Source organism: Psittacula echo, assembly GCF_963264785.1.
Source record: "Psittacula echo genome assembly, chromosome: 2".
In the NCBI taxonomy this organism is placed as follows: domain Eukaryota; kingdom Metazoa; phylum Chordata; class Aves; order Psittaciformes; family Psittacidae; genus Psittacula; species Psittacula echo.
The window spans coordinates 23,735,403-23,807,491 of NC_137737.1; positions in this window are offsets into that span (position 1 = coordinate 23,735,403).

Here is a 72,089-nt window from a genome sequence, read left to right on the forward strand (position 1 = left end):
TCTCTCTATGTATTTAAACATTGCTGCTACAATGAAACTTGCATCTTTATATGTTCATGTGGCAGTAAGTATAATATTTTAACAGTGTAAAATTGTATTTCCTACTTTATCAAAACCAGTCTTAGAGCTCAGTACAAGTGTGCTGGGGATGTGATATCTAACCTGAATCTAGTTTTGGTAGTAGGTAGTTCGTATAAAGTGGTAGCATAATAACTGAACAATGGTTTGAAGCACCTTAAAAAGAAAATATATTTTACAGTTGAAACCATGAGCAAACTTGAATGTTTAAAGTGGTATTTCATTAGAATATAGTATTTCAGATTCCAAGTAGTGTCTTTTTTCCATGTAGAAGGGATGTGTAACAATGTCAGATGTTGCTGTTGATACGGAGCCGTAGCCTGCACAACAGATTTATAAGAGCAGAATGCTTTGTCCTCTCGCTCCTGCAGGAGCATCAGTTTGAAGAGTAACACATCTGTAACAGATTCAGGTTGCTTTTTTATCAGCAGCTGATGGTGACACTCTTACGAAAGGGCTGAATCCTCATACCTACAAATACATTTGTCAACAAAATACGAGCATGTGAGACAACAGTTCAGTCACATCTCGCTTTCATTTTTTCTCTTTTGTGCTAGGGCGTAACTTCCAACTGTCAGCTCTTTCAGCTGAGTGTCAGCCTTTTTGTAATTGCTGCAGTGTGTCAACCCCTTTTAAATTACCATATGTTAGCTGTTTACTATATCGGCTGGAAGCATGCGCGTTTACTTCTTCCCCTTTGCCTTACCTGTGTTGCTCTTGGTGACGGCCAGGTGACTATTTTAGCTGATAATTCAGCCACTGGCAGGAATGCCTGAGGTGGATTCTGTGTGGCTATGCTGAGTCCAAGAAAGTCATTCTGTTGTAGAACCTGACAGTGGGAGGAATGGGGCTGGGCAGTGGATGTGCTTGGCAGACCGGCTAGTGAGCAGACAGACTTATGGACGTAATTCCTTCCTTCCTTGCCTGAATTTAGACAACCAGGGAATAATTACACTATAGGTTGCATATGTCTGTGGGGATTTGCTCCTGAGGATACCTGGCTAACAGAAGCAGAAGAATCTGTTTGCCCTAGTGTCTGCCTGAGTTTTTGACTATTACTATAGGATATTAGCACCTTGCAGATATTAAAAAATATTGCAATAACCCTGTTTTTCCCCATCCTCATTGATAAAAAGATGAATGGCAAAGGGCTCATGGCAAACCTTGTGTTAATGGTAATGTGCCAGTGGGTGTCTGGTTTTGGACTGTGTGTGGTGACCTGTTCCTGACTGTGAACCAGAGCTTTCGATGGCATTTTTCTGTGTCTGACATCCAATTTGGACCTGTACTGTAGAAGGAAACAGTAGTAAGCTAGTAACAGAGTGCCAGATAGTAAGAAGATGACAAGTCTTTTCCAGTTTTGTGTGAATGTTATTGAATGAGCAGTCAGTGTGCTAGGGGCCAGTGAGCCAACAAATATGTTCAGCGTTCCCAGAAAATAGTTTTCAGAATAGTAGGAGGTGTGATTGCGAAGGGGAGGCATTTGAAAGCTGTAGATAGTGGAGTTAGGCAGGGAAAGGGAGCTGTCAGGAAGGAGTTTTGAAGCTAAATGGGGGTCTGTGTAAGCCTTTCCTACAGCAGCTCTTCCCGTACAGTTAGTACATCCCACTGGTGTGGAGCAGCCAAGGGCAGGAGGCTGCTGGCATGTTTCCATGTGGGAAAAGAAGAATGAAGGTTATAGAGAAGTGTCGAGGGGACATACACCTGGGGTGGATGCAAAGAAGCCTGACAAGGGGCATCTCTGCCAGGAGTGCAGCTTTAGCGGAGACCAGGACTGGCTGTGTTTGTTTCAGCTGCTTTCACTAAGCCTCCGCATAGGGTGAAAGTGAGGTCTCTGAGGCTGAGCTGTCTGGCACTCTCTCCTTTTATATTAGCTGTATTATTTACCAATTTTGAAAATGATTCAGTAGGGGGTAACTGAGTGTTCTGAGATCATGATGGCTCTAGTCAGCTTTCCAGAGAGTACAGCAATTACCGTGTGAATAGAGGTGAATGTGACAGGCCCGGTGTCTGCTTTCTCTAGCCTAAGCATTAGTTTTCTTGTGTTTATGTCCACACCACTTCTCTGTGATTAGCCTCAGTGGAAACACAATCATGAGGGTCCTGTTGGCAGCAACAACTTAATAGGCAAAGTGGATGGGGGTAGGTGTTCTTCTATCTTTTTCATTTTTAATTAAATAAGGCAAAATACACAATAAGTGAAGTCAGATTTGCATGAAAATTTATATGCATGCATAATAGATCTTAATGTTAATGCGGGAAATTACTTTCTTTCAACTCAGTGGCCTGTATGTTTGATTTCTAGAATTATTTGCTTCTTTGTAACTTTCAGGAAGTTTCTATTGCAAAATAGTGCCTCTAAATTCCTTGTGAAATACTCAAGCACTTTGTATTCTCGTAGATAAGGACATTGCATTCTATTGGAAAGTAAAGTACTTTTTATTAAAATCCATTGGCAGCTTTTCGATAAATTCTGCTTTTTTTTTTCCTCTGTGAAATGTATTATTATGAGTACAACAATGAATGCTGTCATTAAGAAATACCATGCATTTAATAGCCATAATTTAAAACTCCTGTTCCACGAGCAAATGTGTGTGTATGTCTGTGTGTGTAAAAGCCAATTTCCATTGGATTTTTGAATGCAGCCACATCTTGCAATGAAATAGCAAATATCCTTTGTTTAATCTTAACAATGCTTGCATTAGATATTTTCAGAATTAATTTTTATAGCAGTTTTCATTTTATCTCTGTTGTGTTCTGGGTACAATAGGGCAGCTCACTTGCAACTGAATTAAAATCCGTGGTTTAATAGCAGTTTGATTTGCCTAGGCAATAAACTATCTCCAGTAAATGGAGGTGCTATCAAGATAAAACATGTTAAGTTAATTCTGTAACAAATCCCTGTGTTGCTGATGGAAAATATTCCAGAAGAATTACTCCTCCTACACATGGGGCTTCATGAATTTCAGGATAATGGAGATTACTATCTCCGAGCGCTCTGCTGAAATATACCCTTTTCCAAAGCACTGTCTGAATTCTTCTTAGAAGTCCTTGTGGATCAGAAACTGGCTATGGCCTAACTATGCTTTTATTTGCTCTGCTATAACAAAAGGTTTGATTTTAACCTGACTTTAGGATTTTGGTGAAAAATCCTGTGTGGATACACTTAATTCAGTTAAACCTAGCTAATACAAATTTAATATGCACGGGTAATTTATAGTTATAAGCTAAGCTAACAGAGTACATTTTTAACTGTTTACCTAAATCAGTTTTCAAACAGAGAAGGAAAAACTTTCATATAGTACAAGATTGAGAAGATTGGGACTGTTTACCTTGGAGAGGAAATGAATCAAATGAATCAGAAGTGAGATGATGAAAGGTTACAGACAACGAAGGCATAGGTTTTACAGAGCAAGAAATGCTATTCTACCATCAGGGAAGAACAAGGAGCATTCACAAAAGCTTAAAAGTGGCAAAGTCAAAAGTAAGCACAAAGAAATGCTCTGCCATGCAGTGAACTAGTTCCAGATGGAATTCATTGTCGCTGGATATCTCTGAGGGCAAGAGTCTAACAGGACTCCAGAGGAACAGAGCTACATGCAGGGTGAGCTTAAGCTTGACTTAACTGAAAGGGGAGGCTTAAGTGAAGGAGAAGGAAAGACCTCTGCAGCTCAGTGGTGCAAGAGCATGCTGACGCTTCAAAAGATCAGCACTTGTGTACACTCACCTGTTTATGTAAATAACAGGGGTATCCAATTGCAATGGTAGGGATTAAAAACCAAAAAAGAATGGTTGAAAAGGTAAATGCTCTGCTGTTAATGACATCAAAAGGACTCTTTTCCCATGTCTTTCCTATACACAGATGGTTATGAAGTCTTTTGGTTGCAGGATTCTGGCTGGGTAGATCTCCAGTAGCAATTTCATGTTCCTGTACAGATTGCCACAGTTCTTGTTTCCTTCCAAAAGATCATCATGTGTTGTTGTGCATTAAAAGGTACAGCAAACTGTGCTGCAGTCTCATTAGGAGTTTGAATCACTTATTTTTGGTGTTTCTAAGGTGCAAACGCCACAAATTGTCTGTAAAGGTGACTGTCTCTCCCACACACTTGGATGATAGAAAGTGCCTTTGTCTGGTTACCAGAATATGAAATAGGACAGGCCTGGAAAACTTTCAGTGTTGCTTAATGCTTGGTCCTGGGGAAAGGAAGTACATCATAGGACAAGGTGGTTTGTTAATGTCTGTAGCTGCTAATCAAATGAACTGGCCATTTCCCTTTGTAAATAGCCATGGAGAAGCAATGCAGACATAGCAGGAAAATGAAGACGACCTGTTCTCATCCTGCTGTTTCACCCTGGTGACTCTAGTCTCTTAGTCATACAAAGACACCTCTTGGACACAGTTTTGAGAGTTTAAATGGGGCTATATTTTGATGATCAAGGCAGGAGAGCCCGGAATCAGGCTCCTGAGTTGGATTTGTGGAGGCAATGGGAAAGATTGCACCGTGGAGTTAACCAGCACTTCTGGACTGGTCTCAGTTCAGCCTGGAGAGCTGTGTGCTGCACAGAAGAGAGGTCTGGAAAGTGACTTCATTTTTACTTGAGTTCTTGCCTTTTTGTTGCTTACTGCTGTGCAGCAGACACTGAAGGTGTCTGTGCTGTCTCTTGGCTCTCCTTAGTCAGCAGCTGCTGCTTTGTTATCTCTGGGAGAAGCGTAATCCTGTCCCCGGCTAGGCAGCTAGGTTGTTCTGAGACCCGGCTGCTACCTGGATGTTCTGTGTTGCTGCTGCAGACTGCACATTGTGGCAGCCCAAGATAGCCACTTTGCTATTTCTTTTGTCTGACATGTTCAGCTAACCCCAGCAGGTTGTTTGATCCACACACAAGTTCTCACAGTTTGCTGTTTATGATGGAATGAGGTTATAAGTTGTGTCTCAGGCCATTTAATCATTCACTTTATCATCTACCCTCACATCCCACTGTCCTTAGTCATGCCTATAGTATCAGTAGACTAGTTGTGCTGTATTGCAAAGACCCAACATGCAAATCTGCCATTGCTTATTGTTGTGATCCGGGTTGCGCACCAGGTGTGCAAACTGTCTCTCATGAACTGTGTACTCCAAGGGTTAGAGGCTGTTGACAATGACCCAGTCACATTCAAAGGCTGAGAAGTACCCTCAATGTACAGAGGATATGTTTTTCTTTTTTCCCCAGTTTTGTTATTATTCCATTGCTCTTCATTAATGTAAATGAGAGGCAGGCATTGGACAAGAGAGAGTCAAAGTCTGCATTTTCCCTACTACTTTCTTCTCCTCTCCTTTATTTCTTATAGTCCTTTGTGGATCTCTGAGGACAGAGCTTCATCAGACCTGGCAAACTGGAGATAGGATTGATGGGTCGATGGGAAAGAAGAGCTGGTCAAAAGCTTTGTTAAAAATATTTCATTGGAAACACTTCAGGTTTGATCTGATTTCAGGAAATCAAAGACAGTTTCTCACATTCATATCTGGACTCACGGCAGTCTGAAGGAGGGCCTATTACTTGAAGATATTCTTTGCAGAAAAGCCTTGCACTTCCACACTTGGTGGCATGGAGCCAAGACTTTGGAAAGTGTGGAAGTCCCAGCACTAAATAGTGCTCACCTCTTAGGTCCTCAGCAAACAGCCTAGATACTTCACAAAGTCAGCTAGCTCTGGACTAAAGGGCTGGAAGTTCTGGTTTCCCAGCCCACAGCAGTATGGCTGCTTGGAAGGTGCATGGATCTTCTCCAGCAGCTGCTTGGAGGAAATGAGATTCCTCAGGCTCATGGCTACTGCTAGCACAAATGCCAGGTTCCCTCAGCCTCAGAGGAGCAGCCTGCAGAGTGTCCCAGCTATATGGTGATGGCAGCTTTAAAAAGTTGATTCTGTTTGTTAAAATATTGCTTCAGTCTAAAGGAAAATGAAGGCAAATAGAAAATAATTCCTAGTGAACATGAACTGCTGTCTTGTGGCTGCCTTCAGAGGGGAGTCTGAGAACAGCTTGCCAGCTGCACTGGGGAGCTACTTCTTTCATTAAAGAGATTCGCCAATGCAATTCTCTTACATGCTGGCATCCACTGTGGCTCGTGTTTATGGCTCTTCCTGCTGGAAGCAGAGCTCTCCAGAGGACTCCTGGCTAATAGCGCAGTCTAATGGAAGAGCCCCTGTGCTGGGTGATTCTGAGAATGGAAACATGAGCCTTACAGCTTGCGTTAAAAAGTAAGGTCCTGTAAGTAAAAGCAGTAATGATTCATTTCTTTCAGGGACGGACTGTAGACAGGTCTAAGTAACAAACAGTGATGAGTGCTAGGATGCTAGTAAAACCAATATAAAACAAAACTATGCCAGTAAAACGAACACTAAAAAAATGTCAGCGAACAGATAAAACAAATGTGATACATGGCTCATTCTCCAGCCAGGAAGTTTCTGTCAGTCTTTCTTACGGGAATATCAATCCTAATTCTGGGATAAGTAACATTAATACTGAAATAAGGCTTTTGTGCATGTATTACAGGTTTCAGAGGTGGTAGTTTCAGAAACCCTTTTCTGATGCCTACATGTTGCAGCTTTTGACATATTATTTGCATGCTAAAATATACTGCGAATATGAGTGTATGTCTTGTGTTTAGATCTAATATTATGATGGCTATGAAATCACCCATTTAGAATAATATGCAATTGGACTCCATTAATTTTATGTGTCAGCCTAAAATTTCTGCTCTAGCAAGGTTATTTTTATGTAAATAGAGAAGTTTGGATTGTAAAGTAAATAATTTCCATTCCTTGTTCAGCGACTGAACTGTATTTCTTTTTGACACTTGCAAAATGAGTTACACAGGATTAGTAAAAAAAACCCACTCACTACACCTCTTATATATTCAATTTCATAGGGCTGTGCTAACTTAAGGAGGCAATACTATATTAGAAATACCACATTTTCTTTGTTTGGAGAGGATGATGTTACCTATGATTTGCTTACTCATGGTTATTGGTTGTTATTGGGAATGCTGACATTTTAGAGCTGAAATTAATAAAGTTGACATCCATTAAGCAGAAAAAAAAATACAAAAGAGGAAAATGTGTGTTCCTGTGATAAATCCCCTTGTAGGTAATAGTATAGATCTGTGTAATTTTTTAGCTACTGAAATGTAAAGTAGGTAATTGGAAATTGTCTACGTTTCCCAACTCCCTAAGATACTAACAAGCATACTGCTTACACAAACACTGCACGTAATGGTTTTACCAACTCAGCCTGCTGCTGATGTGATACCAGTACCATCAAATTGCAGGCCATACCAAATGTAGTTAGGTGCTGTCACAGTAAATTTAACCCTCATCTGTTAGGGAAAAAGTCTAGTTGAAAGGTCGTTTCTAGCTTCAAAGTAGGCATTTAATGCTTTTATTTCCTCTAATTGGAAATGATAATCAATGAGAATCATTTATAAAACTTGTCCAGAGCAGTGATTCTCTACTTAAAATGACATCTTCTGCCTAAGGCACTGTAATTGCAATCAGGTTTATCCACATGATCATAATGGGATTCAGAACTTAATGATGTATATGGTTAACTTGTTTGCAGTACATGGCAAATAGACTTGAGTAGGTTATTTCTCTGATAGCAACTCCGTTGTGTTTGGCCTTTTGTTATACAAGGATTTGAGTAAAGTCGTACTTTTTCTGGAATTAGGTGCTTGAGTAAAACACTTCATGGGCCTGCTTAACAGTTCTATGCTATGATAGCAATTAATTTTTGTATAAGTAAACTTTCTATTTTAAAGGTCATTAATTTTCTTTACATGATACAACTTCGCGAGCCTGCTACTAAAATAATTGGGAGCTACAGGTATTGATTTATGAGGGAGGATTAAAAAGACTGAAATGCTAAAGATTAGCTAAAGTGATGACTAAGAGAGGATGTGATATAAGACTTCCTCTTGATGTTTTTGTTAGTATTGTGTATCTGTGTGAAGTACTTTGCCTTTTGTTTCAGTAGAGTCAAACTACATGTTCTAGTCAACTTTCCTGCTCTCAGAGCTGTACACCCTACTTACCCAGTTCTTTAAAACTTCAGAAGGAACATGGTTCTTTACATGGAGAAATATTTTATCCTACAGATAAACCAACGGGGCCAGTTCTGCTGTAAGACTTGGGGGCATAAAGGATTTTTGGGTGGTGATGCAGCTCCAGTAACACAGTTGCACCCCTACATTGTTTTCCTAGGTCAGGATGGAGTTTGTGTCAGGCAGTTCTTGTTCTATGCAGAGGCTGCTTTGCAGTGGTGTCACACCACTGTGTGAGGAGGTCGCTTTTTGCTCTGATGGAAAATATTCTTAATCCTGACTCTCGTTTACATCAGTTCTGACTCAGATTGGTTTGGGTCTCCTGTGTGGGAGTTACTTTGGTTTTACAGCTGTATTAGGGCAGACTACATTTCATTAATTTTATGAAGATTATGCTAATGTGAAGGCTACACCATGTTTGCAGATCTGAAACATTTCTTGCTGATGAGTTTGATTCAAAAGTAATTCCTCTCACGAATCTGTTTTGGATTTGGCTCCTTCAGTTGGCAGCACAATTAGTTCTGTAGCATCTGGAAAATGGTTGTGCATCATACATTACCATCATAAGGATCCTTATTATAGTATATTATTTATCTGTAGCAGTGCCCACTATTTACTGGGGCTTACCAAAATGTAAGAAGATCTTTACTCTGAGGTAATCACAAAGTAAATAATCAGAAGCTTACCAAAATTTAGAAACTAACCATTGTTGCCAACTAGATCCTTAGAGAATATCTGATGGCATAGCTCATCGTACATCAGTTTAGAATTGCTGATGAGAATCCAACACAGTAAGTAACAAAATTAATGGAAGGGCAAGCAGTGGAGCTTCTTGCAGTATTTCAGTGTTATAAAGCTCCATTTCTAAATTGGGAAAGTGCTCCTTACCAGACTTTCAGTTTGTTACTGATCCAAAACTGAATGTTGCCCATTAAACACTATGGGACAGTGTCATCTTTGTGAGGAAACCACGTGATGAACTGTGCAGGAGAAAGCAACGTTTTCTTTGGCGATTAAAAATAGGTATCTCTTTGAACCTGCGCAGAAGCTGAAGTGTGAGAAAGGCAGAGGGAAACTGGTGAAAAGTAAAGGAGAATAAATGGAGCTGAGCCTCCGTGAAAATGGGGTGAGGACTCTAATGCCTGCATTTACCTTTGGTAGTCTTGTGGGGCTGAAGCTACTTGTGTGTGTGTGTAGACATACTCTGTGCAGTGATTGAGACCCTTAATCTGGCATTCTCAAGCAGCAACAATGCCTAATAAATTTTTTGTAGAAGCTGATTAGTACCCTGAATTGTAAGAAAGAAATTCACAAAGGAAAAGGAGCTGCAGAATTCGGTTGCTTAACCAATATTTTGCAGTATACAAGCTTTCTTTTCACTTTTCAGGCAAAGAAGGGTTTAAAGCATCATGTGAGGTGCATCTTCTCTTGGGTTTGTTTTAGTTTTGTGTAAGATATTTCTGTGAATGAATGTGAATTCTCTTCCCCTTAAGACTTCTGTTGACTGGCAGAAACCATCTGTTTCAATAGTTTTATGCCTGTTTAATTGATAATCAAGACTGAATCCTGTTGTTTAGCAAATCTGACTTGCCTTTTAGTAAACTCTATTCCCACATTAAATTCTGAAGTATAAAGCACACAGAGAAACACATTCCTGACCTGTAATAAAAGTGACAACCTGTACCTTCTGCTAGTAAGTACAGCCTCTTTAATCATGGTCTAATTGAGGCTTTGGTATTAGAAGGGAAGAGGAAACTGTTAGAGCCTGAAGGGATGGTTTATCTTAAAATGCTAAGAAAACTTCCAGGGCTCCCTAGCACTCAAGAGTAAAGTGAGTTATGTTCACCTGTCGGGGAGGGACATTCAGTACTTCTGCTAGACTTCCCAGTTCAAATCATAAATCAGGATCCAAATGATGAGTATGTCTTAGGACTGATGAATGATTTATGAATGACTTCTTTTTAGCTTCTGGAGGAATCTTCTTTTCAAGCTCTTTCTTATGCTCTGCCCATCACCTTTCTTTAAGGGAAATTTGCAAGTATAACAGAATACCTTCATTATTAGAACTGAATGATTAGGGGGAAAAAACTAAATACTGTAAAAGTAGGAATTTGATCATGAGAGTTAGCAGGAATGTGCCTCAGGCTTTTTTTTTTCCTAAGCCTGTGTGTCTCTAAAGGGTGTGTATAGTGGAAAACTTGCTGTGCTCTCACATACGCCCTCTGTTCTTGTCATGTTCTTAGCCTGCTCCAGGTCTAGCTGCATATACTGCTAACTGCATAACTGATGATGACTGCAGTACTGCTTTCTACTGGAAGAAACTGCCAGTCTCCAAATCTTGTGCTTAGTATGCTGGGCAGTAATCAAATTCAGAATTGAAAGTAAGGGGAAACACACGTTTTCTTTCTGCAATGGACATGCCCCAGGAGTTGTAGGTTGTGAGGCTTCAGGAATTCGAACACATCAGTGGCCCCAGTTTTCTCAGCCTGTCTTTGTATGGGCGGTGCTTCAGCCCCCTTTTCACCCTCGTGCCTCTCCTCCGGACTTGCTTGCTTCTCAGCCTTTTGGCTAAGATCAAGTGTGGTATCTGTTCTTATCAGTTTAAAGTGATTAGAAAAAGGGATCTGTGATCTACTCCACAGTCAGAGCAGTTGTCCTGGAAATGCATCTGTACATAGAACTATGTATGAGAAAATCCTTGCAACTGTAAGCAAAGCTCAAATGATTCCTTGAATTGTCTGTTTGAGGTAAGGGGTTCCTTATACTTGCATGCCAGCTTACGTGGCAGGTTTCACTCTCTCAGGCTAGGAGCTGTGATAAGTAATCACACAGCTTCTTCTAGTTGTTCTGTTGCAATCACCAAGGTTTAGATTGCAGCTAAATATTATTCTTTCAAGTCTTCATGTTGAAAGACAGGTATTTCCAACCACTCAGCGTTAAGTACCAACATTCCTGTTTGAAATGGATTATGTTTGTACATGTAAGGATCTTATTTATAGCTGTTGTCTGAAGTGTTGCACCTTATGCTCTGTCTTCACAAATCTGGTGCATGTGTTCTGGGGCTGAAGTGTATATTTGCAAGGGTGAGAATGTTTTAATTGCCCATGAGCACACTGTGTGTGCCTTGGTTATATGGAAGGAGTTTCTGTAAAACGCAGCTAGGATTTGAATTTAGAGTATAGGAGCACTGTGCCAAATGTGTGATTCTATCCCTAGAGTGCCTCTGTAGTTCAGATTAGGTGAAAAAAGGGGGCTTTAGTGCAGTGGAAGAGGGCCCAGGTGAGAGTTAATATAGAATAGCTGTAACTTGCTCCTTTCCCAAGTAGACAAACCCTAGCGAAATTTACTGTGTAGCCATCAGGCCAACATCAACTTTCTTTCCTTGGATTCCTCCTTATATTACAAACCCTTTGTAAATATTTCCTTTGGCTTTAAACACAATATTCCGTAGCATTAGATTTATTTTTATTTTCTCCCCATAATGTAAATGCTTTCTTGTAGCTTAAATGGAACCAGTCGTGATGCTGGCTTGTTTGCTTGCTTTGTATAGGTACTTTGGTTTGAGACCTTTTCTTCGTTGTGGTGTGTCACTTTTCTAGTATCATTCTGGTTTTAGATTTATTTTATTTTAAAGTGAGTGAGCATGAAACCCTAATAGACCTGATGTGCATTTTTAATACTTAACCCTCAAAGCTCTAGTGCCACTTTTCCTCTGCTTTCAGGATTTTAGTCCCAGTTTGGCCCACTGCATAACAAAAAGAAGCTCAAAGGGTGCTCTAAGTTATATTGGCATGTGTGCTTCCTTGAGAGATAATGTGCTGCTTCATCCAAGTCGCAGAGTATCCTGACACCCATCTGCCAGGGAACTCCTCATCTGCCTAATGTGGGATTAGATGCTGTATGAAGCACTTGCTTTTTCTTCCTTTTTAATGCATTTTCTGAATACTAAATATCCCTTTCTACACCCACATAGCTTACCTCTTTCATGTTGTTTTATGATAAGTATCCGTTATTAGCATAATAACTGCTCAAAGTGACATCTTACATTGTACTGTCAAAGATCCATGTATTAATATTTCCACAGTTCTGATGCTATGATACACTATAGTACAGTAATTTTACCAGAGATTATTATTTTTATGTCAAAGATCTGCCTATTCTATTTACATACCATACAGTGACACCAAAGCTACTGATAGCGGGCTGTTATGAAGCTTCTGTAAAGGAAAGTGTCAAAAAAGCATACCAAACCTCGGAGTGCTTTGATTGTGTCTTGAGCTGCTGGAAAAAGGAGAATGAGGAAATTCATTCATGCAGCATTTCCGTCTTGCTTATTTGTTTATCTTAAAATTGTTCAGGCCTGTCTTATATCCTGTCTTCTAAGCAATGTGATTTGGCAAAGGCCAGCATGCCAGTCGTCACTCTATTTCATTATTTATCAAGAAGCCTTTGTATGAAGATTAACTGTGTTTGCTCTCTATTTCCTATTATTTCCCCCCACTGTTCACTAAGTACTCCAAGCAGTTTGATACCATGAGGGAAAGGTTGTCTGGTTTCATTGTTGCTCCTCTCAGAATCTGTTGTATCCTCCAGCGAAATGTTATCTTGTACTTTGTTACAGTAATAGTCATCAGTGATTCAAAACAGATATTCTTTTGTCTCCAACCCTAACAATGCACATAGGGGAGACTGCTATTTTTCTCCAGTGCTGCTGCTGTTAACAAAAGCAACACTGGATCAGAAGAAAGCTGCCTTTACACCCAGTATCAATAGATCACCCTCCTCCTGCATAATGATAAGCAGAGAGGGGGCTGTTGATGAGTGATATCATTTTGACTCTTTCTTTGCTCTGTAGGCTACAGACTTCCTTTTCCCTCTCTGCTACAAGGCGTATTTCAGTGAGTGGTTAGAGAAGATAACAGCGGTACTTGTGCATACGCATGTGGTTATGAGGTCTCCTTCTGGAGGTGCCCTAGCTCTAACCACTGTCTGTAAAATCATGTTAAAAATACTTACTTCAGGTCATGATTTCCTCTGACAACAGCATACTTACAAGGTTTTCTTGGGTAGAACTGCCAAATCCATGCTCTCTGGATTTACACATAACATTTTGAGTCTAGGAAAATATTTCATCAAGCTTTTTCACCGTTCTCTGCTTCTTGCAAGTGGTCAGACTGCCATCATGTTTTTCAACGTATAATAAATGCTGAATCAGTGGATAATCATGGTTTAGCCCTCTGATTCTTTTTGGGTGGTGGCGAGGAGGGGTTTGGAAGAGGAGTTTGTTCTGGCTTTGTCTGGGAAACTTGGAAGAAAACATTTAAGAAGTCACTTGTGTGTAACAAATATTCTCAGCCCTAAGGTAACGCACTTCATCTTGAGTTGTTTCTAAGGAAAGCCAACGGATTGGAGTCACAGATGAGAAGGGGATTGAAGAAAGAAGGTAGCAGTTCTTGTTGCAAGCCAGCAGTGGAAATCCAAGAGACCTGATCTGGATTGTGCTTGGCCTTGGCTTAGATCTTCATGTTGTGCAAAACTATCTCTCACCCCATTTTGGGAATGCTCTCACTACAGAGCTATAGGTTCTCCTGGGATGCTCTTCCATTATAAGAACAATCATACTAATGGTCACAGAGCCAGAAAGAGAGTGAGAGTGATGTAGAAGTTTCCTGATTTTGTCTTCCATGATTGTTTCTATGTAAAGTCATAGAAGCCCAGGTAGACATAGTGAAGAAAATCTACCTCAGAATAACTTTCAACTTAGTGATTAGGCCTGTCTCCTCAGAAATGAAAGCCCTGGATTAATGTTCCTTCCCTACCTAAAAGCAGCCAACTTAAAATCAGCACACTGTCTTTCATTTTCTTGTAAACACTACTACCCCATAAGCGTGTGATTGTTGCTGTAGAAATCAACACTTACAAAGGTCTTTCTTTATAAAGGTATTCCAAGGTCTTTCAATGTTTGAGGGGTTTGAGTTGGTTTACTGAGCTGTGGTTGTTTGCCAAATGTTACCTGTCTTTCTCGTGAGCAATATTAAAATCACAGTGAATCTAAAAGGCACGCAGTAAAACCAATGTTCTCATCCTCTAAGCAGACTCTGACCAGGTGCTGATTGCAGTCTTGTGAAGAGAGAAAGAAAAAGCATTGAAATGGTATTTTGGTGCACTGCAGCGCCTACACAGTGGAGTTTGCCTTTCCGTCTTCTGTTCTAGTCAGGGATGGCAGGTTCTTAGTTTAAGGACTACACAATTCATAGAGAAGAAAACCTAAATAATAGAGAAGAGAAACACTGCATTCTGTACTTATTGTAGCGGGGTTTTTTCCAGCTTGTTCATTTAAATTAGTTATGGCTTTAAATATTTTGGTGTGATTTCCATCTGCATGGTATTAAATCATTTCAAAGGGTTAATGAAAAGTACATTATCTTCTGTACTTAGTTCCATTCTAACTAATGAGATTTCTTGTGGTATTTAGCTATGCAACAACATACTGCAAGATAGGAAGAGACTGTGTTCACGAAGAGCTGGAGGAACCTCCCAGACAGGCAGTTTTCTCTAATATGCCTATTGGTTCCCTGGTTTCTCTGATGAGTTTTTTGTTGTAATGTGCATTTATGATGAAAATTATAACTTCTGTACATCTGCGGTAACTCTAGCAAACTGCCCTGTTGAGAGTGGCTTGTTCCACAGAATTAAAATGTAAACGAGCTCATTTATTTCTAATGGAATAGGTGTTGTACTCTGCAATTCCCACAGTACCTGACTGAACTCTTTCTTACACAGACACAACTCTTATTGATTTCTGCAGAAAGTTTGCTGGAACATCATGGGCTAGGACCATGCGTAGAAGTGCTCTTGTACTGACTCACCTGCTGGTGAATACTGACTCACGAATTAACTTCAACAGCAAACAAACAAACACCTTCACATTTTGTTTCTCTGCTCAATAATACATTCAAAGGGGTGTGCAGGACCAGTGGTAGGTAGTATAGGACTGTGATACTGATGCTGGCTGTATTTATTAAGACTATGTTACTGTGTAACACGGTCAATTTATGCTTTGCTTTTAACATCCTAAAGTGGTTGGAAACAGTAGGTTACTGTGTTCTGTTGATGTAAATCTGAGTGGCTTTGGGGAAAACTGCTTCCCTCTCCCTCATCTGTGAAGGTAACTGTTTTGTTTATTTGGGATTCTGGACTTGGAATTGATTTTGTTTATGTGCTTTAAGTCCTGTGAAGCAGTGACAAACATGCTGATGTCTCAGTAACTGCAGATCTGATTGTCTGAAGTCGTTACATTATGTGACCTCTCACTCTCCAAATCCTGAATATTGGTATCTGTTCAAAGAAAGTCTCTACGAGCAGCTCCAAAAGGAATCTAAACTGTCCCCAAATTGAAGTTTTGTAAGAATTTGGGAAAGGGGAAGAATATTAGTTCACTTTTTCCCTAAATGTTTATATTTAACGTTCTTCTTTGTACTAGCTAAAATAAAAAGGAGGTTAAAAGGCTCTGTATGCTCTTTCCAGCCAGCACTGGGAAACACTGTATTCTCTGTGTTGCTTAAGACTTTAACAGAACAAGCTAAAAAGCCATGGAGATCAACTTGTCCCAGGTTTACTGAAAAATACAGTTTAATGAGTATTTTTACTTTAATAATAAATAAGGCTTTTCTCCTTGAGTCACAGACTAATCAAGTGGCATTTCCAATAGTACTGCTCCATTGGGCTTCTGATTAGTAGGAGTCTTAGTTAATGTGAAAGGATACACTGGATCTTCAGATGCTTCACTGCTGTGAAGTACAGCAGAAGTACATTGGTTTTCAGGCAGTGTCAATCACCTATGCTTTAAGGCCATTTGTGCATGGATTAATGCAGTAAGAGCCAGGGTAGAACTGGATCATGAAAATACTTAGGCCCAAGTATCTGTTTATTAATTCATGCTTATATTGACTATCGGGGGACTTGATTACACATACAGGAAGTACCCAAACATGCTGGGGGACCACATTTAGTGTACAGGTGAGAGAGCTTATAAGGAGCAGTAAAAGAGGAATGGAGCTAAATTTTCTTTCTGAAATTGTTCCTTAGGAAAAGTGAGATGTTGAAAGCCACCGCAAGTCCGTTACTGTGTTTGGCCCCCTCCTGTCCCCTCTGGAAGTGTCACAGTTGTCACAATCAGGTCCCGGCTGTCCCCGGGGTGCATCTCTGGAAGGATGCTGTTACAGAGCTTTTTGCAAATGTTTAACACATTGTTTTTTCAATAGCTTATGTAGCTAATATTTTAATATTTTATATAGCTAATATTTAATATTTTATTAAAGCAAATTTTATTTAAAGAAAAAAGTACTATGAAGAGAGGCTCTAAAGCCAGATCTTTTCAGCTGTTCTTCCAGAATTTTCTCTCTCTTGTTAGGTTGTTATGATTCTTATGCAAAACTTTAGGTACAAATGCCCCATTAAGTTAGCTCACTGCCTCTCCCCTTGTAGTTTAGATCTGCTCAGAATGATCATGTCTCTTCCCTGCTTTAGTTTGGGCTGAAGGCAGCCTGAGCAGTATGACTATCAATACTTTTGCAAATGTTTGCTCACACCTGACCATGCTCTTTGCTAGGAGGTGTAGGTTAAAAAACGGGAAGGACTGAGCTGAAAAGGGGAAAGCGCTGGTTCCTGTGCCCTTCTCTGCAAAGCTGTGAGGACTAAAGCCCAGCCCCGTCCAATGCTGTTTGCTTTGGAATGTGGCTGTAGTGGCTTTCAGTCTCAGATGCCAGCTCATGGCAGTAGGCAGCTCTTTACTCTAGCCATGCACCAAGTTCCTTTTCTTTGTCTACTCTTTACTAGTCAGCGCATCTTCCATATGGGCCCCACATCACAGGTGGTTTCAATTTTGCACAATCCTTTTACTTGACCTGCTCTATATTCTGAACCTGCTTCCTTCTCTGGTAAATATTAGTTATATTGAATCTGGAGCAAACCCGGTGTCTCTACACTGTCTGTATCTCAGGCTGAAATCCTGAGCTTGCTGCTTTAAAATAGAGCCTCTAAACCAGCCATCTGAAAGGTAAAGGCAGTGTTCTGGTTTGGGGTTTAAGGTTTTTTGTTTTCTTTTTTATTTCTCAGTTCCTTGAAGTGTTGGTGATGTTGAGTAATTTGTAGCTGTGTAAAACTGCCTTTACAATAGGGTGATTTGCTGCAATTACCTCAGCTGCTGGCCAATAGATGTGAAGGCGGTACTTTTTAAACCCAGTGGAAATCTTTGGAATGGTTGTGGCAGCCAACAGACACAGCCCAAACACAAATTCCTGTAATCTCAACAGACAGCAGCACTGAATCACTTCCAGCAGTCTCTTGCCAGCGTTGCGCTGTGTGTTTCAGAAGCAGGGTATCTGCAGCCCCACCAATCCTCATAGTGCTGGACACTGCTGAGTAGCCTGGCATCATATAATCCAGGCCCCTGGCCCTTTGGTCCTGATGGAGCAGAAGAAGGAGGTGGAATCTTGGCTGCTTCTGCGTCACTGCACACTTAACAGAAAGGGAGAAGAAACAGAGAAGCCTGAGACTGAAAGAAGTAATCCCACCATCAGGGTCATGAGTGACAGTTTAGACAAGGAGCCTGATCTTTGTTGACCTGGACTTTTGTAATGATCTGTGAGAGCAGAATGAGCCTATTTCATGCCCGTGCTGCCATAAAATAGTGCAGAATAAAAGGCACTGACCAGAAATTCTCAGTGTCCTTCCACTGGCAACATTTTTCTGTCCATTTTAGAGACATACATGACTGCAAAGCAATGGAAAAAAATTGACTTTACTGCACATCATTGTCAATGTGCCCTGCCTCTGCCCAGGTCGTAGAAAGGAGGAGATGGAGAAGATTTTAAATTTGGTTTGGTTTGGTTTGTTTTTTTCCCGTAGGGCCTGAAAGTTCAATGTTTTGTACTGTATATATTTAGCCACACTCTTATTAGTTATTTTAAAAACCCTTCTGAGCTGCAAAGTTTTGCATAAGGTCATGAACTATGACAGTGGTCATCAAGTAGAGAACTTGCAGCTACTTTAAATAGTTGCTTTACTGTAGTTTGTTCCTGTTTGAAAACAGAAAATCATGTGTTTCAAGGTGATTTCTGTATGAACTTCTGGCTATCATGAACACAGGTTCAGTTGTTAAGCTAGCATTCAGTATATTGAAAGCATTCAGCTTGTACCTTCTTAACAAATGTCTTAATTAATATGTATCCAACATTTACGTATTCTGTTATTTGTTATAGGGAGGTGTTGTGAGTTTCAAGGCAGCCAGACAATAATAGCAGGATTCACATGTTTAAGACCTGATGAGGTGGAAGTCTTGGTGGTTTCTGCGTGATGATTTGGTAGCATTGAATAGAATTGTAATGAGATTTTCTTTCTGTGAGTTATGAACTTCCATTTCAAAGGCAGGAATTGGCAAGTAATACCTTCTAGTCCTGTCTTCAGTGGGCTTTTTCATGCTGAATGTATACCCTTAGATGTTGCTGTGTTTGAGCTGGGGTTGCTGGGCACTTCTGAGAAGTAGGCTACTTTTCCTTCCTTATTTAAAAATAATGGTAGAAAATAAAATGTGTATAATGGTGATTTCAGGAAAAGATGGATTTCAAATATCTTCACTGTGGTTTATATTGCTTAAACCCCAGGAGAGAATTAGCAGTGGGAGGCAGGCACTCCTTGGCTCTCCTTCTGCAAAGGGTCAGGTGCTGGCTGGCTGAACGCCTCTGCCCTGGCTTTCTAGGGACGCTCCTGGGCATCAGCTTTGTGCTTTGTGGGCGTCAGTACCAATCCAAGGAAAATAGTTTGTCCTTGTGGAAGAAAGCATTCTTGAGAGGCTCTTCACTCCATAGGCCTTCATGCTTTTGTTTTGACAGTATCTCTTCTCACACTGTCATGTTCTCAAGTCTTTCTCAGCTTCAAGACTCTTATGTAAGGAGTGTGGAACTGAAATAAATGCAGAGGACCAAACTAATCTTGACTTACCAGTCACAGAAACACATCATCTTGCAAGGACAGTTTGTCTCAGAATGACCTTTTTTTGTTTCCCTGGGTAAAGAAATGCATCTTTCTCCAGCAGGGATACAAGGCTGAGTAAGTACACACCCCCTTTTGTAAACATACTGTCTGTCAGTCCTGGCTGGGAGCAAGAGAAGGCGCCTGGCTTATCATCTTCTACAGTGAAGTGTCCTGGATACAGAGAAGCAGGAAGAGGGATTATTTTGCAAAGGTACGAGCTATTCCGACCCTCTTGGGGCTGTGTGGCTTCCCACTGCGCTTTCCTTGGGGCTGTGGTGAAATGCCATAGTCTAGCCCACATGCTTTTGCTTGGAAATCTAAACCTCCAGGCATGAATAACTTACTGGAATTAATCTTCAACTGTTGTCATCCAGTATTCAAGTATTTATGTGGTTGATCAGAGTGAGGCAGTGCAACCATGGTGGTCTTGCAAAATAGCGCATCGCACAAGTGACATTTCCTAACATAGAATCAATGTTTGCTCTTCTGTAAAAGGCATTCTAACATTTTTCTTCAAATTGCCAGGCTAAAAGGCTTGTGCTGGTCCAACCCCTGTGCAACAAACAGCACGTCTGTGCTGAACAGCAAATATCAAGAAGAAGCATCTGAAGGGGGAAGGAGTAGTAATGGAAACGCAAGAAGATCTCTCTGGAGGTGATCCAACTTCTGAGATATTACTGGTTTAGCAAGAACTTTCTTTCTCTTTGTCAGCCACACAACCAGCATAGCACTGGGAAGGAAACGGCACCGGGATCTGAGTGAAGTGATTCTTCCATGAAACAAATGACCTCATAGTTCTCAGTATGGCAAGTGAGGCCAGGTCATGCTTCTAGATATGTCAGAATTACTTTGTGCTTTGAGCTGGAAAATTTTGCACAAGGTCATGAACTGCGATAGTGGGCAAGATGTTTTTCAACCCTTTTCCTGGACAGGAAGTGTCACCATGAACTAAACAATCTCGGATCTGGGTTTTTTTGATCCCATACAGGTGGCTTGTGCTGCAGGAGCTTATGTCTTCTCTTCTGACTTGCCACCCAGGTTGCATGGGGACATGGGGCAAGTACTTTTCCCTCCTGGGGCTCTGTTTTTCTCATCTGTTACGATGCTTACAGACCTTATTTAGCATATTTTTTAAGTGACTGACAAAAAGTGAGCAAGACTTGAAACCGCTGTTTTAAATAAATTCCTGAACAAATCCCAGAGCAATACTGTCTGTGCTCGTTCATGGGAAGGAATGCTATCCTAAGTCAATGAGGCTTCTCAGATCAGCTTTTACCTCCGTGCTCAAGTGATCATTTTGTATGATACTAGGATTAAAAATCTCTTTGAGGGGAAGGAGGCTATACTGTTAAATATGGCCATAACTATTTCTCAGGCATGTAAAATATCCATTTTCTCATCTCCTCCACAGTACAAGGACTTTATGCAAGGACAACATGCACATTTCCCAGCAAGTGAAAGACAACAGAACTTCCTGACTCTCTCTGAGCTTGCAGGTAGATGGGTACAGTGAGGCACCAAAGAGATGAGTCCAGCTGTAGGTAACTAAATCTAATCTCTTCAGATAAACCTACATGACTGGAGCAGGGGATGTAAGAGGCACAAGGGAAGAAGTTGCTCCCTGCCAGCTCACTTTTCACATGATAAAATGTGAACCGTGTACCATTGTGAGTTTTTAGACGGACTGCGGCTCTTCCTGTCCACCACATCAAGCAGGACCACTTAGGTTAGTGCAGTAACTGGTGGCCACCAAGCATCTTCCGCACAGGATGGCATGTAGGAGCATCAGTCTGCTTTACAATTCATTTCACAGATACTTGACAGAAGTCTCAATTTTTGGCTCAGCCACACAAAGTCCCCTGATTACAGATTGTCTTCTGATCTGTCTCTGCTTGGACTTTGGTATTTGCTGCCATGTTTGTTTGTTTCCACTGAATCTCAGGCCTGAGCTCCTTTCCAGTGATACCTCGGCCAATTGGTACCCCTTGGACATAGTCTCAGCATTTCTTCTGCATCCAAGATCATCAGAGCTGTGACTCTCACCCACTTTTCCACACCATATTGACTCCTTGCCATGGTTTTCTTTGCCAAATTTCAGTGCCAGACTTGTGCATGATCTCTGTCTTCCTGTTTCTCACATCCTGTTTCTCATCCATTCCTATTTCAGCCTCTCCAGGCTGGTCATTAGAAGCTTAGGGAGACATTTCTCCAGCTACATACTTTGTCCCCCTCTATTACTCCCTAAAGTTTGCAAGCCCAACGCTTTTGTCCTGACTACGTTTGGTTCTGAAAACTTTCTCCTTCATGTTCCCTGGACTAAACAGGGGATGTTGGCTGGGAAAAAGTTGGTGGGGGAAGAGGGTGTCCACACTTTTGTTTTAGAGATCTGGATCTGGCAGCATTTACCACACTGGGATTACAGTTCCAAGGAAAGTCCCGCAGGAGCAAACCTGCTGGGCTGGGACCTTTGAGGGAATAGCTGAAATTGCCCAAGCAGATTATTGGCTAAAACACCCCAAAATTGAATACATCTTTATGGACTGTTTTTGAACCAGAGTTTTTCTTTTCTGTTCTGTTTGAGAACTTACACTTTGTCCAAACTCTGGTGGGCTTTTGTTTAGCCACATTCCTGACGCAAAGGGCAAAGTTTTGATGTGTCATATTTATTGTCACAGTATCACAGTATGTTAGAGATTGGAAGGGACCTCAAAAGATCATCTAGTCCAATCCCCTTGCCAGAGCAGGAACACCTAGATAAGGTTACACAGGAATGTGTCCAGGTGGGTTTTGAATGTCTCCAGAGAAGGAGACTCCACAACCCCCCTGGGCAGCCTGTTCCAGTGTTCCGTCACCCTCACTGAGAAGAAGCTTCTTCTCAAGTTTAAGTGGAACCTCTTGTGTTCCAGTTTGTACCCATTACCCCTTGTCCTATCATTGTTTGCCACTGAGAAGAGCCTGGCTCCATCCTCGTGACACTCCCCCTTTATATATTTATATACACTAATAAGGTCACCCCGCAGTCTCCTCTTCTCCAAACTATAGAGACCCAGCTCCCTCAGCCTTTCCTCATAAGGGAGATGCTCCACTCCCTTAATCATCTTAGTTGCCCTGCGCTGGACTCTCTCCAGCAGGTCCCTGTCCTTCTTGAACTGAGGGGCCCAGAACTGGACACAATATTCCAGATGTGGTCTCACCAGGGCAGAGTAGAGGGGAAGGAGGACCTCTCTCGACCTACTGACCACCCCCCTTCTAATACACCCCAGGATGCCATTGGCCTTCCTGGCCACAAGGGCACAGTGTTGGCTCATGGTCATCCTGCCGTCCACTAGGACCCCCAGGTCCCTCTCCCCTACACTACTCTCTAACAGGTCGTTCCCCAACCTATACTGGAACCTGGGTTTGTTCCTGCCCAGATGCAGGACTCTACACTTTCCCTTGTTATATTTCATCAAGTTTCTCCCTGCCCAACTCTCCAGCCTGTCCAGGTCCCGCTGGATGGCAGCACAGCCTTCTGGCATGTCAGCCACTCCTCCCAGCTTAGTGTCATCAGCAAACTTGCTGACAGTACACTCAATTCCCTCATCTAAATCATTGATGAATATATTAAATAATACTGGTCCCAATACTGACCCTTGAGGCACTCCACTAGATACAGGCCTCCAACTGGACTCCGCCCCATAGACTACAACTCTCTGGCTTCTGTCCTTCAGCCAGTTCGCAGTCCACCTCACTACCTGATCATCCAGACCACACTTCCTCAATTTAGCTATGAGGATGCTGTGGGAGACTGTGTCAAATGCTTTACTGAAGTCAAGGTAGACCACATCCACCGCTCTGCCATCATCCATCCACTGTGTTATTTCCTCATAAAAGGCTATGAGGTTGGTCAAGCATGACTTCCCCTTGGTAAAGCCATGTTGACTGCCCCTCATAACCCTCTTATCCTTGACATGCCTTGAGATGGCACCAAGGATAAGGTGTTCCATCACTTTCCCAGGGATGGAGGTGAGGCTGACCGGTCTATAGTTACCCGGGTCCTCCTTCTTGCCCTTTTTGAAGACTGGAGTGACATTTGCTTTCCTCCAGTCCTCAGGCACCTCTCCCGTTTCCCAAGACTTGGTAAAGATGATGGAGAGTGGTCTAGCAATGACTTCCGCCAGTTCCCTCAGCACCCGCAGGTGCATCCCATCTGGACCCATGGATTTATGGATGTCCAGATTGCTCAGCTGGTCTCTAACCCATTCCTCATCAACTAAGGCAAACTGCTCCAGTGACCTGGCTTCATCTGAGGTCTCAGGAGTACAGGGCTCTTCAGGACTGCCTCCGGCAGAGTAGACAGAGACAAAGAAGGCATTCGATAACTCTGCCATCTCTGTATCTTCTGTCACCAGGGCACCCACCCCATTCACCAGTGGGCCTACCTTGCCTCTGGTGTTAGTTTTATCTGCCATGTATTTGAAAAAGCTCTTTCTGCTGTCCTTGACCCCTCTTTCCAGATTTAATTCTAAGGAGGCCTTAGCCATCCTAGCTGCCTTCCTACATCCTCTAGCAGCAGCCTTATATTCCTCCTGAGTGGCCAGCCCCTCCTTCCATGACCTCTGCTCTTCCGTGAACTCTGCTCTGCCACTTGAGCATACCCAGCAGTTCCTTATTTAGCCATGCAGGTCTCTTGGCCCTCTTCCTTGACTTCAGACCCAAACTAGGGAGGAAGTGGGGAGCCTTTCTTGCAAAAGACTGCCCTCCCTCCACACCTTTCCCTGTAACCTCTTTCTGAAAAATGCCTACAGTATTATGTCTGGAAACCTTCTCCTCCACCCCAAATCAGGCTGCATCACATTTTCAGTGCATTTCCACCCCAGTTCCTGCTCAGGGGGGTCAAAGTTTTGCAGAGTTATTGGCAACTGAAAATGAAATTTTACGTGGGGAAGTATCAAGTAATCTTGGTAACAAGCAGAGCTATGCTCCATGGTACTCCGAGCTGACACCCCCCACCTCCGCCTGTGCCTTTTCTTGCTGCTTTATTTAGCTTAGCGTTTCTTACCATTGAGCCAGTTCCTCTTCCCAGCTGAAGTCAGTGACAAACATTGTGCTGGCTTTGGGGCTGGAGAGTTCATTGCTTGATGAAATGGGAGCACACTCAAGGGATCACTCAGAGGGTCACAGAGCCCAGCTGGCTGGGGCCACCGCAGGATGCTGTGCTGCTGGAAAATACAGAAGAGTGTTGGGTGCACTCTTCTGTTTTGTTAGAATTTCATAAACATCAGTCCTATTTAAACAGTCTGCCTTTTTATTTTATTTTCTTTTTACTTTGAAAAGAAAACTATTGCTGGAGGTGTTGTAAGCAGGAAGAAGATAAGTTGTTTGATGCCACAAATGGCACAAAGCTTGGGGTAATGAAGGAATGGGTATGTTTCAGGTCAGCATGAGTTCAGGCAGTGAGGTCTAAATAGCTGCTGGAATGGCACAATTTATCATTGTGGGAGAGGGGTTTTGGTTGCTAGACCAGTTTGTCTATGATCTATGTACCTTTTGAAATCACAGTGTTTTATTTACCTTAGCAGAATATAGGTTTAGATATAAGCTTAAATATATATTTTGTTAGCACCCTAAGAATTTAGGAGTGTCCAGATATTGTGATAATACTATTCTTAGAGTGTGAAGTTGTAGAAACACTGTAAAACAAGGTAAAATATCTGAGACTAAACTAAACTAAACTAATACCTTTGTGTACTCCTTACCTGTTACTATTTCCATGTGGTGTTGGAGTGGGATAGAACCATATGGCTTTTTTCCTCAAGGCAAGACTTTTTTTAAGCTAATCTGAATTATCCTGTATTTCCCATAGGCCAGGAAAAATATACATGTGGCTGGTTGATGTGAATCAATAGATGTGCAGCATTTGATTTGTAAGTCTATACCCTTACTACAGTTACATGTTGTCACTGCTGCTGGATCCTGGGTTTGGATTAAAACAGTTGAAGACTATAATTCATTTAATGTACAAAAATATGGTGAATTCGAATACTTGAGGATACAGACCAGGTGAGCTTTTTGACAGATTTAACTATCTATGTAACTGCAAAGAAAAAGTATGGCTATTGACATGAGACTCTAGGCTTCTTTTTGAGAATGGTTTGTGCCATGTGAAGTCATCACAAGGTAAAATTGAAGCACTTTCCTTCTCACATATACTAGCAGAGAAATGAAAGATGAAGGTGTGTGTGTGATTAATGTAGCGGAATAAAGGAGGATTTAAACATACAGAATAGCTAACAGAAGAGAATATACTTGCATGAACAGTAAGGAAATAGGGATGGTGCAGGAAAGTAGGAGTTAGAGTTGAATGGCTGCAGAGACAGTTGATCATGAAGAGCTAGAAAAGAATACCATTGACAGTGGTTCTGGGGCTTAGTCTTGTTTTTAAAATGTGCTTTCAAAACAAGTTTTTATCAGTGGCACACGATTATCTTACTGCTGTCACTTGTATGCACTATTTGTTGCACTATTCAGCTGCAGCTTTCCATACGTGCTGGAACTGTGTGAGCTGGGTCTAGGGATGGCACACAGGAGGTTTCTGCAGCATTCAAGAGAAGAGGAGACTAGAGGCCTGAATGACTACTATGGCTCAGAAAAAGGAAAATGTATCAGCATGTTTGGGAAGTATTCCAGATGGGCAGAAAAACTCTTCCTGCATCAAAACAGATCTGACTCAAAAGCTTGAGGCTGAAGAGGGGAGGAGGTATGCTGATATAAACTGTGGGTGCTTCTGTGAGAAATTTCTGGAAAGCTTAGGGGGTATTCCAGATGTATTTAGTAAAAAAGACATGAGTAAGGAGGGAGGAGCCCTGCAACACACAGGGTTTTTCAGAGTCCATAATTTTGATTGCTGAATGCCTGCCCTGAAATCCTACCAGGAGCAATATTTTGTATTGGATAATGAAGTGTGTCAAAGTTTTTAGGGGAGAAAAGATATTCTTACACTGCTGTAAAAGGTAAATCAGTAAAACTATCCTATATAGCAGAATTTCTAAGTTAAATCAATAACCCTACACACTAAAGTAGTGCTTTGTAAGCTAAAACTGCTCTACACATCACACTAATCCTTTGAGAGTGTAGAGAGTTTAGGAAATTGGTTATACCATCTGCAATATCAGTAAAATACAGTATTAGGTAACCTATGCCTACTAAGGCAGGTGTCAGTAAATAAGTATGTGATATTAAAAATTTGACACTTTCAAGTCATTCTTCGATAGTGGAATGTGGGTATTGGTATGTTGCATTTACCTTTCTGTGTATGTGATCTGAGTGAAAATCAGCTCTTTGGTAGAAGCTAACAGGCCACTTTAAGCATTTACTGGTGTGCGGATGAACCTCGAAGATTAACGCTGTAATAGGAACAGGAGTTGGAGGGCTGACATTAGCTTCCAGAGGTCTCTGGGGTGACTTATCTGCAGCTAGAGAGGTTGCATTTGCCATTAATTTTTAAACGGTGAATGAGCTGGGATGAATCCACTCTCTGCTCCCTGCTGTACAACACTGTAGGGAAGTAACCTGTGCTGCAGGAGGTGTGGTGATGGCCATCCTGGCAGGGGGTTCACTGCTCTCTTCCCACACTATTTCTGTCCATGGAAAGGGTAGACTGGGGTTTCCATTGGGTGCCCTGGGGAAATCCAAGGGGGTATGTAATGCATAAGTGCATCCTTCACCTCTGGTGTTGACCAGTAGTCTCCCAGGAAGAGAAAGTACCAGCTGCTGCTGTGCTATAAGGTTGCAATGGGCAGAGCTCTGGTGAAGGTGGCAAAATCAGAATCTTACCAATATTTATTTTTGTCAAGTTTTACTTTTTTTGCCTCTTTATTCCTAGGAGCAATTATTTACCGCTTCTGGTGCAGAACCTTGGTAAAGGGCCATGCAGAGTCTGAGTGGACACCTTTCTATCCACAGCACTTCACTGCAAGGACCCTCCAGCTGTGTTGGGGCTGGTGTGTGCCATGACCCACGCTTACATGGTGGAGGTCCTGCTCCTAAAGAAGCTCATGTTGTAGCATAGTCATCACCCCATATATCCTAGCCATCGTGTTGTGCTTGGCTGAGGTGGACTGCTGTCTGAAACTTGCAGCTCTTTTTAGGCTCTGTTCTTTGCCATACCTGTGCATTTTGTTTGCTGATTCAGGGTGGCCAGCTGTATCCAAATAATTGGCATTAAAATTCTCATACTTGCTTTCTGTAGTTAAAGTGCATGCATGCAGTAAGAATTATCTCCTGTAGTATTCTCAATGGTACTCAGCAGCTCTAGCCCCTGAAGGGTTATTGGCATTATATTTAAGTTAATTATTTTTATTTAGAAGATTGTACTTATCCATCTACTGCAATATTAAGAAACCAGGGTTGATATTTTTATTTTCCTCTGGCCTACGTTTGCTGAGCTAGATCTGGGAACTGGGAACATATGCATCACATTCCTTTCTATTTGGTGGGCCCCAGAGTCTAAATTGGGACTTTTGAGCTGCTCTTGAGCACTGGGAAACCATATGTGGCATTATGTTGTTTGAATGACATTCAAAACCAGAGGGTTTGTGTAAACATGTCATTGAGAATATAGCTCAGTCAGTGTAAGAACATGCACCATTGTTCAACCTATGCATGTGTACAAGAAGTCTGAGAATGGGAGAGAAGAGCTGCAGCTTTTCTAAAATAAGAACGAACAGGAAAAATGTCTTTCCAGATGGACTCTACAGAAAACATCTGCAGAGCTGGAGTCTCCTACTACATACCTGGGCTTAATGGCCCTGGAAGGAATGGGCATTTGCAGCCCATAATTGCTGATAGTCCCAAGGGACTGAAATGGGCCCTCCTGTTTAGCTGTTCACTGTGATTAAAGAATCATGGTGAGAAAACCTCTCTTCAAACTGAGGGATACATTCGCCACAGAGGGAGTAGTGCCTGTGGTTGAGGAGAAGTTAAAGTTGTTCCAGGGTATAGATAATATGTGCTGTTATTTTAAGTAGAAGCTAAAAGGATGTGAAGGATAAGAGTTGCTTTAAAGAAAAACTGGACAATAGCAGAATTTTTTGAGCTTCAGAATGTTTATGCTTTTGTTATAATCAAATAAACAAACTTTTTATTTTCTTTTTTTGCATATGCCCCTTCAAAAGCTTTATGAAATCAAGCTGCCAGGGGGTAAGGGCCAAGGTCCCTGCATGGATTAATAATAATTTCAGTTTAGGAAATAAAGGTTAGGGAAAAAGTGACCAACTTTTAGAAAAGGGAAAGAGTGACCAGTGAGGTCTTTCTATTGAGTCTGGTGCTGTTCAGCATTGTCCTGAAAGAGATGGAGAATGAGACAAAGAAGCCTCCTGATGATAGCAGGTCAGGCAGGACATCTGAGGTGAAGATGTACTAGGGGACCACAGAAACGCCTCACAATAGAGAGTGACTGAAGGGCAATCTGACAGTTGGAAGTCAGTGTTGATGAATATAGAATAGTGCAGAGGAGGAGGAACAATCCAAAACTGAAATACACAGCGATGGGATCTAAATTATCTCTTGGGAAGAAACGTTGGGTTAGAATAATTGTATAAAAATGTCTGCTGAATGTGCAGTAGGAATAAGAAAAGAAAAAGAAAAGAAATGAATTATTGGTAAAGAAACTGTGAACAAAAAGGAAGATCTTTATGCTGTGCGTGTCACTCTTGAATATTTTATCCTTGCTTCCTCATTTTAGAAAGGATGCAGGAGAAGGGGAGAAGATACAGGAAATGTTGATAAAAGATGTGGAGCGACTCCCATAAGGAAAACAACTTAAAACTTTGGGGTTTTCAACCTGCTGTCTGAGCAGTAAGAAAACAGGTTTGTTAACTCTCAAGTGGCATGGAGAAAGCAAATAGAAAATGCGTGTTCAGTCTCCCATATCGCGGGAGCCAAACAGCCTTGAGTGAATGGTTAGGTGACAAGGTTTGGACAAGCAAAAAGGATTTCCTGTAGCTGTGGAATTGCCTTGGGATGTTGTGGATGCCAAAAGTTCCTATACTGGCAGTGGTGTTTGGACAATGCAGTTCTGGTTCAGAGAATCACCTCACTCGAGATTGCTGTGAGCTGGGGAAGGCCCACAAGTTGAGAGGCTGGGATCAGGGAATGTGAGGCAGATTGCACTTGCCCAAAGAAGAAGTGTAAGTTGTGAGTGTGAAAAGGTGCTTGACCAGAGCTGATCTGGTCTGGCTATTCCTGCGTAGTTACACCCACCTCATGCCAGGGTATTGTTTAAACACATGACAAAAGCAGGTCCTGCCCTTAAAAACCAATTTGAGCTTTTGTGGAAGGATTTCAGTGAGTGTCCCTGCAGAAGAGAGAGGCAGAAGAATTTAAACAAAGACAAGACTGAGATGAACAAAAATGTGTACTGGGTGAAGACTGAATTTGCCATGATATTTTCATACTTTTGGAGGGTCTGTTTGTCTTCATAGTTATACATGGTATGTAGGTATGTCACCCACATGTGAATGACGGTGATGTTGACATCTGGCTATAATCTCTAAAATGTGAATATCTTTGTATCCAGGCACTTGCTGTAGCTTTTCAGAGACACTGAAATGCAGCTGACCTGAATAAAACCTGCCTATTGAAACACCTGATCTTCTTTTCTTTGAGGGTATTGTGATGTGTGCAGTATATGTGCTAAATACGTTGCTTTCTAGTTGGCTCTCCACATAATGTTGGATTGCAACAGACTGCTCTCTGTCACACCTGATGACTAAACCTGTCTCACCCACGCCATGGGAAAGTACTGGTGCATTGAGCCTTCTTAGAACCAAGCTTTAGGTTGTCCTCAGATTTCAAATCTCCTGTGCACTTTTTTTAATATGGCCTCTATCTCAAGAGATACAAGCACAGATGGATTCCAGGCAACAATTAATCAGATAAGTATTTATTTATTTAACTCAACCTATAGAATTACGCTGGCAATAGTTCTTTTCCAGAGTTAGACTTTCACTGAGCAAAAGACTGCCTTTTAAAGACTTGTTTCTCTTTCTTTCAGGCATCTGCACTGAAACAGTCTGGATTTCATTGGGCATGGTAAGAAATTCCCTCTCAATTACAGAAGAAGTCAGTTAAGAACTGGCTGTTTTGTTTACCTCCAGATATGTTCAAAGTGGAAGTGCGGCTGTGGAAACTAGGTGCATTTGATTTATGTTGTGCATATTAAAACAGGAGTGAAAAACAGAACTGAAGTAAATATACATTGCAGCCATGTGAGACAGTGTTTATTCCTGCAATACCAAGAAGTGGGTTAAAGCTGGCTGTAAGCTGGGGCTAGGGGCCATCAGGGATTGTAAAATATCTGTCTGAGTAATGGAGAGAATTTGGTTTTAAAGATATATTTCAAACACCTTTTAAGTGGTCTTAGTAAGCCTACAATTGCATACTTGATACTGTAAAGGTTGCCTAGCAGACCCATGGTTACCAGAGTATGGGCAGGAAGCAAGAGAAAGCCAGGCAACTGGAGAAGATGCACTGTGCTGCAACGGGAAAAGCTTGTAATATAAATGTTGCTGAAATATAAAGTAGTTAGTCTCATTGAGATGAGACTGGCACAGCTGTGTCAGGAAGGATTTATTATAGTTTTGCCATCACTGCTATGCTAGCAAAAGCTCCAGTATAGATGAAGTTACGCTGGGGGGAAAAAAAAAGGATTTTTTTCTTGGACAACTTAATTTGCTTATGGAAATGTTGTAAAACTGTACATGCAAAAGGCTTTTTGCTAGTGTAAATTGTCTATGCTTGTGTAACTATATCAATAAATAGTTACAAGAGACTACAAGGACTTGCTGAAAAGAAATAATCTATCTAAAGCTAAAGAAAAAAATAATCCTCAGTATAAATTGGCTAATTCATCTGACTGGACATGGGTTTGGTTGGGTTTTTTTAACCCCCTCTCAACATACAGTCACATTTTAAAGTTCAAGCAGAATAAAATTCAAGACAGCATCATGCAGCTGGTTTTTGCCTTCTTGAGCATTTATTGTCTCTGAGGGACTAGGTAGTACTGGTGGGGTTGAGACTGTGAGTCCGAGAAAACCTGTCTTCCGGACCGTGAGAAGTACCACTTTAGTGGTAGAAGACTCCCTCCCACATCTGTATACTGGGCTTGAAGCCAAACCTTTCTTCTGTAAAGAAACCTTGCTAAAATTTCTCATTTCATGCCCCTTTATGGAGAGAGAGAGACAGAAAGTGCATGAGGGGGGAGAGAAAGAGGTATGTGCCAAGTGTATTGAGAGAGCATAGAGTAGGCTCTTGATTTTGTGTGCCTAGGGACAAGGGAGCAGCAAGGAAGGAGAAGAAGGCTTTATATTAATTAGCACCATAGTTGCCATCCCTTCCTCCCACCTCAAAAATGATAAATTCTCCTTCTCCTCTCCAAAACACATCTGTATTTTTTTTAGACAACTGTTTATATTTGAATCCTTTGAACTAGCAGAAGCACTTGAAATAAATGCTCTTATAAATGTGCCTCCTGCCAGCCTCTGTCTAGTCTGCATGTGGACACTTAAAAGAGTGGAAGAATATGTCTTACATATCTCAGAAATATGCTAAGTTAACAGTGGTGGCACCTGATACAGCTTTATTCTTTGTCCCCATTAGAGTACAGTGGAATTGCTAGTGTACTATTTGATAAACAATCACCAATTAGTCATTCGAATCCTTGCTAATTCAGCAACTGCTCCTCAGGGCCTCCAGGCAGCTTGTATGCCAGTTCATGTGCTTGTCCCAGGTAGCTCTGAACTGAAGGAGTTTGCTTAATTGTTTTTGCTGTTGTGTCTGTTTAAAAGGTTTTACTGCTCCTTTTGGTGATCTAGGTGGTGTATTACAAATGCATGTTCGCTGCCTTACCTTTCCCAGTGTGCTGTTAACAACATGAGTAACAGAATCCCCAAATGTAATGCTACCTCCTTTTGGTTCCCAAGCACGGGTGCTTTGTGCACCGAATGGAGGGTGGCCTTGATGAATGTGAGCAATGTGGGATGATGCTTAACTTCCTTAATCTTTTATAGGTTTGTGTGCTGTCTTCATGGATAGGCCTGCTGCCCCTGCTGTACACTTAGACCACAGATAATTCAGTTCTCATTCATCTGCTGGTCATAGAGTAGTGCAGGACAGGAAGAAAAATTAGTCATCCTTTACAGATGTTAAAGATTCTTGTAAACTCTGTTGAGCAACAGGCTGTGGATGGGAGAAGTGTCTCTCTGCTAACATCAGTTCCCAATTCTTTTGTCTTACAGGTGCCTGTTGATGACTAGGAATCTGCTGCTCAAGCAAATTCTAGAGGAGGTGGCTGTGGAACCTTTGCACTTATAACTGTTATTGTTTGTGTCTGTTTGACCATGGCAGGATAATTAATGTGTCATAGAAACCAGTTTTGTACCTCTGGACTCAGTGTCACTCTCATTACAGATCCTTCCTACCAAACGTATTTTCCCTCATTTGAACCTTTAAAAAATAGAAAAAAAAAGTAATTTTCCATGAAAAATGGGAACTTTACTGTATCCGCTGTTGTTATAAGTGAAATACGGTGTACAGCATGCTAAGGAACTGCTCAGTCAAGTGTCAGCGTGAACCCAGGAATCCTCAGTAGAGGAAAATAATAAATATTTTTATTTTCTCTAAAAGCTTCCCTGTAAAATTCTTCCAAAGGTTTTCTTCCTGAGACAACACAAGCAGATGGGCGCCTCTTCACTTCTCAGCCTCGTGGTAGGGTTGGTGGGACTTCTGGCCAAGCATTCTGAAAATACGATAAGTCTCCCCAAAGATGAAGCCCACATTGTTAACCAGGGGTATGCTTCATCTGTGGTGAGGAGATCTGCGTATTCAGTGTTTCTATATTAAGTCACACTTACCACTTTATCAGTACCTCAGAAGAAAGTGCAAAGACAACGGATGTGAACCTTCTCCGCTCAGAAAGTCTGGGCAGAAAGTTGGGCAAAGCTGTTCAGCTAGAGCAATTACTTTTTATTCTTTCCTTTCCTTTCATGTGCAGTGACATCCTTCCTGCCTTTTGAAGTATATGTCATTTTTTTCCCACATTACACTGTCTGTGCTTCAGCATTTTCATTCTAATTTGTATAATTTTATTTATTTCTTTACAAACCTCTGGATTTTCAAACATATTTTCTTTCTTTCAGTCTTTCAAATGGGTTATTTGGTCTCCACATAGTTAATGTTTTACACTTGTATTGAAGTTTGTAGAGAAAAGCTGATACCACAGTATATCATTTGCAGTATGCTGCATCATCTTATAGCTAAGTAGCAAAGCATTATTCACAAGGAGGTGAGGTTGTATTTATTGATTCTAAGTTCTTAGCTGCTCAGTTTTAACACTGGATGCCTGGGTTTCTTTTTATGGAGTGTCTGTTTACTCTTGGATATTTTTATAGAGTAAAAGAGTGGTGGGGAGAATGAGGGTGTTATGTGCAGTAATGTTATAAATAATGCTGGCTTTCAGGTTATTTACATTATATCCACTTGCCTGAATGCATAAAGTGTAACAAAAAAAGTCTTAAAAGAAGGGCAAAACAGTGGCATGGATAACACATCTAAAGGAGATTCTGCAGAATATATTTAGTGGGGAGTGTTCCCTACCTCGCTAATAACCAGACTGAAAATTGCTTACTCCTCCCACAGCCTCAAGCAGATCGAACTGAATTTTAAAGCCTTAAAGATGTCGGTGTGAGTAAGAAAGAGGGTTACTCAGCACCCATCATGCTGAACTGACAGGCAGATGGGGAGCGTGCTGGAAGCAGAGCTGCCTTCCAAACCCAGAAATGGTGACCCTAGGGTGGATGACATGATGAAATGCAACTATGATGGAGAAGGGAAAGCACACAAATAGGGTTTGTTGTTGTTTTTCTTGTCCTTTTCCTCTGTGAGCTGTATACTTTAGGGTAAATAAAAAAGAAGTGCTTACTTTTGAGCTGCATTTCAATCACTGTGGTGGCATTTGCTTCAATAAACACACATTCAATAACATTTAAAACTCCTGAATAAACAAGATGCAGGACAGGGATCCAGGGGAGAGCAGCTGCAGTTGCTCTCACTGACTGTGTGTGAACACTCACATGGGACAAAGATGCCAAGGTCCTAGTACTGTGGCTGCTGCAGCTGGAAAGGAGGAAGACTCCAATTTCAAGCAAGGAAGGACTGAGCCCCGAGGAAGCAATGCTGTTATTGTGAGGGCTGTGTGAGAGATCTCAGAGTATGTCTATGCCTGTGAATTTTTCAGTGCTGGAATTTAATTTCTGAAGTGTAATAACACCAGTGCATCCTTGTAATTTTATTGCATTTTTTTATTATGGCTATCATTTACAATAACCCTGCTGTCATATCGGCATCTGGTATGGTTTCAGCAGTCTCCAGCTCTCCATCTGAGATGGTGGAAGTGAAGCTGGATCATTTCACACACCCTAGCTTTTCGTTCTCCACCTCTTTCCTTCTTCTGAAATGTCGGCTGAGTCAGTGGGATTCTTCTGGCTTTTTCTTATTAGCATTCATCCTCAAAGGTACACAGCACCCAGGTGACCTTTCCTAAGAGTAGGAGGATTAAATAAAACTCCTTGACAAAGCTGCCTCCTTGATGCAGCAGAGATCATGGAAGACACTGTTCTGTTCGTTTTCCCTGTCCTTCCTGGATTGCCAATTTTCATCCTGTTTCAAAATCTTGAATTCTTTCATAGCCACTGGGCCTTTGAAACTGGGAATTTGAGTTCTGTAGGGCTTTGAAGCAAGCAGAGCCCTTGAAGGACATCTAAAATAGCAGGGCACTTTCTTGTTCCCAGAAGTAATACAGAAGTGCCGGTGAATTTGCATGGGTACGGGGCAAATCTGCAAAGAAGAGCAGGGCAGTATTGGAGCAAACAAAAGTCCTGTGAGAAGAAATGGTTTGGCTGACGCTGTGACTCAGGCACGCACTGCAGAGCAAACCTCTGCTAGACCAATTTGTCCCATATGCCAGGGAACTTTGATTTGTGACTGGGTTTAGCAGTGATCTGAGGCTTGTGTCTCTTTTATAAATTCTGCTGAAAACAGAGCTATGGCTGTGAATCAGTTACAGGCATAATTAGTTAATTCAGTGATATATTCAAGTAACACTTTACATCTGGATGTGGCAACCAACTTGAAATCGTCATTTAAAAACAATAATAAAGTACCAGAGAGATTGTGTCATGATGTAGTCCACCAGCATTTTTATTCCCTTTGCAATGAGAGCCGATGTTGGCGTGATCTCCTAGTATGGAGAATATGATGAAGAAGTCATGAGTAATTGGAAACAAAATACTGTGAGTGACAGGTCTTTGACAAAGCTCTGGACAAAAGATTATAGAAACTCCACTGGTGTGGAGTGACAGGCAAAATGTTGTTGCAGCTGAAAGCTGGGGATGAAAAGCAGAGGGTTAGGCTAATCTGCTGGGCTAGAAAGAGACCAAAATTGGGCTTTGGGCATCTGCAAATTAACTAAGATTCCTGTTGTTAACCTGTTTATTGCTGGTACTGAAAGAGGGATGGAGTCATGAAGTTGTAAAATCTGTAGTGGAAATGCATGGTCTATTTGGGAGCAGTAAGAAGTATATGAGTTGAAGTTTTCCACCAAGTGGGCTGAACAGTGCTGGAGAAAGATCAGTGGTGAATAAAGAAAGTAAGACTGAGTGAACAATCAGTCCTACTGGATCCAGAAGAGCCCAGAGATCAGTGGGGACACTTACTCAAATTACAACCACAGTCAAAACCAAACTGTGACGTTAGCTTGCATATCAATCAAGACTGCTGAGAAATTAACTGGGAGGGTGTTATACAGCCTTTTGGATGCAGCTGTGCCTGTAAGCTTCAGCTAGAACACAATGTGCAATTTTGACCTCCTGAGCTCAAGAAGGACATGGCTGAAATAGAGGGATTGGGAAAAAGGGTGACAAGAACATCCAAGAGCCTGGGAAAAACTTGTGCCACAAGAGGGACCAAAACTTTATCCTTAGAAGATATAAAGAGGAGGAATGATACAAGTATGGAGGGTACTGATTATGTTGGAGATGAGAGGTCAGAAACTTTCTCTCTCGTCATCCCACAGTGTAGGCCCACAAGGGATGAAACTTCACAGTTGGTCCAAAAGATACTAATTATGACTAAATGGGGAGGTGATATTAAGAGTTCAGGCTTCATGTCGTAAAACCAACTTTAAGGCTTTGAGAGGGGGAAAGGATGGGTGACAGCCACAGGCTTATGAAAGCCTAATTTCTGACAAATGTGCCTCTTCAGATGGATTGTTACTTAGTTACTTCATGCTCCAGTTTCCAAACTATTGAATTTTTCCTGATTCATCTCTCTTCTGAAATTCTGTTTACATTCTGTAAGAGGAGTTAATAATACAGAGCACTGTGCTAATTAAAAAAAAGAAGCCTTTGATAGAGATGTCTAATGCTTGTGCTGTTACAGTGTCATCCAGCTACTGTGCCACTTTAAAATGCCTTTTCTATTATGTAGTATCTCATGATTCTGGTTTTGTGCTTTGGAATAAAAGGTGCATTCAATGGCTTGATGAGGTGGCCTGAGTGTATATGAAACAAATGTGTATGTATATGGGTGTTAATATGCACGCAGACATGAATTTATAGTGAAACATGATCGGGGATTGCTCAGTAGGATGCAAATAAGAATAGCAGTTGGTTTTTAGTGGCTTTCATGACCTCCTTCTTTCAGGGTTGACCACAGATAGCTCTTTCCTCCACAAGTTATGGTTCTCTTCACAGTGTCAGAGGGATGGCTGCTGCTTTGAGAGATTATTCCTTAAAGCAGTGTCATCATTTTCCTCTTCCTTTCCCTTTCCCAAATATTCTGCTGCTGCTCTGGGTCCACACATTCCTTGTGCCAAGGGAATGCATGAGTTAAATTTTCCTAGAGACATGATGCAGCTCTGAAGTAACGCGTCTGTTGATGATAAACTTGCTGGCGAGCATAGAAGCTAATGTACGGCCTTAGATATTTTTGCACTTCTTGGAACACAGATATTAATCTAAACATCCATGTGCCCTTCATATTGATTAGAAGTATATGGAGACATTGAACAGCAGATCTCAGAATATATCCGTCATACGGAGCCTTCCCTCTCCTTAGCTTTCTCTGAACAGCTTTCAAGAAATTGAAAGAAGAGGAATGAAAATTCTGAAGCTGAGTCTTCCCTCTGACAAAGATTTTTCTTTTTTTCCTTAAAGAACCATTAATAAATTATTTTTTTTTTTAAATACAAGTATTGTTAAAGATTCTCTGAGGCTTGTAAAGAGAGAAGTGTTTCTTTTAGAATGGTGCATTTTTCCAGATAGAAATCAATTACTAAATTATTCATTTTCCCCCTTCCTCCATTTTATTGCAGCTTTCATTTCTAGGTGGCTGGAATGATTAATGGGATGTGCTGGGCTAATTCCTTGTGTTTGGGTACTCAAATGATAGAAGCAGCTTTGTGCAAAGCTTTTAGTGTGGGTGCAAGATTGGAAGATTTTTTGAAGGCGGGGGATTGGCTGTGGCACTTCCACTTCCCTCCATTTAGCCATAAATCAATCGTGAATGGTTTTCCTACAATAATTTTTCATACAGTTTGAACTTGGGGAATGAACATCCCTGTTCTGGAGTGAAACTGTGATTTTTCTAGATCTTGTGGACATGATCAAGATTTATCTTGGTGATGATGTAAACCCATTACATTTTCCTCTCTCTTCTTTGCCCCACACCTACCACTTTCCTTCCTTCCTTCCACTCCCTTCCTTCCTTCCTGCCTTCTCTCTTTTCCCTCCCTCCTTTTTTTCCTCCCTTCTCTCTCTCTCCTCCACCTCCCAACCAAGGCTCTTTAAAATGCCCACTAGAGTATACACTAGAGTATGACAGTGGCTCTTATTCTATGAACAGTCATTTATCAGTGACAGATAGCAGGAAAGAGCAATAACCTAGATGGATATGAAATGGTTCAGATCAAGTAACAGTAGGATGTGAGCAACTTCCTACAGTTCTGAACATTTTTTTCCGCTTTTAATCTACTGCATTCGCCTTTAACATTGCTTGATATCAAAGTACGGTTCTGCTTAAAAAAGAACTTTGTAGAGATGACATTGTGGAGTCTTACATTTATTTTGTCTCCTCCTCAGTTTCTGCATCAAATGCTCAGTTTGAAAGCAAAAGAATTCTTGTTTGTTTGTTTGTTTGTTTGTTTCCCTGGCAGTGCCCAGATCTGCTCTGGACTCAGAAGCTAAGGTTGAGTCATTTCTTCCCTCTCTCCCCCTCCCTTCCCATCTTTGCTGTTGACTAAAGTGAAACTGCCAGCTCTGAGTAACCTCTCTCTGTCTGCTAACAGTGCACTTTGTATCAGCACAGCAAACCTACTGGACTATCACAATGGAAAACTGCATTTATGTATTGTGTAATATTCTGCAATATTGTATTTCTGTCTTGTTGGCTGGTAGCGGTAATGTTGAGTTGCAGTTTATTAGCCCTGGAGCAGAGGGCCTTTCCCTGAGAAGGACCAGCTTTGTCTCAGAGGCATTTGGCAAGTCATATGTTAATAAGCGCTTAATATTTTTTGTCCAATAATAAACACATATACATGCAAACTCATTTGGCTGCAGTCTGCCTGAAATTAAGTTGCAGATTGTGTCTGGCCCTTGGGCCAGGAATTCCTTGCTCCTTTATTGGACAGTGTCTAACAGTAGTTGAAAAAGAAAATTTTTAGAAGTCATTTTGTGAGTGACTCTGGAGAGACGATGAATGTAAATCCTTGCAGATTTACAAAGGCTGCAGTCAGAATACTGAGTGAAACTCAAAGCAGAATGTAGCGGTTCCTTCCTACATCACAGGCTTCAAAGATTTAGTATTCAAAAGAATGTGGGAAATTGGGTCATTCCTGTGCAGTTTAGAAAAAATCTGAGGTTACCAACTTTCTTGCTTTAGCCATGCAGAAATTCTGAGTCTGGATTAGTAGGAAATCTGAACAGGATTTTCCTCTGCATTTAACATCAAAATCTAATAAATTTCATTTAACTCAGTGAGTGAAAATCTGCCCCCATTGAAATAGATGTCAAAATTTCCATTGGCTTTTGTGGGAATAGGGTATCACCCTATAAGTATAAAAACAAAGTAGAATCTCTAGGTCTTAAATGCAGTTATTTCTGTCAGGATATACTTATTGTAAGACTTTTTGAATATTTTACTGAAGATATTCAAATAATAGGAGAGCAAGATGCAGTTTAGCTTTCTTACTCGGATGTAATTTTTCTGCCATTTAAAAATGGCTAAAATTGACTTTTCAGTAATTATCACTTCAAGTGACACCTTAAAATATACAAAGGTATCAAGGAGGAGGAGTTGATTACCATCAAGTAAATACTTATTCTCTGTCCTTCCTGAAAGAAGTTTGAATTTCTGTTTCTCTTCACCCCCTTTTTTTTTGGTGAATAATAGAAAAGAGAGTTGCTGTAATGATTTTGTAGTCCCTGAATAGTTTTCAGAGTTTATGGGATAGTATTTTATAACTACATTCTGTAAGCAGTGGTGTCTTTTGGAATGGCCATGAAATGTTATAATAGAGATTTCAAAAAGACAATGTCTTGGCATAGGTTTCTGTAGGAAAAAAAAAAATGACTTTGGACTGGTTTGGGGCATGTCTTATGCCAGCGGTGTACCCAGCCAAACCTGCCTGGTTTTGTAGGCTGATGGATCTGTTTCATCAGGTGGGAATTACTAGATGTGAAAACAGTCAAAGTGAAAGTTCAGGTAGCCCATGCCAGTCTCCAGCACTAGGAAACGGATGTCTCGGTGAGATTATATATATATAAAATATATATATATATAAGAACAAGGTATCAGCCTTGGTTGATACCTTGTTCTTTTACTTTCCTAGACTTGGGAACTTCCTAAGCCGGAGGGTACAATAATATAGTAGCAGTGGAAAAAATAATAAATGCAACATCTGGTTTCTCTTCCTCCATGACAAGGCTCTGAAAGAAGTCTTCCTTTATCCATTTTTTCATGACACCTGTGTCTCAGCAGCTACCCTGCTGGTAAATCTGACAGTATTTTTACATGAAGCATGAAAGTAGTTACTATGTAAGTTACACGCAAGAGAATCTGACTAGGAGGAGGCAGACAGTGAAAGAGGGTGTAGGAAAGGGAGGTATTTGTATGTGAAGGAAAAAGATGTAAGTTACGTGCAAGAAAATCTGACTGGGAAGGAAAAGCAGACAGTGAAAAAGGGTGTAAAAAAGGGATGTATGACTTTTACTGTATTTTATTCTTAATTACTCTTTCAGATACTTCCCTCTTCCAGCATCTCAACATGTAAGGTGAATCTATTTTACCCTGCATGAGCGCTTACTAAGTTTGGTGTTCATTTCTTTCTGTGTACACCTGTTTCTTCAAACAACCCCAGGCCAACGTTTTTTGTTAGTGTAGAATTTGCCCAAGAAAATAAAGTAAGCTTTGGCAAGGGGATAAAAAAAAAATATCTACTGGTATAATAGCAGTGTAGGTTTAAAGGCATAAATTGATGGTTCACATAAAGATTATAAGACATTTTGGTTGCAGGCTGTTAACCATGCTACCAGTACATTACAGCAGTCTAGCTTGGAGTTGTCAGCATTCCAGAGTTTCACCCACTAAGTCGTTAATTTGTTCTCATGTCTGGAAGATTTAGCATGCCATTATAGTTTTTTGCATACTAATTCTTAATATGTTTAAAAAAATTGTAGCTGAAATGCTTTTTGTTAATAGAACCCCAAATACCTGAGATTCCATTTCCTCTGTTGAATGCTAGAATCAATTACAATATTGTTTATATGTTCAGCTGGCTGGAAAGGAAAAATTGCATCCAGATTTGAAAGCCTGATGAAAAATCAGACTGAAAAATAGCATACATTGAAAAACAGACACCTCATTTTCTATGCATGTCTGAAACAACATGAGACAAAGTATTGCTGATTGTCATGTGGAAAGATGGACTCTGCCATATTATCTCACAAAGTATATTTTCCAGTTTCTAAGTAGGACAGATTAAGACATTTGAACACCTCAGCTAGACTTCTTAGAGGTTGGCTTGAAGTTACCAAACATACAGTGTTTTGGGTAAACAGCCACTAAGAAGCTGTTTGAGATCTTTTGGAATATATATGCCAATCAAATTCCCACTGGGATCTGACACTATGGCATGGAGCTCAGATCGTGTAGCAGCTGCTTAACCAAATCTAAAACCAGAAGCAACTAGCCCTAGCTAATTCCCTGGGTTCTGTCTACAGTCGAGGAAATAAAAAGAGGTAAATTAACTGCGCTTACTATAGAAGCCTGTGTTGGAATTAAATGAATCTTCAGCTGTCTATGTCCTCACTGGTTTTAATGGGAATTAGCTGGCTACCCTAGGATACATGCCCTAACTCTGAAATAAAGTAAGTTAGGTGAGATAAATCCTGTCCCAAACATACTACTTTCCTGTAGTGTGGTCTGGTTGGAGTTGTAGTCAAACAGACCAGTATTTGTTTTGAATGGCAATTGTTACCTGGTGTAAACTGCCTAGAAAAATGGTCAGGACAAGGGCTGTCCAAAATACAGGACAGGGAATGGATTCTGATGTTTTTTCAGGGAGCTGTGGGATTGCAGCATCTGAAAACTGCTGGAGAAGTTTGCGTGGTTACAGCTGCCAGATAGCTATTAAGCCTAGCAACATGGGCTGTTTGCTGTTGAGGCTGAAGCATATGAGTTGAGTACACCCTGTTCTAGAGGGAAGTTCATGGGCTGGCTGTTTTGCTTTTGTTAAAAAAAAAATCCCAAGATGAAGGAAATACCCAGAGTGTGCACTTTCCTTTCTCCTTGGCGGCTGTCACTAAGGCAAGGGTTTGGGGGAGCTGGGATTTCACTTGGAACAGCGTAAGGACAGGCTGATCTTTGCTGTAAGACTGCTGGCAGCAGTGACCAGTGCTAGTCCTATTGAAGCGGTGGTCTCATAAACTTCAGTAGCAGCAGGTTTAGGCCTGTATTGAAGTTTGCTGTTGACAGAAATCAAGATGACAGTGATGGATGTTCTGATTGTCCAAGTGTTCAGAAAGACAGAATTTGGGGAGGAGCAAAACTGAAATATGCTGAACAAACAGAAATCAGCAATATTTAGCGTACTTTGCTCTTCCCTCCCTTCAAAACTGGCTGTTTCTAACAGTGATCTACAGGCAGGAGCCCTTCAGATAAAGGGATGAATGCTTGTGGGGTTTTAAACTCCTTTGTTATCAGTAGCCTTACAGTAAAACAAAGTTCTCATTTAAAACAATTGCTACACACTGCATCCATACAGGCACAAAGGCAATGTATCAAATGAAATTACTTTCCTATGCCACTCTTTTTGTCATTTTAGACCTGTTTTAAAGGTCTGCCATGTCATATTGTGAGAAAATATTGTCATATTGTGCTAGGTTAAAGGTTGGACTGAATGATCTTAAAGGCCTTTTCCAATCTAAATGATTCTATGACTCTATGAAAAGAAATAGGACTTTGGCTCGCTGCTTTCCTTCCCTCCAGTTTAGCAAATGCTGGGGTATCTTCAGCGAAATGGCAATTCCATGCAAGAAGATGCCACCACTCCGGCACAATTTGTTGCTTAGAGATGAGTTAGGTATAAATGGCCTCTGGTCAGTGGTTGATGTATGCAAGTCACCTAATTTCTGCAACTAATATGAAGGTCTGCAGGGTATCCATAGAATGCTTACGTGTGATCATGATGTATCATCAAAATCTTGATGTATCAAAAAAATCATGATGATCATCAAAATCTTATAGTATGCCATTTTAGGGTTTTTATGTGTTTTTTTCCTGTGTCTGCCACCAAAATCATCCTTTAACCTGAGAGGAAGATAAGATATTCATAAGTTCATAAGGACTTTCTAGTCTTCAGGATTAGATGCATATCACCTCTTTGGAAAGGATTCATGAGAGAGGAAGAATCTGAGGAAAAAAATAGCTGGTATGCCTCAGATTATGAAGAGTATCTAACAAGTCTTTCCATTACATATATAATGCAAAATATTTTTTGTCCTTTTTATTTATCATCTTCCCTGAAAACACAATAATCCAATCAGCACTAAAAGATTTTTGATGTCATTGGCTTGGCAAGCTAAGACACTACCTAATTTCTTGTTTCTATCTGGGATGACTTAGAAAATGGCAAAGAGCCAACCTCAGAAGTAACCTATCTTGGCCAATATGTTAGGCCCTCTCAATTGGACTTTGGACTAGAATACAGCAGAGATTACTTTAGTGTTGCTGATGGATGATCTCTTAGTCATAGCTCATAGACAGATTTATTTCTGGCCTGTCTAGAATATTTGACATTGTGAATAACGCATTGCAGCTAATATGCCTTGAAAATCTTGCAGAGATGTAAGCGAATGATATGGATCCAATCCAGCTTCAGTAACTGAACTGTAATGCATAGCTGCAACTCTTCCCCCACTATTCTTCTTTGTAAAAAAGCCTACAAAATGCTATCCTCTCTCCTGTCTTGGTATAAGCACTATGAGAAAATTAACTGTATCTTAGCATGCATAAGCATCTGTCCTTTGCATCCAACTCAGAAAATACAAAGCTCCTGACTATTCCTGTAATTAAGTTGAAAACAAAAATACTTCACTGAAAAATTTCAAGCTAAAACCAGACTCTAGCAAAAGAAAAGGAACAAAGTGGAAAAGCTAACATTTTCAAGACTAGATAATATGGAACATCGTCAGTTGCCCATGAAACTGTTCCAGATACCACATCCTCTTCAAGTGGGATCTTCACTTTTTTTTTCCCCTTAGATCGTGGATAATCATTTGGTGATGACACAGAATGTTTCCTCCCTCTTCTTTTACAGATAATATTTTGGTAGCATTCCAACAGATGTTCAGCTCAAGTTATATGCTGTTTTCAAATTTAAAACATGAATTCCAGGATACCAAACTACCTGTTGAGTTTCTGCATAAAAGTTGGCCATCAGTATTATGTTCTGCTTACCTTCTTGGTTTCTATTAAATATGGCATTAGGTGGTGAATCAAGCTTAGTAGTGCTGATGGTGAAGAATCTAACTTTCTTTTTGTTACCAAGCCTACCGTGGCATCAAGCATTCATCCATGGGGAGAAACCAATTTGGAGACAAAACATTCTGATGTCCAGTTCTGAGTTTTGTCTATTAGAGATAAAGTTTACTGTAAATCATCTTGAAACTGATTTGAATAATCCACCTATTCTTAACAATAATTCCCCTACTAAGAGGCCATAGTTGTTCTTAGCTGAGGAGCAGAGGAAAAATGATACTTGTGGAACTGCAATTGTAGGCTGATACGCAGATTTCTGGGACACTTGATAAACATTACTCCTGCAAATATATTGCACAGACTCTAGGTGGTATCACTTTGTTACCTGACGTGGGCTGTAAAGGTTTTTGTCCTGTTCTCATCTTTCTCTTTCAGAACTCGCTGCTTAGCAGTGTTACTTATTGGCTTCAGAAAAGATGTACGTAACAGTATCTGGATAGGTCAGAAAAAAATGTAAGTAACAGTATCTGGATGGCGTAAAATCCCCCAAACAGAGGCAAAATTTCTGTTGACTTCACCACGATTAAGAGTGCACATGAAATCACAGCTTTACTCAATAGATCACTGCTTTTTCATTCCTTCATAATATTTCAGAAGGTGGTATACTCCAAGGAACTTTGTTTTACCTGTTGCCTAAATGCATTTTACACAGTAAAGATCAAAAGAGCATTGAAAGGTGTGTTGGTAATTTAGAATGATCATTTCTTATTGCTGTCATTCATCTTATATTTCCTTGCAATGCCCTTATGGCATAGAGTGATGCTATAAAATAACAAATTCAACTAAGCAAACATTTGAAGTACGTTTGTGTGATTTCAAAAGCTAACTGCATGATTATACTCTGATTCCTAAATAAGACTAAGACCGAAACTCTTGACTGAGATAAATCAACGTGCTTTACCTACCTGCTTTGCTCCCCCAGTTATGTGCCCTGTAGTTAAATGCTGGGTTTAGTATAAAAAGGCAAATGTTGAAGAGCATGAAAAACCAAAATGCTAGATTATGCTAATTTTAAGCTGTAATGGAACACAAGCATACAAGGGATGGTTCAAGATCATGTTATTTTTTGAATGAGTTTAACTTGAAGGTAGTTTATTTTTTCTGCCCTCTTCTGGCATGAATTCACTGTAAACAAAGAATTTACTAGGCAACTAAAATGAGATGTCTCTCATGTAGCAGTGTGGCAGTTGTATTTCTTTTTCACTCTTACGTGATCTTTTCACTGTGTTGCTCCTCTTGTTGCAACATACATTTTGCAGGAGCAATGTGTGAGGTTTCCCTCCCCTTGCAAAAAAGCATTTTTTCAATAATCTTAAGTTATTATCCAGTGATATATAAGGAATGATTTCCATTACCACCGAATCCTGGAAGAGATCCCTTGTGAAAAACTGTTAAAAGCCAGGGTGAGCTTTTCAAAGATATGTGCTTTTACAGGGAGTTGGATTGCTATCATCCCATGATGCGTCTTTGAAACTCTCCTCTATGTGACTAAGACCATGTGTGCCACTGTGTGCCTAATTTGTGAGTAGTCATAATGATGGTACAGTAATAGGCATGCAACTGAGTCTGCATTTTGTTCATGACTCCAAGTGCCTTTAGCTGAACTTTCAAAGAGGCTGAATTCTTACATCTCCTGCTACTTCAGAGGAGCTGTAGGTGCCCTGGGACTGAAAATCAAGCTACTGACAAACTGAAAACTCAAAGGTGAGATATGAATGAGTCAATCACATATCTACTGTTCATTCACAGGTCAGGCTTAGGAACTGGGTCTTTTTGAGTTTTATGGAGGCTGCCGGCAGTGTTTCGGGAGATTTTAAATTCAAGAATTTACTTCATTTGTCACCTCATCACCCAAACTTTAGCCTTATGTAACCAGTATTTTCTATTCACAGGCCACTGCCCCCATTTTATTTATTGATTTAGGCATCTGGTAACTACAGAGCTCCACAAATATTCTATTTTGGGGCTTTTTTTTCTTTCATACTACATGTTTACATGTAACACTTCTGATCTAGGCTTTGGATGATGTGTTGGCTAAGCTGTAGTTACATCCTCAAGGCTGATACTCACTTTAAATACCTAGGAACAAAAATTACTAAAAGCTGCTATCCAGCCCAAGTGAGCTAAGAGTGCTTTTTCACTAATGCTTGTCACAAATTGTGAATATTTGTACATTTTTACTCTTAGGCATGTGAATAACTTCATTAGCTTGTTGGGCATACAGGTATGTAAGGCTAAATGGCTATCTTCATGCTTGCAGGAAAAGGTATTTTCTTTGTCTTTTCTTATCCAGTTCCAACCTTTATAAATCATGTTATACTTCAAAAACATCATGATGTTGGCTGAAAAAAAAAACAACGGGGCTTTAAAACAAAGTGTGCATTCTTTTTATTTCCCTTCTGGTTTTTGATCTTTTATCTTCAGCTTAGTGATGTTTTCAAAACTCGTCTCTTTTCAATAACGAGGGCTAAGAGCATCTGGGGTTTTATTTTAAAGCGAAAAATGGAATTCTTACATAAACATATCATTGAAAGAGCTGGGTGTTAAGAAAAACACCAAATCAAAAGACACAAAACAAAATTATTAGCTAAAGGTAGAGGAGCCTTAGAGAGCAAACTAAAAGCATAAAAGATAGAGAATCTTTCTAGCAGTTCAAAGCATAGAGGCACTGAAGTAAAGACCCTTGAAACCACGTGACTTTTTAAGACAATGTAGTTTCAGGAGTCTCTAAGCCTTGCAATGCTTAATTTAGACCCACTATCAAATAGGTCTGAACTTCACTTGAACAAGAACTTAATGCCTGGATTTGTGCAGGCAGTAAAGGATTATTGACGAGAAGGTGGAGGAATTTTGTCTGGTTTGGTTATATATGTTGTCATTTTTCACTGCAATAGCTGTAGCTGTTTGCAGTGCTGTCTGCAACCACTTCACTTGAAGATGAATTTTCCTGTCCTGCCTTTGCCTTTGATTCTCACAGAGCACCCATCGACTGTGAAGAAAACAGCAGTGCTTAAGCACAGTTATTCAAGTATATTCAAAATACGTTATTTTTAGCATTATTGTTAATATGAAATGTTCCACCAACCAGCTAGAATTATGCAAATCCTAGCACATGCGTTCCTCACTAATCTGCACTCTTGGATGTACTCTTTACATTCATTTCATTTTATGAATGTCTTTCCAGCATACTTCCCTACAATAGGAGATTGAAAAGCCTGCAATTTTCTTCTTGCCTGATTCCCCAATTGGGTTTTGTTAGCGTTTGAAAAAAAATTGATGTCTTTTTTTTTGGTTTTTTTTCTTTTTTTTTTTTAGCAGAATATCAACCTGCCAGCACAGATGAGTGGGGAGAAAAGGGCGGGCTCACAAGCTGCAAGAGCTGAGTTCTTTAGGCGGTTCTTTGGTGACTCACTGTTTGCAGTAGAGATAATTAAGGTGGTCTTGTAAGGAGCTTTGAAGGTCTGAGTTTTTCAATAGCTTGATCTCCAGCCATATGTTAGTAAGCTCTGTCACCTTCACCGGTATCACCAAAATATCATGTGTTTTTGGAACAATTTATATATGACATGGAAAGGAAGAAGTGATGGGCCTGTTTTACGTAAGTCTGTGGATCAAGAGAACATAGACGTGGCCTTTGTTATCCTTGTCATACCGGTGTGCTTGCTATGAAGATAATGTGCAAACTCTCTTACTCATTTCTTTTTCCTGCCTGTTGCACTTGCTGTGTTTTAGGGAGCTCATGTGTGTGTCCTGGTCCTCGTGTGGTTTTGCATCTCTGTTGATCTATGGAAACTGGCTTTCAGTGCTTTCTGGCATCTTCATAGGCATAACTGTGGGAGGGGTTTCTGTGTCGCCAGGGTCCACTTGCTGCTGAAGAGTTCTCTGTTTCTTGCTCTCTAGCATTTTCCCTGGGAGCTGGGAAAATCCCGGAAGGATTTGTCCCTGATGTGAGCAGCCTCATTCACTGGTTTGAATTCCCATGGTTAAATGACATTCTAAGTCTTTGTTTTATCCTCACCTTGTAAGTTGTCTGTTTTAAAGCTTTCTTAGAAAACTCATTCAATTTTAAAAACTTATTTACACCTCTGGTTCACCTTGTCTCTCTATAAAGGTCTTTTCAAACCTGGTAACTTCAATAATTTGTTGTGTCTCTTCATTTTTGCTGAACTTGTGATTTCCAAATTGAATTGGTACAAGGTTTATTTGCTGCTGCTGTTTTAGTTTTCCACAGTGGAAGATAAAACACAGAGCAAGATAGGGTTTTTCAGGCTTTTTCTGACTAAAATAATAAGCCAGCTCCAGTTGCTGCTAATCAAAAGCCAGCGATACATTTCACATTAACCCTCCTGGGGCAGAAGTGATCCATTCTGTGTGTACTCATACACTGCCTAGCACCTTCAGGTGCTACCCACAAAGTCTGATGGATACCAGGATTTTTCCTTGCAAGATTCTTGCCTAAAGGAAGATGGCCTGAGTCCATCTTCTTCCTTCAGGAAGAATGCACATTCAGAGTTGTTATCACTGGGCACAAGTGGTTTCTCACTTCTCTAACAAATACAGACTTGCAGCTCTGGTGGCCTAGGTACACAGTCTTCTTTATTGACCAAGGAGAGATAGGGGTTTATTTCTTAAATTGCTTCAGTCAGTCCTGCCTCCTAATTACTCTAGTTCCTGCTATTTTTTCTTATCCACTTAGGATCTGAGTCTGATCTATGTCTACTAACACTGTTTTCTTAAACAAATGGAACTTTAATTGACCTACTGTTTGAAGAAGGCAAAAAGCAAGGGAAGATCACTCTGTTACTAGTTTGAAAACTTCCCTGAAAACTGACCTTTATTTTGCTAGTTTAAGATTTATCAGTCTTTTGTAACATTCAGTATTTGCTAATTCACAGAATCACAGAATCCCAAGGGTTGGAAGGGACCTCAAAAGATCATCTAGTCCAACCCCTCTGCAAGAGCAGGGTAACCTAGAGTACATCACACAGGAACTTGTCCAGCTGGGCCTTGAACATCTCCAACGTAGGAGACTCCACAACGCCCCTGGGCAACCTGTTCCAGTGCTCTGTCACTCTCACAGTAAAGAAGTTTTTCCTGACGTTCACATGGAACCTCCTATGCTCCAGTTTACACCCATTGCCCCTTGTCCTATCACTGGATATCACTGAGAAAAGCCTAGCTGCATCATCCTGACACTCACCCTTTACATATTTGTAAACATTGATGAGGTCACCCCTCAGTCTCCTCCCAGCTAAAGAGACCCAGCTCCCTCAGCCTCTCCTCATAAGGGAGATGTTCCACTCCCTTAATCATCTTTGTGGCTCTGTGCTGGACTCTTTCAAGCAATTCCCAAAGGAGATTGTTCGATTAAGACATACTGATAAATTGTATCTCTACCAGAGCACATTTGAATGCTGATTTTAAGTATTTGGCACTGAAAGTATTCTGTCCTCTGGTGTAATGGTTAACCATAGCTGTTAACCACGTAAGCTAATACTATAATACCAGCATTGCTTTACAACCATGACTAATTTTTCCTGTTCATTCCTTCTACCAGTGAGTTTGCATTCTAAAACAATCTGTCCTGTTTCATTTGATATGGTGTCTGGCTTCCTAATGTTTTGTGAGAGTTGCAAAATGTTCTTGTATAGAATTATTGAAATAGAGGTCCACATGACCTCTATTTCATGCCAAATATCACTTAAGTGATGTTGTTCTGAACAAGTTTTGGACTTGCCTAGACCAAGAGTTCAACTAATTATACCTTAAATTTGCGAAGGGGGAGGGGGAAGTGCATAATTAGGTCTATCAAACTTCGTATGACTTGTGTGAAACAAAAAGATTTATCAGATGATTTTTGGACTGTAGGAACTTAAGCATTCAGAACAGAGTAAAGCGAATGAAAGAATGACAACTTACATTTTGAAGAATATAAATTTGTGTTTAGATAGATTTCTAAAACACTTATTCCTCCCTTAGGTCAATCTTCTGCTTTGGATACCTTCACCAAATTCTGTAGGAAAGAAATAATCTTTTACCTGTATCCATTTAATTGCTAGTACAGTGGAGTCCAGATCATTGATTAGAGCTTCTATGTGGTATTGCTATGCAAATAATAAATACCTCCCACAAGCCATGGACAAGATGTATTTGGAATAGTGTAAGATTGGCAACAGAACCTCTTTGCTGGCATTGATGCAATATTATTAATCCTGTTTTCACAAGGACACCTCCTGATGGCTGTTTTGAGTAATTTTAACAGGCAACTAAATAAATCTGCAAGATTAATACCTTAGCATTTACTAATCAGGGCTTTAACTTCCCACTCAACTGTATGGAATTTCTGGCTTTGCTGGGTGTGTTCTGGTGTTAGTGATTTCCTTCATGAAGTTTATATCCTCCTTGTGGTAAATGCTGTGGCTCCAAAAGGATATACTTTTCAAAATGGGAATACAGCATGTTCAGCATAAGGCAAGGTTCAGCAAGATTCCTACCTGGTATAATTTCCCCACATGGAGAAAATTCCTCCGTACAGGAAAAAATTACCTCATAAGAATCTTTTCTACAATGTATCTTTTTTTTTTATTATTATTATTCAATGGGTGAAATAAGTACATAGTTCTTTTAGGAAACTTCCTAAATCAAGGAGCTGAGTTGCCACAGGCTAATTATATATGATACAAAATTGCTTCCTATTGTCTCGTTCCATCTATAAAATGTAAGCAGAGTCTTAACAAGAATCAGAAGCACATGGTACCCTTTAGAAGTCAAAACAGTTCCAGTAAATCTGACAAAAGGAATGGAGAGATGAAATACGTTTCTAAAACATATTTTTCTGCTGGCGAGAGAGTGTCAAAAAGCGGGGAGAGGTGAGTCAGAGTAAAATGGTGAGAAGAAATATTAAAGAGAGGAGGAAAGAAGGAGGCTGGGGAGGTATCCCCTTTGAAATGTCCCACATTTCACTTTGAATAGTAATGCACAGATCTTTTCCTGATTCCCTTTGCTATGTCTGGGCTCTGAAGCAGCGGAGACTCATGGCTTTACACTTACACACAACTGCAGTTTAGCGAACTAGGGGGCTGGATTAACTTCACTTCTCTGGCCCATGTGCCTTCCCCCAGGGATCTGGTACATGCTCCAGGCCCAGGTCTCACTCTGACAGGGAGCTGGAGGGCACTGGGGGGGATGAAATGCTCCACACCTCTGCAGAGCATACACACCTTTCTGGGGGACTCACTCTCTTACTACACCATTTTTACATAGCACAGGTTCCAAAGGCTTTACGTGCCTTTAAAATGCAATTCAGATACTCTTTAGAAGAAAAGTACAATCTGGTACAATCTTGGACTAGAACCGAAATCCATTTCAATGGACAAGATTCCTGGCAACTACCAATTCGGTTTTGATATGAAGCAAATAGATGCTGAGAAGGAATTTAAAGGCAGTGAGGAAAAGCAATACAGTGTTGCCACAGGGTCAAGCAGAAATAAAACTGTTTGCCTCTGTCTTAAGAAATGTTGACAGATTTCAACACCCTGAGGGAAGGAGTGGTAGACGATGGATATAGCACAGACAAACTTGTCTTAAGCAATAAGTTGGAGCCCACCAAAAAGTGGTTGCCTAGGGATGGCGCTTTGTGAGATCCAATAATATTGCGCTGGGAACTTTAGAAGTGGATTAATGTGGTCTCCAAAGAGAAGAGGTATTCAGTTGCAGACAGACTTTCACCATATGTCTGCCTGTGAGTGGACTAACATTTGGAATTAGAGGGCCGACTTTGCACCATCAGATTCTCATCCAACTCCACATAGCACCTGAAGTTGTGAATAACTTTTGTTTCTAAATGGATCTACTTTTCTGCAGAAGGTTGTTTTGACACTCATGTTTTTGACGGATCCCCGGTCCCTGGCATTTCTTATTGTCTTTTACCTGTGCAAATTATTCTATCTTTTCACTGCCACAGCTGTGCTGGTTGGCATGGGTTTTTATTTAGGAAGTGGGAAAATGCCTGGGTGCATGGCTCAACCTGCTCCTTCTGTTCCCTTATTCCCCCAAGTAGAAGCAGAAGCAAAGTTAAATTGCAGAGCATCAGAACTGCTGAAGAGCAAAGTGCTAAGGAAAGATTATAATTGATACAGAGCAAAGTTACCGTATGGTGGAGTGATATTATGCCAAATATTTTTGCAGCATTTCTAAAAGTGGGAGAGTAACTTTTCAAACATCTAGGAAGTGCTTACGAATCACCTGATCTTGCTTGCTTCATTTAGCAATATTTGGGAGAATGGAATGGTTTTGCTGTATTATAGCAGTTAATCAGATCTAATGCAATTGATGTAAATCGTGTAGTTACCGTGATTTACGTCAATTCTACCAGCAAAAATTTGTTTATAAACCAAGCCCAGAGTGTCTTTCTTAGCACCAAAAGTATTTTTGTGTTAACTGCTGCTATGAAATAGAATATGTATTGCCAGGCAAGCTACACTTCAATCGTATTTTTGATTTCTTTATGGGTTTGGGTAGGGAAAAGACTGAATTATTAATTACAAATGTGACATTTTGTGATAATTTCTTTGCAGATTTGGGAATTTCATTTTCAGAAAAAATAAAGCTATTACATTCAAGAGATTTGGAGATGTAGAATGGTGCTTTCTCACTAATGCATTTCCAGTAAACATGGAGATTTAATGATTTTCAGAGATCTATAATTGTACGCTGACAGTTCCTCCACTGAGGAAAGACCACTCTACTGAGGAACAATTGTCCCACAAGTAGATGATTCAGAATTTCTTTTGCAAGGGATTTTGTGGCTTCTCTGGGCATTTATAATGGCATTTTAAAATATCATGTACTAGTGTTAAGTCAGTGATGTTCGCCAGATGGTTCTTCTCTATCAGGATTCTCTTCCATCGAATCTGTAACAATTTCTCAGAGATCAATGAAGTTACACTGGTATAAAACTGCTGTGAGAGGAAAACCAAGTCAGATGCATGCAGTTTTTACATTTATGCATTTCTATTATCATCAGTAGAGGCACTCTGTATGTTTAAATGTTTTAAGTATTTAAAAAGAATGCTGTTTTTTTAATCTGTAATGCTTTCAATAATACATTTAGTAAATGTTAGTTTAAGAATCTTTGAAAACCATTATAGGAACAAACAGCTTGGGTTTCCTTTTACCTACTGCATGTATATAGGTCTTTTGAGGGCCTCCAATAGCAACAACACACAGCATGCTCCCAGTCACACCTCTCCTTTCCATATGCACAAAACTGCCATATGTTTCTTCAGTTTCTCTGTCAGCTTCACTGTTCTCATTCCTGTTAAATGCAGAGCCTGGAAGGTAGATGTAAATTGCATCTGGAACAGGGCAGCAGTAGGAAATGTCACCCTCTGGGAGGGAAATTCATTATGTGCAAATGCTACCCAGTGGCATAAATCAGTCCCTGTGGGGTTTGGGAGGAGCATTTCACCCTCTCAAATCTCTGCCAACACTAGTTAAGCCCAGAGTCAGTTACAAGCATGTAATCGTATACGTGCTTTTCCTAAAGAAATGTGTTGGGCTTTTTTTTCCCCAAGTTGACTGTGTCCCTTTCCATTGAATAGACCAAATCCCTGTTCACTGTATGGACAAACTGAGTAAGTTGGTTTCATGCATTTTTGAGACAATGTCTTCTTGCTGTGCTGCCTCAACACCATTCTCTGGGGAACTGTCACAAACCTCCAGCTCATGCAAGTTAGGAAAGCAAACTTGCTGGCAGGGCTAGTTCCTAGGATTGTTGCTATCCCCAAAATCTGACTCCATCCAAAATCCTGATGATGCAGTTCATCTGGCTCAGAGCAAATACACACTTTGTTATACATAACACAGACATGATTACATTTTCCATTTGGTAAAGTCATAGCATAGCTCCAAGTCCTCTAAAAATAGAGACATGATTCAAGTTGCAACAAGATGGAAAGATTTCAAATGGCTTCATTACACATAGAGCAAGCAAAGTGAAATTAATAGGAAAAAGCTGTTTTGGCGACTAGGGCTGTCTTTTTCTAAGATGTGCTCTCTTTTTCTAAGCAAATTCATAGCCGTGGAGCTGTGTAAATCAACAGTTCCACTGTTGCAAGTAGAAAAAATGTGGTTTACTTAAAATGCAGAATGTTGCAGGCTTTACACTCGTGAAATGATAGAGCAAAGAAACAATTCTTAACTCACTGACCCTTTTGTTTACCTGTTGAGTTGCCAAATATGCATTTACAAAAGATATTTACGTTGGCTAGGAAATCAGGAGGTGTATACAGTATCCTTCTGCACCTTTTATGAGGAGAGACTGAGGCTATTTTAGTTGCTAGTTTTGCACTTCCTGTCCCCTGCTGCCAACAGCAGCCTCACTGACCTCTGCAAAAGCCAATTTAAAATGTAAATGCAGTTATTGTTGTTTAGGTAGGAGCAGGTTAATAGGGTGTTCTTCTAGACTCCGGGTGCAAGGGTCCACTCTGCCAAATAGCATTTAATGGATAAATAAGAATTGCATCTTTTGGGCCAGTATATCAAAACCTTTTAAAAGTATGGCAACATTAGTTTTACAGGGACAATTACAGGCGAGAGATGCGGCAGTTTTGTCTAATACTGCAAAACAACACCCGAAGCAGAACCAATGAGGAGAAAAACCAGGCTTATTAAAGAATAAGAGATGCTCCTTAAAAACGCTCCTGGTTTGTATGTTCAGGAGGTAGGGCAGTAGACTCATAGAGCTGTGACTTCCAAATCCTGTTCAGGGGTCTTGTGTGATCTCAGGTGAGTCATTCTGGGACTCACATCTCTAAACCAGGCCTATTAGCAATTCCCTAGTCTAGAGGTCTGAGGAGATTAAGTTCAGTTAGGAAAGAGAAAGGAAATGTCTAGGAGTTGTTATGGAGATGAAGCCAGAATACAGGCTTGGTGGGCTGTTCACACCACAAGCTTCCTTACTTTATAAGGGTTTGAAGGTTTTAGACTGAACTGGGCATTTCCCAAGGACTGAGAAAGAGAAGGTTCTCTCCTTCTCTTACTGTCTCAAGTCTGTTGTTCTGCATCTTTGTTGCCATCTCCCTTGCAGGTCCTCCAGAGGGAAATGAAGCACTTAAAGTGAAATCCACATCATGTAAAGATTAATTTGTAAAACAGAATATCTCATATAAAGGTAGTTAACAGCAAACGTTTTGCTCTCTGCATTGTAAATATTTTAAAATATAAAATGTATTTCTGTAGTACCAAATATTCGATTTTTCAGAAAGGTAAAATCTGATGCAAAGATTTGTAGCTTACTTCAAAATAATACTAATATGCAATGCCCTACATAAGCATTCAAATATCGCCAATATGCTTTTTGCAAGTGTTTCATATTCTTTAAATTTCCTCACTCTATTCACAGTGTTTTTGGTGTTAAAACAAAACAATAAGAAAAGCAAAAATGTAAATATTCCAATTAAGATATCTGCTGTTTATTTCCTTACTGATGCACATGAATAAACCCCATATGAACAGAAAAAATAATGACAGAAAAGGAGAAAGAAAATCCTGAAAACATAGGGCAATCAATGCACTGCAGCATACCCAGGGTTTCTCACTGTAATTTTAACAAGCCTTATTAGGTTTCTGATTTGTGCTGAGGCTGAGGTTATGACCAAACCTGACTCCTTGGTGTTCCCTTGGATCAGTACTGCTCAATTTGTCCAACTCATCCTTGTGGCAACTCAGCTCCTGGGAGCTCCTGAGCTGCCTGGAGCATGATGCCTTGCTCTTTTGCCTCCCTTACTTGCACAGAGGATTTCCTAGGCATGGTCGACATGGCACAGACCAACAGACATCCCAACATGCTTGTAGCACAGGCAGTCAGGAGTAAACTCATCAACCTGTTCAAGGTTAGACCTGGGTGCTATTGGGTCCTGAGCCCAAGGACACCAACTGGAGCCTGCTAAGTGTTCAGAGGCCTCCCAGTTTGAAACTGGACATGTACAGATGGGTGCTGAGAGTTTGGTGGTTTTTAGTGCTACATTTCTTCATTCTCAAAGAGCCTTCAGGAAAGCATCATCTGTCTGCTGCCACAGAGTCTTCACCTTGCTGTGTTCTGGCTTTGGAGTCTGAATTGCTCATTGACTTACAGGGACATTGGAAATCCAGGTTAAAAAGACCCACCAAGTGTCAGTCTATTTTATCTTGTCATTTCCTGTCTCTAACAACAGATAATGATGGAATAATTGGTTACTATGTTAGTACTCTGGAGTATTGTAAATTCTCCTAATCTAGCTCAGCCTGTATGTAATTCATGGGAAAACACCAAGGAATTTTCCAATAACTCTCTCTTTTGTCTTTCGTAAAGAGTGTTGAACCTGGTTTTGTGCTTGAAAGCAACTAGTTTTGAGGCCATTAAGAATAAATTGCTGATACTCCAGAATCCCCTTAATTGCTATCCTGATCAATGACATGCCTGCTTAATTGGGATGATTGGCAGGCAACTAATCCTGTGCGATGCATTTCAATTACTCTAAACAATATATTAATGGCCTACGTGCTTTTAAATAGCATGTCTCCTGTTGTCTTATGCCACTGCAAGCTCCTCTTAAGAGCTATAAAGAGAGAGCTGAAAGCTTGAGGGTAGACTTATGCAGCTCCCTGCTTTCTTACTGTTCTCTTGCTTCTACACCGCTCAACTTTATCCCAAATATTTAATACAAAATTACTGCATGCACACTTAAAGACAATTCATGGACTACAGTGGAGTATTTTCCAGCACTATTCCCTTCCCTGGTCCCCACGACCTGGAAGAATCTCTTAATTGTTTGGTTTCTGCTTACACTGGGTTTGTTGTGTTAACCGGAGTGTGCCATTACCTGTAGCCTATTCCTATGGTAGCTTCACATTTGGATTTCCAGTGGTATAGAAATGTGTAATTGAACAAGCCTGCGGTGTTATTAGTAGAAAAGAATACTAACAAGGAATGTTCTCTTGCTATTAGGAGAGATCATTTAAAAAATGTCAGTGTTTTAATGATGAAAGAGATAGTTGTCTAGGAAAAAAAAGTAAAAATGCATTTCATTTTTATTATCCCTAATTAGAAGATTAATAGATTTTAAGGACAGAAGTTCTGATCCTTAGGGCTAGCTCCACAGGTCATATTCTCATAAAACAAAACAGATCCAGCCTCTGATGGTACACAGTGTCCATGCTGCAGATATCTACTGCTTGCTGCTCATAGAATCATAGAATAGTTTGGGTTGGAAGGGACCTTAAAGGTCATCTGGTCCAACTGCCTGCAATGAGCAAGGACACCTTCAATTAGATCAGGTTGCCCAGAGCCACATCCAGCCTGGCCTTGAACATCTCCAGGGATGGGACACCCACCATCTCTCTGGGCAACCTGTGCCAGTGTTTTACCAGCCTCAGTGTAAAGAATTTCTTTCTTATATTTAGTTCTTCAGGAGGCAGATACGGTTGTTGTCTTTTTAACTGAACCAGAGAAAGAAAGGGAGCTGCTTTCCATACAAATGCATATCCATCAGGAACAAACATTTTTTTTTCAGCAGTCAGTTGCTTTCTCAGTCTGGGTTCATTCAGACCCCACTGTCCTGCATTCGAGAAGACTGCTCTAACCCGGAGTAAAAACTGTCCCTGTGCAACTGGTGTTTGAAAATTCATCCCTGTGCTTCTTATTCTCTGTTACTATAAATTCTGAACCACACAGTAGTTGTGTTTGTGTGAGATAGGAAAAATGCCCTTTTTTGCTTCCCCTCCATCCATCCAGCTCAGCAGGGGTGCCTGTCCCTGGCTCTCCCAGTGTTTATGCATTCACAAGAAGGACAGCATCAGGTTTTGCATCATTCTTCTTAGCGTCACCCAATTGCTTACTCTAGATATATACCAGAGTACAGATTTTTTTAAACTGTCCCTTTGAAATGTGTGTTTCTTCCCATGAACAGGGATGCTGTATGCAAATCTGCTGTTTGGGTTCAGCCTGGCAGAAGGAAGGACATCAGGTTAAGGATTTGCAGATCCTAATGGGGAATTCCTCATCTCTTCCTCTTTTTTTTTTTTGGTCTCATCCTTAATCTAATATTCCATCATGATTCTTGATCAACTTGTAGCTAAATTATCTGTGCTGTGCTTTCAGGTTTTGCTTACCTAACTTTGTCTTTGCTGTACAGCAATGAATTTGACTTACAGCATTTTGACTTGGTTAAATTCTGTTTTTAAAAATCTTTATCCTGTGTGAGTATCTACTGATGTACCATTTAAGTACATAAAACAATGATCAGTTGAGTGCTTAGCTTTTCTTTGATAAGTAAGAGCCCACATCCCTTAGATCTTAAGCTTTATAGTAACATATAATAACTTCGGTATATATTGTTAATAAATACAATTAGAAAAAATTGCAAGTAGTAAAAACCCAGGTTAATCCTTTATTGGAGATGTTAATTTCTGTGCATCTATTTCATGCATATTTGTTTCTGTTTATCCTGCATTTCTTGAGACATTATAAAATTCGAGATGAACAGGCAAATTAATTGTTTTCATGGCACTTACATACATGTAAAATAGGCTCCTTCCTGCTGTATGGTAAACCTCTGGAGAATTGTTAAGAAGGACTTTAAGATTTCTACCTTTGCTACACAGCTTTGCAACCTTCAGTCTTATTATTGTCTTTATATGTATAATAACTACCCCAGGGACAACTTTCCTTCCAAATAACAGTGTGTAATTGCTGAATCCATGTTTTTTAAGAAATCTTTATTTTCCTGACAATTATTCCAGACAGCAAAGAGAAAAGGACTAGTGTTTTCTCAGATGTTCCTTTGGTGACAAGGGCAGGAGATTGAGCAGGTTGGAGTACTAATGTGCTTTTTTAGGGGAAGAGAGGAGAAAAGGGAATAGTGGCATGTAAGAGGAGTAACAAATACAGGATATTGTGTAGCTGTGTAGAAGACAGGACAAAAGGATAAGGGATGAAGACTCATTTGCAGTGACCTGCAGCCAGGGCCCTGGTCAAGAGCAGGGCAGACAGGGAGCACGCCAGGGGCAGACCCTGCCCTGGGCATTGGGCTCCTCCCTGGAGGCAGTGACAGGACAAGGCTGGGACAGGGTGGGCCATTTTCTGGGGTGTACATGCTGTATCCAGAGAAGAGATAAGGGAGTAAAGCATTCCGTGTGTGAAAATGAGTTTGTGTTTGCCTGTCCATCCTGAGGAGCACAAAAGCAGGAGAGGTGCAGCATGGCCACTGGCCAAAATCAGTGCTATGCTGGTGATGCACTGGGGCTGCTTGCTCCTGAGGTGCCCATTTTTGGGACAGAAGGGCACTGAGGCAAACTTTCATGTGTGATCAGGCACAAGATTTTGGATTCACCTTTTCCCCTGTAGTCTTACAGCCACAAAAGCAGCCATTTCTTTTGCTTGAACTGCTTCTCTGTATGAATAGCATTAGGATGCGTGAGCTGGGCTTGTAAAGTAAATGTAAGCCACCAGGTTTGTAATTTACGTGCAACAAAAGATGCTGCTAGTAGGAAACACAAGTAAAGGTGTGTGGGGAGAACGAATGGGGGCCTGTGGACTCCTTGTGTATGGATGTGGCATGTCTACCAAGGGAGGGCAATCTTCAGCTATATCTTTCGGTATTCTTCCCTCTGAGGAATGGGACGGTGCTTCAAGTAGACTTTTGATGGCTGTCTTCATGAATAATGGTAATTTCATCATAATAAAAAAAGTTTAAAACTTTAGCTTTTGTACAGTATGAAATGAATGAACAGTGCATCAGAAACATCTGTCAGGTTATAGAATAAAGGATTAATTAGCATTTTTGTGTGGTGTGGAATAATTCATGCTGGGACATCAAAATTTGTCTTCTCAAATGTATAGGAAAAACACATTTTCTGGTCTTTCTTCTTGCTCTCAACAGACTGGTTCAGGCTGGGGGGAGGGAGAAAACACAGTTGTACCCTGTTAGCACAAATGAAGATCTGCAGAATTCAATGCAGTAGTGTGAGCATCTTCAAAGCACTTTACAAATAGGAAGTAATACATTGATGTTGCGCAGGGATTCTGTGTCCAGGGTAATGCTGTAGTCCTATCGAGAGTTCAAGGGTGTGATCTTCAGAAGCACTTAAATGACTTTGTAGCACAAATTTAATTCAGTGCACTTAGCGATTCTGCTGCCTAAACCCTGTTTGAGTTGCAGTAGGTTGGCACTGAAATAAAGATCACAGCAAAAGGCAAATGGTGAGGAAAGACTTGTATGAATGATTTGAGATCCGGTAAGACTGTCTCACTATCACTTTGCAAATTCCATATGTTTTAATTATTATGAAGTTGTATGGCTATGGAGAAAGGAACTGCCTATTTGGTCTAGCAAATGAAGCATATTGCCAAAGGCAATAGCTGGAAGGAACAGCTATCAGTAGGAGGAGGATTTTGAGCAGTTCAGAACAGCCAGGGTAGGTATCTGTTCTCATAGTCTGCTTTTAGCTCTTTCAGGCATCTTGTTTAGACACTCCGACTCAATATGCTGGAGCTGACTGACTGCCTCTGTTCATTGAGGTGTCCCTCAAGGATCGGTGTTGGGACCGGTCTTGTTCAGCATCTTTGTCAGTGACATGGACAGTGGGATTGAGTGCACCCTCAGCAAGTTTGCTGATGACACCAAGCTGTGTGGTTCGGTTGATACGCTGGAGGGAAGGGATGCCATCCACAGGGACCTTGACATGCTTGTGAGGTGGGCTGATGCCAACCTTATGAAGTTTAACCATGCCAAGTGCAAGGTCCTATACCTGTGTCGGAGCAATCCCAGGCACAGCTACAGGTTGGGCAGAGAAGAGATTCAGAGCAGCCCTGCAGAGGAGGACTTGGGGGTGCTGGTCGATGAGAAAATGAACATGAGCCGGCTTCAGTGTGCGCTTGCAGCCCAGAAAGCCAACCGTATCCTGGGCTGCATCAAGAGGAGCGTGACCAGCAGGTCAAAGGAGGTGATCCTGCCCCTCTACTCTGCTCTTGTGAGACCTCACTTGGAGTATTGTGTGCAGTTCTGGTGTCCTCAACATGAAAAGGACATGGAACTGTTGGAACAAGTCCAGAGGAGGGCCACGAGGATGATCAGGGGACTGGAGCATCTCCTGTATGAAGACAGGCTGAGAAAGTTGGGGCTGTTCAGCCTGGAGAAGAGAAGGCTGTGTGGAGACCTCATAGCAGCCTTCCAGTATCTGAAGGGGGCCTACAAGGATGCTGGGGATGGACTCTTCATCAGGGACTGTAGTGACAGGACAAGGGGTAACGGGTTCAAACTTAAACAAGGTAAGTTTAGATTGGATATAAGGAGGAAGTTCTTTACTGTTAGGATGGTGAGGCACTGGAATGGGTTGCCCAGGGAGGTTGTGAATGCTCCATCCCTGGCGGTGTTCAAGGCCAGGTTGGATGAGGCCTTGGGTGGCATGGTTTAGTGTGGGGTGTCCCTGCCCATGGCAGGGGGGTTGGAACTAGATGATCTTAAGGTCCTTTCCAACCCTAACTATTCTATGATTCTATTCTAACTCAAGTCCTTCACTGTGATCTGTTGAATCATTCCTAAGATAGATACCTAACATGGGCATGGTATTGAGAACCTGGCAGGATTCATATTCTTAGCAATAAGGCCATGTTACAAAATTGGAACAAATAGCTGGAAATTCCTAAATGAAGGTTGGATGCTTAAAAAGAAATCTCCCATAAACTCTCAGCTTTATAAAGGAATCCCTGAATATGGAAGTCATTGTAAGGTGCTCTTAAGTCTCTTATGTTCCTTTTACAGTGCAGTCTGGGTAATAGGGTCTAAGGAGCAGAGCGCAGCATATTCATACTGCATCTTAGCTCCATTGTGTCAGAGAAGTGTAAGAAAATACAAATAATCAAGTTATTTATTAACCCCTTTGTCTCAGTTTTATCCTCCCTCCCTGCCATATATTATAGATGCACAGAACATTTTAATTGACTCAGTTATAAGTATGATGGGCTGAGTTAATAGGATTTATATGCTTTGTATATACTTTATAAATTCTGAAGCACTATAGATAAATTATATGAAGAAGCTGGTGAATTGAATAATAGAAGGAATAATAAGAAAACAGTAATTGAAAAACCTATAAACGCCATTAATGCATGCCCTTCCTTTATTAATTTGTAATAATAATGCAGTGGATAAATCAGTCAAGGATATTACAACAATAGGTGACTTAAATTGTTCTCTTCTAACAAGATTTCTTGCAATTTTATTCTCATTCCACACACTGAGTGAATTGATGGAGTCAATCAGATATCCTTCTGTGTTATGCCGGACTGATGCAGTGTGGATCCGTATTAGCGTAATTGGTAGCAGAATTTGGCTCTGAGCTCTCACTTTACCACACGAGGGAAGTGAGAGGGGAGAAAGACACTACCCAGATTTTCCTGTAGTTTTCTCATTTGAGACTTGCGCAGAATGAAACCCTGAACTCAAGCTCTTCTCTATCAACGGCTGCATGCATAATATATAAGCTATTAAGTGTTATGAAGAGTGCTCTGCTTGTTGGGTAGCTGCAGAATAACATGGCTAACAGATGTTGTGCTTCTAAAGCAGTTGAACTCCTGAGTGTGCTTTTATCTTCTTTTCTGCAGCGGACTGTGGCTCCCTCACTAGTGCACACACAAGGCAGATAGATTAGCGTTAATTACAGAGAGGCTTTGCTCATTTTTCAGTGCCAGTTTCAATTTTGGGGAAAGTAAATGTTTCTCTCCTTTACCATTTCAAATAAGGCCATTTTAGTGTATGTATGTTTGGGGAGTGTTAGGCATTAATTAGCAATGCTTATGCTTAAATTGGCTGGTGCAGGTCTGCAAGTCAAGTATCACAGTCCCAGAGCAGTCAAAGGCTGGTGAGGAGGTCAGGGAGGGCAGGGCTGGGCTTGGTGCTGGCTGTAGAACAGAGGTCCTGAGAGGAAAGCTGGAGGAACCAAGAAGGCATGCCATTTGTGGCATGGGTTCGTGAGGAGGAACATTAGCTGATTATTCCTTCCAGGACATTACTGAGCTTTATTAAAACATTTTGCATGGCTGCTTATAATGAGAAAGGAAAGGGAGCTCTCTCCACCTTCTGACCCCCCCTCCCTCAAGCACCAATGCAAGAGAGGATTTATTGCTTCATTAGCAGCGTGATCAAGCTTCACAATGAAGAATATTAAAGTCTTGGCTTACTGGGTTATTTAGGGAATAACTCTTCCCCCCAGTTATCCACCACTCCCACCACCACCGCACCCCCACTTTATTTCATATTTTTGCCATTTACCCATCACCATCAGAATATCGGTTTCCCATTCCGTAGTGATAGGACACTGGCAACAGAACAAATATTTTTAAGTTGACAGTATGTTACAAAATTGTAATGTGGGCACAGTAAATTGAAATCAAAACAAAACCAAATTCCACTCATTCTTCAGATTCCCAGGCAGACTGAGACATCATTTGCAGTTCATTGATCTTTTAACGTCTTAGAGATGATTCGCAGATGTGAGGAGTAAGTTCCCACATGGTGAAGGTTCTGCTGTCTGTTCCAGTTGTACTTGTTTTGGGTTTTTTTCCCCCCCACAACTCTGCATTTCCTTTTGTGAGAATGTGGCAGGGCCTCTGCAGTGCCTCCATTTACCTACCTCCCTTCTTAATTGCCCCTATGCGATGGCATTTTATCAAATGGCATAGGTTCAGTTTATCTGATGTCTTCCTGAATATATCGGGGATAGGACTCTTGCTTTTGGAAAGCAGTAACTGTGATAGGTTTGTGAGTGTTGCTTTCTTCTATCATTAATTTCGGTTATGTTGTGTTAGATTTCCACAGCAGCTGTCCAGTGGTGAGACTCTGTAGGCCACCATGCCTTGGCACTTCAAATTGTGGTTATGTTTAGAAAAGGGAATTCTTATTCAGCCTGTCTACTGCCTGTATGCTTTGAGTCATATTTGCTTACTTTACTAACACAAATTCATTTTTACTACTCCTACCATCACAGTGCCAGTATACCTCCAAGCTGCAGGGTGACCTGTAATCTGCTCTATCTCATCTAGCCTCAACAACATTGTCAGCAATGCCTTAATTGTATATGATATTTTGTCCCTGATGCTTGGAATAGACTCAGCTTGGCCTCCATCCACAAAAGAAATTGTGACAGTGTATTTTTACTTTATATGTTAAGAAGCAATTTACTACTTCGTACTTGTTGGTTTTGTCACAAGTGAACAGTCTTTGATACTACCCAAGCAGTCTGAGAATTTAGGGTTCAAGATGAACCCCAGGAGTGTTCAACAAATGCCTGTGCTCCCTCTCCAAAGTGCCTTCAGAGGCAACATCTGTGTTGAACTTGCTGTGTTTATATGAAGTGAATACTCTGAGCTGCCTACCTGTTTCCCTGTTTTTTCTCTTGGACTCGTAAGACTGTGCTGCACACCGAATTTTACTATCAAAAGGTATGATGCTTGTTTTGGCTCTGTAGTTGATACTTGGTTTGGCTTTGTAGTAATGAATGGAATTATTTTTAGCATTAAGCCAGGCTAATTTGACAGTGCTATTGCAGTTTAACAAATTAACACTTCAAATTACCACTGCTACTATCTCTTAGGGGAGGGGTTGTTCCGAAAGGTGCTACAGTTAGCAGTGGCAGCAGGCACCACCACCAGCAGGAGCAACAACAGTTTGTGGCTCCTTGCTATTTTGCAATGATGCAAGCATCAATACCGGCATGTTTTTATGGCATGGGAATCTGCATTATGAGCACTCATGCCAGGATGCCTTCTTGCTATGGAGGAAGGAATAACCAGGGCAATGCAGAACTTTTCTGCTACTATTATTCATTCTGAGTACTAGTCTTACCTGTATTTCACCACTGGTAACACTATGGCTGCCTCTCCCTTTGATTTTTGGGACTCCTTGTATGCATGCAGGTCTCTCCACTAAGAAATGAGTTGTGCCAAAGATTCTTTGCTGGCCCTGAAGCCAAGGCATATGGCAAAGTGTATGTGCACACTGCTAAACTCTCTTACCCCTCAAAACTTCCTAGAATCATAGAATAGTTTGGGTTGGAAGGGACCTTCAAAAGTCGTCTAGTCCAACCCCCAAACTTGATGACCAGATTCAAACCTGCTATAGGAAAATATGAAGCCAGGGACCAAGGTAACATCCAGAATGGCCAATAGCAAGCAAGTGCTGGACCCCATGACCTGGCCTTGTTTTTTTAGCAGCACAGATGTAGTCCTTGGGAGCAAATAACTTGCTTGTCTTCAGTGTCTTGGACTGTATCCGGTATATATCGAGACAGCCCTTGCTGTGAACAATAAGGAGCAATGTGGCTGTTGCAGTGGTCTTTACTGTGTTCTTTTACTGAATATTGATGATGCCTCTTCAGTGTATGTCCCCATTTCTTGCCCACAGTATGGTTTCTCTTGGTTCTGTGCTTTTGGGAAGGTCCAATATGTCCTCCAAAACCTGTGTACACAAAATTGAAAATCCAAGAATTTTTACCTTCTTTTCTCCCTTTCTCACACCAAGGCTCTCTCCAAGGGGAGGGCATCCAAATCCCTCTGTATCCTTTTGGGAAATGGTGAAAGGATCTCGTGTGGCATGCTGGAGAGTCCTGGCCTGGCCATCATGGCACAGGGCGCTGAGTCCTGTTCCATGGAGGTACACATATGATTGAGCCTATAGGGGCTGCCTGCTGCTTTGCCTGCTCCTAAAGGGGGGCAGACGCAGGCAGGGCCCTGGCAAAATGGTGGTCCTCAGGCTACATTTGCCCACCTCCTCCTCACCTCTTTACCTACAGAATTATGGAATTTGGTGGGTTTGGGGCTGTTTGGCCATGGGACAGCAGATGAGCTGGGCTGGGTTACGCTAGGAGAATGCATATAATTGAATCACATGCAATCATTATTTTTGTTGTTTCTGTGGCTGAGAACACTTGGCTTTGATTTAGCCAGACCCTGAGCACAAGCTTATCATTAATAATCAGGGAACTCTTTTATGCTTTGTGTTTAGTTAAAAGGAAAATTTTCCACTATTTACCACATAACCACATCCTTTACTGTCACAGTTTTGTTTTCTGACAATCCAAGATTTTGAGAGTTGAACACCTCTGAGCCCAGGCATTGGATAGGATAAATACCCCATTCTTAATATACTCATAGTTAATATTAGGTAAAGACATACTAGATCACGCCTCAGAATAACTTGAACATAAAGGATGTGGTCAGATTTTGGCAAACCAGAAAGTATGTACCTGTTGCAGGAATGAAAACAAATCAATATCAGCACATTGTCAGTCATCATGTTTATTTTGTTCTTCTTTTTCCATAACCTTGTTTCATGGATTTTCAGTTTCTGACATTATTTTCTCACAGTGTGAATGACATGTTGGGATTAAGGCATTAACTGCTAAGACAAGGCTTTCTGGTTTCTAAGTTACCTCAGTTGATGATGACTATGCATTAAGTTTCATATTACAGCTCTTCAATTTACAGAGTCTCCTAACTTGATCCTCTTACAGAAGAGGGCTTTCCAGGGGGTTATAGCTGCATCCAGCTCTGCTTTAGTTTCTGCCTTTAATAAACATTTGAAAAACTAAGGCATGAATCTCACAGGGAAAACCAGTTGTTAAAGGAAATCCAATCATTCCCTTGTAACACATCCTCTCAAATATCAGTTAATTTTTTACTTTTCTAGTTAATCTGTCAAGTTGAAAAATATTCTTAAAACATTTTAGAATACTGATCTGTTGGCATGTGGTAGATTTTGTCTGACCTTCGTTGAATTACAATTGTGGATACATAAATTTCATTGGAACTTTATGGTAAGGAACATGATCACTTTACATTTTTGAGGCAGAAGAACTGAGAAGGACTCATGGAGTGCTCACAGGGTCTTTTAATGGCTTGTCAAATTTCCCATTGGCCAGAGCTCAAAGGCAAACCTCCATTTTGATGTAAGGTGAGCCTCAACTGTTTTCCTTTTTCTTTCTTCCTTTTTGGTAGACTGAAGGACATGGATTTCTTTATGTAGAAACAATCCTCAGTAATCAGCTGGTTCTTGTAATCTTTGTGCCCTTTCCTGAGCCATTCCCTGAATACTACAATGTAATTTCATCTGCTTTTATTAATTACTTCTTTTTGCTTGTTTTGTCAGATTAGTTCTGAAATATTTCCATTGTAGGAACTATTTAAACCTTCATCCTTTAGATCCATACCAGATAATGAGGGTAATTTGATTAAAAGGGGAAGCTGACTTTTAATTCATGTTTCTTTTTCTGAGGTGAGGGAAGAAGGTTCAGGTTGTCTTTGAACCACGCATTATACTAGTCAAAAAAAAAATATGATAATACTGACTCCAGTGTTCCTAATCTCAGTAGAAATTTAGTTCTATTTATCTATGTGTAATTTCTGGTCAAATATGAATTGAAACAGTGCAATTAAAATTACACTGCTCACACAAAATGCAGAGACAATCATGCTGGAGAATCTGTAGAAACATAAATCTTCTGCCAGTACAGCAAAAATAAAATGTGTCCATAGTTCTCATTAAGAAGAGAACAGCGAGATAGCAGAATATGCAGAGGACACAGCACCATTTAGATGGGAGAATTTCAGAGGGTACTTAAAAATTTTACTTGGGTGATCAGCACAGTAACCAAGAAATTTTTGCCCTGAACAATGCAGATTAAGGCATGGTCACAGGCAGATTGCTTCTTTCTAACAGTAAGCAGTCAGGAAGTAGAGCTGGACGTCACTGCTGGGAGTTCTGAGTGCAGAAATGGTCAAAATGCAAACAGAATACTTGCTTTGATAGCTTTCTTCCTGTGCCTTGAACTTGGACATTATTCTCAAACAGCATTGAAGCTTTTGGGTTGTATGTTTTCATTAAACTGTAGTTATTTTAAAGGATAATCAGTTGCTGCAGGTAGTAACTAGACTAATTTCTTTACTTTTCATTTCTTTCCAACACATATCCAAAGCAACTGATAGACATCTGAAGAGGTGACTGGCTTCTGCCTCTGAATATTTGTGCATTTGTAAAATAGATTTCTTTGTCATTATTTTCAATTGTGCATGGTCCTATGTAATCAAGACAAATGGTAGTAATAATAAGTACAAGTCATCTTTTCCAAATTATGTTTATACATTCATTTTAGTTATTGTACAATTAAGAAGAGGGCTGCTGTGATGCTGTTTCTCATCTCTTTCTATTCAGGAGAGATCTGCTAGCTCACTGATATGTATTGAATATCTGCCTTCACAGGAAAGGATCCAGGATTGTTCGGGTTGTACTGTAACATCAGATGGTGTCAGAGACTGCAAAAGGAACCTTTTCTTTATTGCAATCTCTTGACACTGGAGCAGTTACCTGACAAATAGTATTTCTTTTATTTCCCATTTTCAGGAGTTTTTGGGAAGCTTTCAGTGCTCTGAGAATATATATGAGAATATATATGCCCTATATCCCCAGAGCAGCACAGGATATGGCTGTGCCTGTCTCTGTTCAGCAAAGCAGTTAAGTGCATGCTTAAGTTTAAATATATGAGTAAAGTTAAGCATGTGCTTCACTGCTTCGTAGAATGTTATAGCTGTCTCAGCCTTGGCTAGTTAAGGCTAGTTTGCTGACATCTGGGCAAGTTGCAGAGGCCTGTCCAGCTAGGAGCTGCCATCTCTCCTTTCTGCTCTGATTCAGAGGCATCTTCAAGAGTTCATTTGGTTGAGGGACTGTCTCAGAGCACTGCAGATTGCAGATTTTCCTAGCAATGCCTGCATTTTCTCCATTATACCTGGCACAAACAATCAAATAAATGCAAACCAGAGAAGGAAAATAAATCAGACAGAAGCCTCAGAGGTAAACGGAGAACCTTTGTTTTCCATTTAAACCTGCTGGATGCAGTAGTCTGTATGCCAGACCTTGGATCTCTTGAAAATGACTTATTCCCAACATAATTTGCCACCTACATTAAACTGAATGAAAATCCATCAGCGAATGGCTTCCAGGTAGAGACTCTGCAACATTTGGATGTAGTTCCAAATTTCAAAGGTCGTTTAGAAAATCCAGGTCAGGATTCAGAGCTGAATTTTAAATGTCCCTGAAGTTCATGTTTGCTCAGACCTAAGACTACAGATCTGAACCAACATGATAACGCAGATTTAAAACAAGAACTTGTAAGTTTATACAGAATCATTTATTCAAACCCTTGGTTACTTTTTTTTCTCTGTGGTATTATTTACCAGTCACAAGGGCATGTAAATAAGTACTTAATAATTATGAACTGCTAAAGCTACTCGTTACGCATGGAAAATGTGTGAGTGCAAATTCTGTAAATGATGTGGAAGTTGGACTGTTGGGAGCATTCAGATTGCACATTATCAAAGTGTAGGCTACTCTCTAGTACATTTGTCTGATATACAAGACAATTTCGTTTCAACTTGGATGAGATACAGAAGCGTAGGCTCTGTGGAATATGAAGTGGGCTTGGTGGAGCAAAGGGAAATTCATGTTATGTTCAGTGTGCCTAGTAAATAATGAGATATTAAATTATAATGTGTTCCAGGAGTTTTCAACTGTATTTTCTCTTTAATCATTTCATTACTCAGAGTCCTTTTTTTCTGACTTAGAATTTTAGGACTCGAGTATGTGTGGGGAGCTCTGTGAAAGTCCCTGTGGCACCTTCACTGCATTAATTCCTTCAAATAAGAAGATCTGTCAGCGGTACACTTTTTGTTTTGTGAGCTACGGATTTTTGCCATGGGCATGAGCTCCTGGGCAAGCTTGTGATGACAGGCTTCATCTGCAGCAACCACCATGTATAGCTGGAGCTCCCTTGGACCGTATCTCAATTCCATGGCAGATACTTTGAATGAGCAGACATTAACCCTTTTTCAGCGAGACTTCTAGCAGAAGTGACCGTGGGGGTGGAAGCAAAGGAAAGGACTCTTGTAGCCTTACGTGAGCAAGCATTATCCTGCTCAATGTTCCTATCCCTTGGTGTCGCTGTGTGAGCATTGGACCAGCAAGCAGGATTGGTGCTTTCAAACAGATGGGCCTGAGCACAAGCTGAGCCAAGGGAAACATGTATGTGAATCACTTGTGGGTGTTAAGGGCAGGATTCCCATTTGATATTCTCAGCATCACAGCAGGTATAAGGGTCCAAACATTTCAATAGTGAAAAGCACTTGAGCCTCTTAAAAATGCATGATAGATAGCTAAATTCCTGTTACTGGGAAGAGGAAGGAAGCTTCTTCAGGTAGCCTCTCCAAGCAGCAGAGGATTTAGGTGTGTATAGTTTCATTTGTTACCAATGAGTCAAAGAAGCCCTGGTATGTGAATTCGGGACCTTGAAGGCAAATAGGCTTCTAAAAGCATGGTCTTAGTGAAACTTGAGGACAGACTTTTCAGGTATTTTCCTTTGATTACCAAGTGTCGAAGTGTCTATTACAGGAAAGCAAGGAAAGTGCTTTAATTGTGTTCCCATAAACAAGATCCTGATTTCCTGGACTGAAGCCTCAGGGAGCATTATAATGTGTCAATTGGTATGGGCCAGTGTACTGATTGTTTTGGTTTACTTTGGGCTATTTAGAGGACCCTAAAGGTGTTTGATCCCTCATTGCTCATGACTTTCTTATGTTTCTTTGAAAATCTCCTCTTTAATGTTCACTGTAAAATAAACCCTGTTGACGCTGGCTACATTTATGGTACCAGACTGCAAGAACTGTCCTTTCCATGCTTCCCAGTCTGGGCATACAAACTAGCCATGCTTTATTTACACATAGGAAGAGACTTGGCCATGCAAGTACGTTGTTCTCCCAGGTGCACAGTTACTTCACTTGCATTCACGTGCCTTTTTCTTTATTTTAATGTGAGTGAATAGACTGGCATACATGTATAGTTGTCAAGGCCACAACTGGAACAGTTTAACCTAGTGTAAATAAAAAGCCAGAAAATCTTTACGTAAGATCTTGGGTAAGGTCGCACTTTCAGTGTGGGTCTAGGGTTGATGTTAATTAAACTTATATAATGGCAATAAGAGAACATTAAGGTTGCAGAGATCGCACTCTAGCATTGGAAATTCTGGAGCATGTGTTGGCTGGATTCTTTGGTGCATAGTGGTATTGTCTTTAACAACAATATATAGGCACACATACACTCCCATTATCAGATGATGGTAAATGTTCCCATAGATGGCACTCAGAAAAATGTAACAATGTTTATGGCTTTCGCAGGATCAATAAAGTTCATTGTTGTGCACTCCAAATAGCTCCCTTTGGTGCATCTCCCTTTACAGTAGCTTTGAACAGCAAAGCCCTTGTTGGAGACTTCTGAGAAATGGTAATGTAGTTTCAAAGATGCTCATGTAGTATAAGTATATATATTACTAAATTGAAGCATTTGATAAATAATACAAAGCCAACACAGGAAATATTAAATGCAGTTTAATTTGGCTGCTGCTATAGTGCAAGGTGCTCTCAAATAAATATGCACTTTTATTTCAGAAGATGAGTGCTGCTTTGCTTTGCTGATAAGAAAATACGCAGTGCTGATCTGAAATGTGACTTGACACTTGAAAATAGCATAAAAGTAAAAGAAAACATGCTGGCCTGCCAACCTGTTAGCAAGCACCTGACGTGCCAAGATGCCCTACATTCAAAACATTTTTTCAAATGCAGACTCATGGATGTATTTATTTCATGATTATCTCCATGCCTTCCTCCATATGCACTTCCTTTTGTGAACAA